At 37.2% G+C, this 72,089-nt stretch overlaps 1 protein-coding gene across 1 annotated transcript; it reads left to right on the forward strand.

Annotated features, from left to right (window-relative positions):
- The first annotated feature begins 25,209 nt into the window (after positions 1 to 25,209).
- LHX2 (LIM homeobox 2) lies at positions 25,210 to 52,032 on the forward strand. The gene is made up of 5 exons (XM_072430470.1): positions 25,210 to 26,019; positions 27,453 to 27,655; positions 29,349 to 29,728; positions 47,683 to 47,888; positions 49,119 to 52,032. Exons 1-5 carry the CDS (start codon positions 25,807 to 25,809, stop codon positions 49,404 to 49,406), a joined length of 1,290 nt encoding a protein of 429 aa, XP_072286571.1. The 5' UTR covers positions 25,210 to 25,806; the 3' UTR covers positions 49,407 to 52,032.
- The last annotated feature ends 20,057 nt before the right edge of the window (positions 52,033 to 72,089 follow it).

The raw sequence follows: 72,089 nt of genomic DNA on the forward strand, positions 1-72,089 counted from the left end.
GCATGTATGTATGTATGTGTGTATGTATTGCTTAGTATGTATGTATGTGTGCCTTTTGCTTAACACTATAGCCTTATTTGATTCATTTTCCTGTATAATATAGCATTGCAATAAATAAATACCCGGCCAACGCCGGGTAATCAGCTAGTTGGATATAAACGTACAAGGCAAAATAAGATAAATAATTTTGGAGAGCATCATCCAACCCCCCCAGCGGTGTTCCCGAGTGTGACTCAGGGTGGATTTTACCTGCAAATAGCGGTAATAACACTCATGGTCACTTTAACCACCTGAGCGTTACACTGACGTACTTTCGCGCTTCCAGCGAGCGCGGATTTTATTGATGAATCAGGGGCAATATGTGAGACTTCGTAGGATTTGTACGAAGGACAGTGATTTCCAAACGGCGGCTCATGAACTACATATTAGATTATTGCAGAGATGTTACAGCCATAAAATTTTGAAAAAGGGATATAAAAAAAGGCATACCCACCATATGGGTTTGTGTCATAATTACAATGTGTATGAAATGAGATTCATAGCATTAGAGCAAGTTCTCCTCAATGACGGAGGTGGTAATTAAAATAATATACTTTTGAAAAAAGAGATAAAAAGGATTTTTACTTTAAAAGCTACAGCCCGGGCTTGAATAAAATCCTTAGCTACAAGCCCTTTTTGGAATACTATTTTGCATACAATATAGGAGTAAAACATTGGATATGGAAAAAAAGATACCTCCTGTCATTTTAAGTAGAGCTGCCTTTTCTCCTTTCTCTTTCTTTCCTCTTGTCCTCCCCTTTCCCTTTCCCCTTTCCACTCCCTTCCATTCCTTTCCCCCCCTGTTTTCTGGTTATTGAGAGTATTTGCATGGTTATGCATTCTTTGTATTTGTGATTAGCCGTTAAGCCCGACCTTCATACGGGCAAAAAAAAATGGCTAGGATGGTTAAGCCCGTATTTTTGTCACATCCTTACCTCCATGGTCCTGCTGTGCACATCCAGCGTCGTTTTCCTTCTGTAAGTTACAGGTCTACAATTTAAAAAAAAAATTTCATGAAAAACAGTGGATCACTTTTGGTACAGAAATCTAGACCTCAGTGTAACACTCAGGTGGTTAAAAAGCTTTGCTTGTTTATAGATTTGTTTATAAGCAATTGGTAAAACTTTATTTAGTAATTGTTAAGATTGTTGATCTATGTATATAAACTGATTTTGTATTGTTTTCTGAGAGCATCCGATGTGAGGTGTCCTGCCACCCACCTTTCAAGTTACAGCTCTGCTTTACTGGCTCTGCTGGGAGGGGGGGCATGATAACCTGCGTGGATCTTATCCGGCGGGCTGCATATTGGGTGTCTCCTGGCACAACGCTGTCAATATTGACTTTCCCTTCCTACCGAGTGCAGTCGGCGGAGGGCAGGTCTGTTATTCTCACATGCGTCAATTGACGTATGGAGAATCCAGAGGTGTGGCTCCGCCCCACGTCATGTCTGAATGGAGGGGCGGGTTTCCACACACATGAGATGCCAGTCCCGCGATCGGCGGCTCCATAAGAGGAGGTTTTGTGTGGGTTGGGAATGTGCAACTCAGCATGCAGGATGCCATTTTGTAAACAGTATACTCCCTATTGACCTTTTTTACATCTTGAATTAACTGATAAGTGCTTATTGTTGCACTGGCGACCATTATTCTTTTGGTTTCTATTTATAATTACATCTATATGATGCATTGGAATATATATTTTTTGAGAAGTGCTAGTACTAAGATATTGTATTGTCTGAACATGAATAGTGATCCATTATTATCACTCCTATGTAGCTAACAGATATGCCATGGTCTATATAGTTATTCATTAATTTGGATTGTTATTTTAGGGAATATTTTTTTAGTATCTATTTGTTTATTTATTAGGCTCCTCCTAAATTACACCTGCTGTTTTTTCCCTTCTGCTTCTACCATTGCGCTTTATCTCTTGCTGTGGATCTGCCTTTATATTTGGCAAGAATTATTTAATTGCTTGTTGGTTATCAGTGCTTTTTACAGTAGTGAGTATGATGTTGAAAATATTTGTAAATTTAATATTCTACACATTACTGAAAATTGTAAGTATTGTACATTTTTTGATTATACACTCTGTTTACCGATCTTAGGTCTCTATATTTGATTCATCCTGAAGAAGCGACTTAACAGTTGCTAAACACGTTGATGTAAAATTGAACTAAAATTGAAAGAGACCGCATGTTACAAAGAGATTTCCTAAAAAGTCCCATTTTTCTGCACAATTATGAATATTGATTAAATCAATAGGGATGTTGGCATTGCATCTTTTAGATGTCATTTTTCACTGACCAGCCAATTTTTATTTAATCTTAACCTAAAAAAACCCCACTTACCTTGTTCTGTTGTCATCCCCGGTCATCCTGTCCACACAGGTCCTGGGGACACATCCGTCTTCTTCGATCTTCAGCCACGAAGTGCAGAGATGTTATTTGGGGTTTCCCGGTGACCTTGGTTCATGCGTCGCTGCGGGCAGACGGATCGGCGGGAAATTCAAATAATTTTGTATTGGGTTCAATACAAAATAGCTGTATTGAGTTTAATACAAAGAAATTTTCATATAATATATATATATAATTAAATTTAAAAATTATATGCTACTGTACACTTACATTACATGTTTAACTTTTTTTATTTTTAACAGATGTTTGTGTTTTTTTATTTAAAGTTTATTATTAAATTTATGAAATGTATAAAATATTGGACATATTTCGGTGAGTTATGCCTAAGAATTATAGCCTACAATGTAAAATAAATTTCCATGCAAAAAAAATTTAACGCTTTTTGCATGGACATTTGGAATTAGAACGCTAGGGAGGTTAAGGACAATTTTGAGTAACTGAATAATTCTCATGGCACATGCAATTGACATAATTTGTTTTAATATCAGCCCCTACTTAAATTTTGCACAAAATAAAATCTCAAAAATTTTCAGGTTTCTAAATAATTTTCAGGCCTAGAATGAGCTGTTTTAAATGCATATTGAAAAAGGAAATTTTATTTACGTTTTTTTTTCTGGGAACAGTGGATGTTACACTAAAGAGGAAAAAAATTATATTCTGGTTGCTCCTGCAGCAATATGCCTAGCTTACAGCATAGTGATGTGCTGCAAGGTAGGTGCAAAGACTCCCTTCACAACATTGGCCATAGCTGTACACTAATGCATGTAATGCAAAATGCACAGCATTGCCACAACTGGTGAAAAAACAGACAGATCTACAAAACAGACAAAACAGATCTACTAGTAAATTTATTAGGCAGTTAATCTACATTTTGGGTGGGATCAGAAAAACAATGATTTATTGTTAATGCTAGTGACAGACAGCATCACATCATGTTTTCCCTTTGTTGCCATGTTTACTTTTAAATGTATGTAAAGCCACTATTTTCATTATGTATATGGGTGGGGTACAACTGTACAAGTTATTTTTCTGTCTATGCCTTTGCAGTTAGTTATGACAAAAATCTGCAGGAGATCAGCAACACTGAGATGCAATAAAGGATACAAAAGATAACGTTTGACGTATTACACTCAGGTCAATATATCTTTTTTCAACTTATGTTAGATTCATTATCAGTACACATAGAGGGAGTTTTGACATTAATGGGAGACTCCAATCTTGCTCTGGACCAAATATTAGATAAGACTTCCAAGCCAAATTTCAAATACCCTCCCTAAAAGAGCTCATAATTGGCAATGTTATTACATCGATATGACTTGGTTGATGCTTGGAGAGAACACAACCCGTCCACCAGAGACTACACTTATTACTCTTCGGCCCACAAACAATATTCACAAATAGACCATGTGTTAATTCAATCCACTTGCATCACACACCTAACGTCAGCAGTGATTTTAGCGACCCCATGGTCGGACCATGACCCGGTTTTATTTCAACTATCAAAACTATGGTCCAAGAACCCCCATGCACATTGGATATTAAATGAATCTATACTAAACCATGTTCCCACTTGCGCCTTTATCAAATCCAAAAATATTTTAGCTTGAATACCCCTGATGATACTTCTCCTATAACTAATTGGGAGCCCATAAGGTCATATTATTCCCTCTGGCTACTAATCTTAAAAAGCAATCTACACGTATCATTATTCTGAAACAACAGGACTTACTTAAATTGCAACACCAACAAAAACAACAGATTTAAATTTTAGGCTACAATTTGAAGCCCTTAGAACTGAAATAAACTTGTGCCTGACTTCCATAGCAGAAAATCTGCACGATGGTTCAGACATAGGTTCTTCACTTGGGGTGATAAACCAAGAACTCTCCTAGCGAATAGACTTTATCCCAAAAACAGTTGTTTATGTCCTGAAAAAACCTAAATTTGGGGATAGCAGACTGTCCCGGAATTCAAAACTTGTTCCAGAAACCTTTCATAAATATTATAATAAACTTGTTAGGAGGCGCTCTTTGGGCCTGCGATCCCCGGCAATGCTCCACCGCCTATTCCCTCTGGCGGCTGCACTCGCGGTAGCACAGGGGTTTTAGGATCAGTACCCTGAGGGTTGCAGCATCCCTGTTTCCCTGTAGCTGGGTTTTTTCCCTCGGCATGCTCTGCACGGAGGCTGCACAGCTGAAAGAAATTGGAGCTGTGTGCAGTTGATTAGCAGAGTGGTTCCTTGACCTTTGCCTGTTCCTAACATTTCGTTTAAACTCTACCTGGACCGACCTTTGCTTGTGACCCCCATCTCTGCTTGTGCCCTTGCCTTTCTACCTCGCTTGGTGAACTAATTTTCTGTGTTTTGACTTTGGTTTGTTTCTGGATTTCCTTATAATTCTGTACTCTGTATTTGTGGGCTCCTGGTCAGCTGCTGGCCTATCTCCAGACACCATCCCTTGCACACCAAGTCTTGGGGGCAACCGAGTGCTGGGAGACGCAACCAGTCTCCCGAGGCTGAGCGGGGGGTGCTATAGGCGAAGACTGCGGCGATAGATTGGAGCACTGGTGTCTGGAGAATACTGGTACTGACCTGGCCTTACATTGTAACAGGCCAAAAATCACAAAAATATTATCTTTTAATAATCATGGAGGATTTACAGGAGCAAGTCAGGCTCCTGATGGGTGCCGTCAACCAATTGGCACAGCAAGTAACCATGCATGAAGATCAAAGACAAAACTTCGCTCCTGCTGTGGCAGCTGCCACCCCTGCTGAACCCAAGGTTTCTTTACCTGAGAAATTTTCTGGTGAGCGCCACAAGTTTGAGAATTTCACGCAGTCCTGTAAGCTGTATTTCCAGCTGCGACTACTCTCATTAGGCACGGAGACTCAGAGAGTGGGCCTGGTCATATCCCTTCTCCAGGGAGATTCCCAGACATGGGCTTTTAACTTGCCACAAGGGGACCCAGTCATCTCCTCCGTAAACAAGTTTTTCAAGAACATGGGAATCTTGTATGCGGACCAAGAGTTGACTTTTACTGCTGAAACTAAACTGTGAAGTCTCCCTCAAGGTCTCAGACGAGCAGAGGAGTACGCTGCAGAGTTTGGCTGCTGCGCTGTCAGTTCTCAACTATCCCATGCCAAAGACTCTGGATGAAATAATTATGTTAACCTTTAGGATTGATAGCAGAATTCGCAAGCACAGTTTGAAGAAACTGTCTGCGCCAACTGCTTCTGCCAGGGGCCTAGCTCTATCGGCATCAAGTCCACCTTCCTCTCTGGTCGAGGAGCCTATGCAATTGGGCTCTTCATGGCTGTCAGCCACAGAGAGATCGAGGAGGAAAACTGAAGCACTCTGTCTGTACTGCGGGGAATCTGGTTATTTTGTACGATCCTGCCCATGAAAGGAAAGTGGGAGACTTCAACCCCTAGAGGGTCCCGGGGAAACCCCCCTAGGCGAGCAGGTATTTCCTCTAAAATCTGATCACATATTATTGCCTGTTCATATTTCCTGGGGTTCCTCTGTTAAGCATTGTCAGGCCTTTTTGGAAAGCGGTGCTGCTGGCAATTTTATGAGGCTCTAGCACGCTCTCTGGGGATTCCTATTGTTAAGCTTCCTGAATCTTTATGTGTATTAGCTATAGACAACGCTCCTCTGCACCAAGGTAAACCTATAACCGTTACTCCTGAGATTCTGGTAAAGTTGGGTGCCACCCATTATGAAATGGAAACATTTTTTCTGCTAAATATTCCTTCCTCACCTGTAATTTTGGGACGACATAATCCCATAGTTGACTGGGAATCTGGGCAGAATGTTAAACAGGGTGAGAGGTGTTTTAAGAATTGTTTTGTAAACTCACTACCTCTCTGTGTCGCCGGTACACCCCTAGAGAAGCAGCCCATTCCATATTCGACCTTCTGTGATGTATTCTCTCCTCAGGCCGCTGAGGTTCTTCCACCTCACCGACTTTATGATTGCCAAATAGATTTGCTCCTAGGTACTATGCCACCACAAGGGCACCTCTACAATCTCAAAGTCCCTGAAAACTTGGCAATGAAAGCTTAAATAAAAGAAAATTTGGAAAAAGACTTTATCCGCCCTTCGACATCCCCTGCTGGGGCTGGCTTCTTTTTTGTTGAAAAGAAAGATGGAAGCCTCAGGCCATGTATTGAATATAGAGGGTTAAACAAAATTACTGTTATGAACAGGTACCCTTTACCTCTCATCGATGACCTGTTTAGTCAGATAGTAAATGCCCACATTTTTACTAAACTAGACCTGAGGGGGGTTACAATCTTTTCAGATTAAGGCAGGGGAATGAGTGGAAGACTGCGTTTAATACGATTGATGGAGATTTTAAGTACCTGGTTATGCCATTTGGTTTATGCAATGCCCCAACAGTCTTCCAGGACTTCATTATTGACGTTTTCTGTGATTTTCTTGGGAAATTTGTGGTAGTTTATTTGTATGATATTTTAGTCTTTTCATCTTCTTTGGCTCAGCACCATGGTCATGTTAAGACGGTTCTCCAGAAATTTAGGGAAAACCATTTGTATGCCAAATTAGAGAAGTGCGTTTTTGAAGTCCAACAGGTCCCTTTCCTGGGTTACATTGTTTCTGACCAGGGCCTGACGATGGACCCAGTCAAGGTCACTGCTGTCCTTGATTGACCTCAGCCTACCAAGAGGTTCCTAGGTTTTACTGGAGAATTATTAGGAAATACTCGGTCTTGGTCACTCCTCTTATGGATCAGACGCGGAAAGGAGCTGATCCTTCCCAGTGGCCTGCCCAGGCTTGTGAAGCTTTTAAAAAACTTAAAAATGCTTTTTGCTCCACCCCTATCCTGGTACACCTAGACATCCAGCAACCCTTCTTTGTTGAGGTAGATGCATCCGAGCTTTGGGTCGGAGTAATTTTGTATTAGTACTGGGGAAATCCAGAACGTTTACCCCCCTGCACCTTCTTTTCCTGAAAATTTTCTCCAGTAGAACAGAGCTTTGATATTGGGAATCGAGAACTCATGGCAATCAAGTTAGCCTTTGAGGACTGGAGACATTGGTTGGAAGGGGCAGAACATCCAGTGACTGTATTCACAGACCACAAAAATCTGGAATACCGTATTTTTCGCCGTATAAGACGCTCCGGAATATAAGACGCACCCAATTTTAAAGGAGGAAAATCTAGAAAAAAAAGATTCTGAAAGACTATTCCCCTTCTGATCACTCATCTGCCATTCATACCGGTATTCCCCTTCTGATCACTCATGTGCCATTCAAATTCCCTTTCTGATCACTCTGTGCCTTTCAAATTCCCTTTCTGATCACTCTGTCATTCAAATTCCCCTTCTGATCACTCTGTGCTTTTTTTCCACTGTACGGCAGTTAGGACAGGGAACAGCAGGTGGCGCTGTGCCGGCTTCTTTCGCTCTGCTTTACAGACAGGAGAAGTCACGATGCTGGCAGAGGAGAGAAGAAACACGCTGCATGCAGCCAGAGACAGACGCAGGATCGGGGATCGGGTGAGTATATTTTTTTAATTATTTTATAACACATTTGTCGTATAGGACGCACTAACTTTTCCCCCCCAGTTTTGGGGAAGAAAAAGTGCGTCTTATATGGCAAAAAATACGGTACATAGAGAGAGCCAAAAGAATAAATTCCTGACAAGCACGTTGGCCATTATATTTTTCACGTTTTAACTTTACCATTACATACAGACCTGGGTCCAAAAATTTTAAAGCTGATTCTTTATCGCATAATTTGCTTGAAGCAGGCTCCTGCACAGACTATATGCTTGAATCTATCCCTCCCTCTCACTGTGTGCTTGGGGTACCGACTAACAGCCAACTCTCCCCTGATGTATCAGTCCTTTTAGAGCCTCACCAGTCTGACCCACCTCCAGGCAAACCCTCTGGCTGGTTATATGTGGCACTGCCTCTACGCCTGCAGGTCCTCCAATAGTTTCATGAATCCAAGGTTACTGGACACCCGGGAGAGAAAAAGACATTGGCGGTACTGGCACGCCATGTGTGGTGGCTGTCCCTACCCGAGGATACTTGAGCATTTGTATAGGCTTGTGCCATGTGTGCTCGTAGTAAGACTCCTCGCTTAGCCCCAGCAGGGACCTTTCAGCCACTGCTGGTCCCTGACAAACCCTGGTCTCATATAGCAATGGATTTCATTGTAGTTTATATTCCAATTCTGTTGTTTGTTCTGAGCGCGTTTAGGCATTTCCCTTTCTTTCTCCTCAGGTTTCCATCCTGAAACTAATGGCCAGACTGAGAGGACTAATCAATCTTTAGAGCAGTACCTCCACTGCTTTATTTCAGGTTGTCAGGAGTATTGGGCGAATTATCTTCCATTTGCGGAGTTTGCCTTTAACAGCTCTGTACATTCCTCTACTAAAATGTCCAAATTTCAATTTTTTTAGAGGACAGAATTCAACATTTTCTTCTCTTACTGGTCCCCCCTCTGACATGCCTTTGTTGGAGGATTGGCTCACCACATTTTGGTCTCAAGTACAGCTGAATTTAAAGCAGGCTTCCGGGCAGCAGAAACGATTTGCGGATCAAAATCGATCCAAAGAGCCTGAATTTGCTCTAGGGGGGTTTCCAACCGGAATATTGCCCTTTGCCAGCCCTCCGTCAAGCTTGGACCGAAATTAATTGGCCCATACACTATTGCTGGGTTGGGTACAAAATTCTCTCCAGTATTTAATAGATTGGAAAGGTTATGGTCCAGAGGAAAGGAGCTGGGTTCCAGCCCATCAAGTTCATGCAGAAGAGTTAGTTAGGAAGTTCTACAATGAAAATCCTAAAAAACCATGGGAGGAGGGTCCAGAGGCCCCTCCTCTAGAGGGGTGTAATGTTAGGAGGACCTCTTTGGGCCTACGATCCCAGGCGATGTCCCACTGCAGGAGGGCCCCCGCAGCCTATTCCCTCTGGCGTCTGTGCTTGCGGTAGCACAGGGGCTGTTTCCCTGTAGCTGGGTTTTTCCCTTGGCATCCTCTGCACTGAGGTCGCAAAGCTAAATGGAATTGGAGCTGTGTGCAGTTGATTAGCAGAGTGGTTCCTTGTATCCCATGCTGTCATTGGCTGCTGGAGCTTTATAGCCTCTCTGCTTCCTGTCATCTGTGCTTGTTATTGCGTCTGCTGGGCTTACCTGTGCTGGAGTGATTTTGAGTGTTTCTCTGTTACTGACCTGTGCCTGTTCCTGATATTCCGTTTAAACTCTGCCTGGGCCAACACTTGTGACCCCGACTCTTCTTGTGCCCTTCCCCTTGTACCTCACTTGATGGATTGATTTCCTGTGTTTTGACTACAGATATTTTAGTGTTTGAAACCTTTTCCTATTTACCAAAGAAGACCATTTAGTACAGTGAAATTTCTGTCCTAATTTAAAATAAATACAGATTTTTCAGTGTTTGATACCTGTACCTATTTACCAAAGAAGACGGTTTGGTACAATGAAATTTCTGTCCTACTTTAAAATAAAAACAGATATTTTAGTATTTGATACCTGTTCCTATTAACCAAAGAAGACTGTTTGGTACAGTGAACTTTCCTGGTCTTCTTTAAAATAAATTCATATATTTTTTTTTTTAACTACATTAGCAATTTATTTGGAAATGGACAAATGTACAGTATTGTACAAAATGCCCAATATTTGAAACTGTTGTATTAAACAAACCAAAGTAGCTATATTATTAAAACAAAACACAAAATCTGTTAAAAAAATATTTAACCATGTAATTTGACTGTATAATAGCATATATAATACATATATATAATATAATTTTATATAAATATTTTTTGTATTGGACTCAATACAGCTGTTAGTACTCCATTCACTAAACCTCTATTACACACTTCGGGGTGGCATTGACGATGGACTACACCCAGCTCTAGATGCCAGTTACCAATGCGGTCCCCACTCCTTCTCAGGGCCCACCGCCTCCTGCTGCTGCTGCCGCCTGTCAGTACTCCATTCACAAAAATTGTTTTACACACTTCTGGGTGGCATTGACGATGCACTACACCAGGCTCTCCATGACACTTACCAATGCTGTCTCCCTGGCACTCTGTCTCTGGTCCTCCATCCTATTCCCTAATGTCACCGCGCTACTTCTCCACAACTTTTGTGGCTTCTCCACAACATATTGGTGGCATTCCTAACACATGTCATCCGGGTCATGATGTCAGCTAGCAATGTGGTCTCTTGCTGTTTTGATAGCAGAGACTGCTGCTAGTGGGTTGAGTTCACGTAGTGCCACCCTTTCTCAATGTCCTAATGTTTATGCTGCCTTCTGTACGCTGTCCATTATGCAAAAATCCTATTTGCCTACTGTCACTTTACCTGCTATTTCTGGAAAACCACAAGGTCTTTTGGATATTTTGTATTTGCCCCTTGTTGCCACTGTTCTCCTACACATACCTAGAAAATTTGGTGGTTCTAACATGTATAGGGGCTTTGTTAATAATGTTTAAAGTCATCCTTTTGACTTTAATGGAATTCGTGAAATTGGTTCAACGAAATTTCACGGACCCATCGGAAGTTTGAGAAAATTTTTGCGAGACTGTCAGAGGCCTTCTCGCTCATCCCTAGTCATAATAATGGAATACTGATGTCATGCAATATATAGTTCGAAACTTATTTTATTTTTGTTAAAAACAAAAAAGTCCCTGTTGTTATCTGGATTTTGTATGATGCCTAAATTTATATAAGATCTCAATAATTAAAAAAAAAGGTTTATGGTACATAGTCCTTTATTAAACTAAATGTAATTTAGTAAAGTTTTTACTTTAACAAGTCAGCGTACGCTCTCTTCAAACTTAACATTCTGTATTATTCATATTATTCAGTTAATCAAACACAATAGGTCAGGCACAGATTAGAATGGTTTATATACCGCAATGAACCAGAAAAGGTATAGTACAGTGTCAAAAGAATTTTAAAAGCCTTTCAAGAAAATCTTGTGAAGTACACCACTGCATTCTTAATTTTTTTTTTTTTTTTACTTTCATCATAAATAGACCTCAATCAAGCAAAAGCCAAGCAAATAATTTCTTCATGCCTCATTGTCAGTGCTATCAGAAATACTAGTTTATATCGCAGTTTGTATATGCTGTAGAATAAGGAGGATTTGCAGATGATAAGCCTGCATATAGGCAGGTGTAAACAATGAAACACTGAAATGAAGAGGACCCTGTCCAAGAAAGCCTAAATTTTAATACACAGACATTTCAACCAAACTTGCCATACATATGACTGAGACTCATGTGAGTGCAGCAGTCATCTTTGTACAGTGCTGGGGGGCATTAGAGTGTCAGCTCCTCTCTACAGAAACTGATAGGACTGGCTCAGTGATCTCTGTACAGCACTATGGTGTATGTCAGAGCTATATAAATGTATAATAATAATGTGTGATTTTGGGGGGACATTAGAGTGTCAGCTCCTCTTTATAGAGACTGATAAGACTGGCTCAATGATCCCTGTACAGCACTGCTGTATATGCCAGAGCTATATAAATGTATAATAAAAGTGTGTGACTGTGGGGAGAAATTAGAGTGTCAGCTCATCTGCCCAGATACTGATGGGACTGGCTCAGTGTTCTCTGTACAGCACTGCAGAATATGTCAGAGCTATAAAAATGTATAATAATAGTGTGTGACTGTGGGGGGACATTAGAGTTTCAGCTCCTTTGTACAGAGACTGATGGGACTGGCTCAGTGATCTCTGCACAGCACTGTGGTATATGTCAGAGCTAAATAAATGTAAAAAAAAAGTGTGTGACTATGGGGGGAAATTAGAGTGTCAGCTCCTCTGCCCAGATACTGATGGGACTGGCTCAGTGTTCTCTGTACAGCACTGCAGAATATGTCGGAGCTATATAAATGTATAATATTAGTGTGTGACTGTGGGAGGACATTAGAGTGTCAGCTCATTGTACAGCACTATGGTATATGTCAGAGCTATATAAATCTAAATATTTAAAACTGGATGTATGTATGTATGTATGTGTGTATGCATGTGTGTATGTTCCACCATCACTCGAAAACGCATAAAGACATTCCAACCAACTTGCCATACATATAACTGAGACTCATGTGAGTGCACCAGTCATCTTTGTACAGCGCTGTGCTCTATGTCAGAGCTATATTTGGATGTTTGTATGTAGGTGTGTATGCTATCACTCGGAAAACGCATGGAGACATTTCAACCAAACGTGCCATACATATGACTGAGTGCACCAGTCATCTTTGTACAGCGCTGTACAATATGTCACAACTCTATTTGGATGTATGTATGTTATCACTTGGAAACACATTGAGACATTTAAACCAAAATTGCTAGACATATGACACATGTGAGTGCAAATGTCAGAGGTATATTTGTATGTATGTATGTGTGTATGTATCGCTCAGTGACAGCGTACCTTTTGCTTTTCTTTTTACATTTTTTTTTTTGGACTCTTTTACAAATTTCTGGCCTGTAATAATGTCTTTCAGAAAATGTAAGGCAATTGGCCGAGTGCAATCAAAGGCAAAAAAATGAAACACCATTAACAAGAAAATCACTATAGCTTTATTTGATTCCTTTTCCCTTATAATATAAGATTGCAATAGATAAATACCCGGGCAACGTTGGGTTATCAGCTAGTATATACCGTGTTTCCCCGAAAGTAAGACCTACCCCGAAAATAAGACCTAGCACTTTTCCCCCAACCTGCCCTAATATAAGACCTACCCCGAAAATAAGACCTAGTAGAAAAATAAAAAAAATAAAAAAAAAATAAAAGCAAACATAAATTAAAACAGTACTCACCGAGCGGGAGACAGCGGGCGTACACACAGCGGGCTAACACACAGCCGCACAAGCCGATGCTTTCCTTGTAGTTCCGGCTCCTGTCACAGGCGGAGTGATATTACATGCACTTCGCCTGTCAGAAGCTGAAGTGCATGTAACCAGGCTAGTTCTAGTGAGCCCTTAAAAATGTGTTAAAAAAAAAAAATTAAAATATTATACTCACCTGATACGCGATCCTGCGTGTGTCTCTGGCTGCAGCATGTAAAGCAGAGCGAAAGAAGCCGGCACAGCGCCACCTGCTGTTCCATGTCCTAACTGCCGAACAGTGGAAAAAAAGCACAGAGTGATCAGAAGGGGAATTTGTAAGGGGAATTTGGGAATATGGTAAGTGTTTTTTTTCATTAAAAAAAGTATATAAGACCTACCCTGAAAATAAGACCTAGTGTGTTTTTGGAAGCCCAAAAAAATATAGGACAGTGTCTTATTTTCGGGGAAACACGGTATATATAATGTAGCATAGTGAGTAAGGTTGGGTTTGAAGGATGATTTCAAGATGTGTAAATCCTCCATTTTTGTTCCATAATTTTTCCAACGTTTTCATCAACTGGAAGAGGATAATGAGTTTGGTAAGGCTGTAAATAAGTGTGTTGATGCAGATTTGTGGCCCTTTATTTGGGATCCAGGGCTTGAGTGTCTTGGAAGGAATATGTGGGCCAGACACTGCACCCCTTTTCCAGGCCAGACATTGGATCTGGCTAGGAAACAGCTGGCTACTGATAAAAAAGGTAGTGTGCTTCCTATGTCAGGTGGCTCAGGTGGAAAGGCTGTGTGAAATCTATAAGTAGTAAGGTTGTATGAATCCTGTGAGCTGGGAGAAGGTCTACCACAGTTTAAGTCTGTGGGACCTCTGAAGAATGTGTCAGAAAGAGCCAGCAAGCTGAAATGTAGGTAATTTTCTGATGAAATGTGATGAAACCGATCCCCTTAGAAAACACCGGATATTAACATTTTATAAATGTTCCTGTAAAGTAAATAAAAATGGGCAGGGCGGCTCTAATATGCTAATATATCCAATAATGTTAAAAAGCATTTCATCTTTTTTTCACATGATTAGATGGGCTTCAGGCCCATGGCAAATCTCCGGGATTAAGGATATGCAAATTGTAAATGTTTACCTAAAAACTTGTGGGGTTTACAGACAAAAATGAAAACATCAAAAACTCAGAATAATAAAAAAAAAAGTTGTTTTTTTTAGGCAAACACGCTTGTATTGAAAAAATAAAGTACCAAAAACAGATATATGTTCAAACATAAATGTTTACAATATAATTACAATAATTATCATTTGTGATTGTTTGGTTCGTATTTACTACTTCATAGGGTACAAGACCTTAACTATACAGCAAAAGCCCTAAATCTTGTAGACAAAGTATGACATCTTGCGTTTCGCCTCTTGGCTTCCTCAGGGGTTATGTGAGAATGTTAAATGCTGTTGTATGAATCATAATTGTGTGTGAACGTACGATATCAATTCCATAGGTCAATCACATAGACAATCAATATAAATACAGTTCATAATGAATATAGGATATTGAGAATAGTGTATTAAAACAATGTTGAATGTAGACATGTATGTTTAGGGAGAGTGGCAATGAGTACACCAAGGTTCAGGGACAATGTCTAAGTGATAGTAATTTAAAGTGCAGTGTCTGAGTAGTTGTGTGTAGCTAAAGAAGCATAATTGTTGGGTTTTACTTCTATATGAGGCTTTGTAAAAGCGTTTTCCCCTGACTTGATCTACTGATGACAATAGTTTCAATAGGTGGCAATGAATGAAAATATGCAACGGGGAATTTTTTTTTTTTATTTTGGTCCGAACTCCTATATACTTTTTCTTGGTATTTGTGTCCCTTTGAATATTTGATTTGTCTGGTTAAATTGATAAAATAGGAAGGAAGGGGAATCTCTTTGAAGGAGTTCCCTTCAGAAAAAAAAAAAATTTCAGGGGTTCTCAGCTATTTTTGTCCAAAAAATTGTGGGTTATTAAGACCCATGGTTTTTAAAGTGCCCTTTTTAGGTGGTGATAAAATATTCCAGGAAAACTCCTTTTTTGAGTGTATGTGAAGAGCAACCTTATCACTGAGTGTGCAGTCAAAGCACACTCCATAGAACTAAAGGCAACTAATCTATACATACCACTGCTCCTGCTTTCCATGTGGTGTACAGGTGTATTAAACCACACTGATGTGGTAGTGTTAATGAGCCCTAAAGATTCCAAATATGGGTTTGGTGAAATCACTTACATGATGCTCTTTGTACTTTTTTCCCTATTCTTTCTTACTGTAAATAAATTGTAATTAGTATACTGTCAATTTAAATTTCTTTTCTTTTTTTTTTCTTTTTAGTAAAAAAAGTAAAATAATAGGGGTCTTTTTGAACCAAAAACCAAGAATTCGGGAATAAATATTATTAGCCATAAAAAGCACAATCACCTTTCCAGAACAGCAAAACCCCGCTAATTTTGCACGTCAAAATGGTTGAATTTACCAGAATTTTTTTTTTAAATAAAAATTCTAGAATAATAAAGCTGTCAATTTTGCTTCTTTTCAGCTTCATATTTTACTACATAAATTACAATAGTTTAATTAGTCAACAACCTACCTAACTCTTTTATGGTAGGCTTACCCATCTTACAGAGGAAAAATTATGAGGCATCTATGCATGCTTGTTGCTCAACTATTGCAGCTAAGCTCCTCACACAAAATATTAAAGGCAACAATGACTTAGATTGCAAAATTCAAGGCATGTTTAAATGTCAACTTCACTAAAAATTGATTACACTTTTCAATGTATTTTGGGGCTCAATTACACACTGGCCTCCTAAACATCTAGGGGTCTCTAGTGATGTCTATGCTTTCTCCAACCTTTTCAGCTCTGTCCACAAAATACATATTTAAAAAATCCACCGTAGAAGATGTAATTTCACTTTCTGGTTGCAGCAGTGGTTAAATAAAAACTGATATTGGATATCTGTAGCATGCAATTCAGTGTGCTAGTAACCGCAAAGTGAATTGTCAGTTTTCAAGGTTGTCCATTGTTACAGAGTCAATTAAGCTAATTCACTAAAAAAAGACAGCCTTTCAGTTTGCAATTCGTGTTTTAGTTTGACGTGATGGCTTAACGATACTGGCTTAACCAGTTTTTTTTTTTTTGTAAATATAAGTTCAAAAATAGGTAATAACTCTCGATTACTTTTGGTAAAGACTACAGATCACAAATATATGTTTAATAATATAATTATATATATAAATATATATATATATATACTGATTAATACATTACACGTTGAGCCAATGGACTGATGACTTGATAAAAGAAGATTTTAGCATTCAGACACTGCAGCCACATGGAGGGGATAGGGGGATCCTTGCTGAGGGACCCTGATGCTGGCTGCATTTAATGAGACCCTCGGCCTGGCACATTCATTATTTGTGTTTTTTCCTCAAGTCAAAACCGATTAGTTACACTTAGTGCCGCAAAGATTTAATGATTTTATTGTTTATCTTCAATTTATTTTGATTAACATCCTGGCTCTTTTCATTGCCAATGCAATTAAGTATATTACTGCAGCTACAGCTTCAATATCCCACAAATAGAAATTAAGACGAGAAGTGACAGATTATACATTATTCTATATCAGATAAATCACAGTTAAGAGGTGTGTATTAGTGATAAATTAAAAACAACCCAGACACTATCATTAAAGCCCGCTAGATTATTGTGGTGAAGAGCGCGGGCGCTGCAATAATAAATGGAGTGAGCGCAGGAGAATCAGGGTACACTGCACGCACTGTCATCATCTGATCATATGAATTACAGGGAACCATTGCTTTATATGAAAACTTCATAACTGCAATAACGTAATAATAATAATACCCTCCTCTGATATCCATACATCAATACAATAAATAGATAAACACACACAGAATAAATAGATGTGGAGAGAGAGAGAGGGAGAGGGAGAGGGAGAGGGAGAGAGAGAGAGAGAGAGGTGTTACTTTTCCCATGGATTAGATATGAATATTTTTTTTAGTTCACTTTAAAAGCTTAATAATTTTTAGCTAAAATCGTTATTTGTTTAACATAAACTGTCTCTGTTCTTGTAGTAAAATAATCTCACTGTCATACAGTACATATGCAGATGGATGTAATTATCAATCTGTCATCAATATCACAATCGGATATAAAACGGCATTAATATGGTTCTTTAGACTTAAGATCTCAACATTTGAAAGTGCGTGTGAGATGTTATATATCGGAATATATGCAGTGTGTGTCATATGTATGGCTCATTAAATCTCATTATCTCATTAATCTCATTAAACATAAATGATATATGTGTGTGTGTGTGTGTCATTCTTCATTGATATATTTTTGAAGGATTAGAAAATTAGTATTTAGAATAAAATAAAAACATAGTAAAAAGATAACCAGGAGTGCCATTTCTTTGTTGGTATTCTGGTACTTTTGTAGAGATGTATTAGTCTATATATTTTATGTCTATACACATGGCTGTAGTTACAGTTTAGCGATAGACTTCAATCTGTACACCTGGATATAATATTTAGCATACACTTGTGTTGTCCCCTGGTGTCAGACCTGAGTACTTGGTATTCTTGTTCTCTGTGTATTACATCTGAGTGGTACACCTGTCCTTTAAGTGTCATGCCTGAGAATTAGGTACACCTGTCCCCTGGGTGTCACATCTGAGAATTGGGTACATCTGCCATATGAGTGTCACACCTAAGTGTCTGCTTGTCAGTCAAACTTTCCGGGCTATGCTGTAAAAAATTACCACTTTTAAAATTAGGGAGACATTTATTTGATAAATGCCGCTTAATAAGTAACATGACAGCTCAGATTCGTCCAATTATGTTACAGATTAATTTTAAAAAACATGTTACAAATAAACTATGAAAGCAAATATATATATATATATATATATATATATATATATATAATTATCTTAGTGATTAAATCCTAAGTAGAGACAAGCACCCTATAAAGTGGCATCTCTCATATGTGTCTCACTCAATCCAGGGTCTGCAAAATATCGCATCCATGTGAAGCTATTTGCACAGTTCCACAGACTATACCACGCAGAATAATGTAGGGCTGTATAATTGCAGAGACATTCACTCCCTTTGCCCTTACTGTACATAAGCATATATATGAATATACCCCACCCAGAGCGCAGCACACACCATCCACCAGGTCTGCTCTCACCACACTCTGTGCATCAGCAAGGTAAGAGCTCCTTTTTTTCTATGTGCTAAAAGTGAAGTCTTTAGCATCACAATTCTCACAGAGACCCATTTCCCTGTTGCCCTGTGTGCAATACTTACTTTGCATCCAGCCTGAAAGTATCTGTACTCCAACCATTTCTCTATTATTTGTTTTTTGGGTGTTGTACAACTCTGCTAAATTACTGCTGAAGCTTATCATTCAATGTTTAACCCCATGAAAAATGATTTTTGTTCTTTATTCTCAATGTTATTATCCTATAAAAACGCAAAGAAGCGCAGCAATAGTGTTTAGCAGCTATGTGGCTTTTGTCATGAAGTGATGTATATTTAGGATGCTCCAGGAAGAAAGGAGGATTTAACCCCAGTGCTCCTCAGTGGGTTCCTTTGGAGTATGCAGGGGTGCAGGACAAGCCCAGGAGCCCCAATCCCCTGTATACAAAAGCATTTAGATCGGTTTGAAGCAGTTAATCCCGAGCTAGCTGGGTATCTTTTGTTTCCAAATCCTCTGTGGGTTTTTTTTCATCTTGTCCTCCTCGCCTGATTGACTGCCCAATGGATGCTAATTATCCAAATGTCGCTCCTGTCCTTTGAGTGACTTGCCATGTATTGTAGGACAACTGTCATGCATTCTGTCATTGCGGATCATATTACAATATCATCATATGAAAATGGTCCCCCCACCAACCTTCAGAAAGGCAGCTTGTGATGCAGCAGATGCTGGAGAGATTTCAGCCTTTAATTTGGGTGGAATTCAGCAGGGTCAGCGATTAGGGGCACCTTCTTCTTGCTGCCATTGAAATTGAATAGATAGAGGTGTATGTTTCAGCATTTGCATAATAATATATAAACAGTCTTACTAGAGGTTTTATGATTCATAAACTGATTTTCCTCCCTGGTAGAATCCTGTGCAGTCACTGTGTAATGTATTTATATTCCCAGCAATTAAACTCATACCTGTATAATTAATGCTGTTACAATACAAACACTGCTGAATAGGGGCTGAGACTGGGACAACCAGAACACCTGAGTCTGGCTGTGTGGGACAAGACTCTGCATGCCCTTCCTATGCTATATTACAATTATTTGGACCTTTTAGGCTTTGTATTCTTTTACATGTGAATTGTTCATTTACAGTGTCTGTTTGTATTCAGTAGTGAGCTGGTGTTAGCATTGGGTTGTCCTTCTCTTCAATAGGGGTCAGAGTTTGCGATCTGTATTCTGTGTGTGCTGGGATAGCGGATCCCAGTGGATACGGGGAATACTTTGTATCAGTTTTATTGTCGATCTTATGTTTGGATTTGTGCGTAATTAGGGCGGCTATGTGGTCATTACACTGGTACGGTAGAGCATGCATGAACATTGGGCATCAATTAGAGCAGGGACTGAGATCAGAGTGATTCTTCCGAATAAGGACTAGGGACACCGTGACCATGTCATACGTTCAGGGATTAGGGGTCACAGTGCTCATATTAACTATCGGGGACCTGGCTCACAGTGCTCCTATCAGCCACGCGGGACTGGGCTCTAGGCTCTCTTACCAACAAAAACAGACCAGGGCACAAAGCTCCTGCCAAAGATCAGGGACCCAGTTTACAGTTCTCCTGCCAAAGATTGGGGACTATGGTTTCAGTAATCTTGCAACAAACAGGGACCAGAAGTACAGTGATTCTACAAGCAACCAGGCACTGGGATCACAGGGCTTATGCGTAAAAGGGTCATAGTGCTTCAGACCAGAAACTCCCTTTTCTAGTTACCATTATAATTCAATCGTATCTACAAAAAACGAACAAAGCAAAATCTATACATGTTGCAATAACCTTAGATCATTTACAGTTCCTCCATACATTCCTTTCTTCCTCTTCTCGTTTCCCTTTCTTTCTTTTCTTCCTTTCTATTTTCTTTCTTCTATGTTCTTTTTTTCTTTCTTTTCTTCCTTATTCCTTCTTCTTTCCTTTCCCCTTTTTTTCTTATTTTTCTTCTTTTCTTAAGCCTATTCCTTATATTGCATACAGGTTAGCCCTATTAAACCTTGCTGTTGCGGTGTAATTTGTACCGGGGAGTTCAAGATAAATATCCATTCGTTCATCCGGGCAGGGATATCCTACAAATGGTCTTCTCTTGAATTTTATTTCTGAACATCACATACATTGTTTTTTATCAGACATGTAATAATAAACATCATGTGCAGATAACAGTACTAATGTGGCAGCGTTAGGCAGCTATTTGTGTTGTCTGCGATTTGAAATCCAAAAAGCAGCAAATAGTCGGAATAGGGTCTGTGCTGCTGTGCGATTCGTCATGTAGATTTTGTTGGACACCTACAGCAAGGATAGGAAAAGGGGGGATTGTCATTGAAAGGAATGAAATGTGTTAAGTTGAAGCTTTAGCAATTAACCCCAAACCTTCTCGGGATGTTTGCTGTTTTTTCCTGACTTGGAGTAATTGGATACTGTTGTAAAAAAGAATGCGGATGTTTTAAGGTTTTCAGTAACACTACTTTAAAAAAAAAAAAACACGACTGTAGACAGATTTCAAGCAGACGGACCCCCTCCCCCAATTTCAGCTATAAAACCCAAACTGTTCTCCATTATTTGCAGGAGACGTTTAAGCTTCCTATGCCAGGGAATGTTCTGTAATAGGGAGTCAATAGGGATCTCGCTGGAACACTGATCAGCACTGAGAACTAACCAGTCTCAACAAGGCAGGCACTGATAAGGGAGGTGCTTGGATTGTGTCATTTACAAACCAGGGCTCTCTAATCTGCACCAGGCATGGTATTTTTAGTATGTTTAGGGTATGTGTCGGAAAGTCACGTGGTAAACAATTATAAAGTTTAGGACTCTTTTGAACTGATAAAGAGTATATATTAGTAATAATAATAAAAGTAATAACCTTTTCAATACACTTTATTTTAGGAACAAGTAACTGGGCTATTGAATCAATGTATTTATTTTTTTTATAACGCACTGACTATTTAATACTTGCCATATTTTGTAATTAGGCAGATATTTGGTACTTGTACTTTAATTTTGCTGTGCATCTTTATTCACAGCAGATATAAAACTATATTTGTATTTAGAATTTACATTATTCAGCATACATGTATTAAATATATTAAAAAACCATTGACTACTGTATAGACAAATCACTTTATCTCTTAGCACCCCCTGATAGTGGGGAACAGACACAAATGGTTTGAGTTGGTCCATGACAAGTTAGTTCAATTTATAGATAATCTGTGCTACACATACAGAACAAAAATCTGTAATAACTCCCCTATCATCCTTGTCTAAATAGGAATTCACTGTCCACCTCTTTATTTATTTTTCGGATGTTCAAATATTTAATTGGCTTTCAGGGTTAGCATTAGCAGATATGTCAACCTGGATTTTTATTTTTTCATTTAAAACTGTGAATGATGGAAACCACATATGTTAATGACATATGACTATGGTAGGGACATTAGACTGTGAACCCCTTTGAGGGACAGCTAGTGACATAACTATGGACTTTGTAAAGCGTTGCGTAGTATGTCAGCGCTATATAAATACTTGTTCATAATAAATAATAATAATAGAAACATCATATAATTTGTATTTTTTATATATAATAAATTATGTTTACATGCTGTTTATTGTTTGTGCTTTTTATTCCCCTAAAGCGCAATAACAAACTTTCTAAAGATTGGTAATGGGTACTCCACAGCCCACAGAATAAATCCTTTTGGGGATATAATATATGAATAAGGGTTATTTCCCTAGTATATCCAAGCTATGTACAGGTAACCTCCGGAGACTTAGGGAGCTATAGATGTGATCCTGCTGTCAAAAAGCATAGTGCCTTATGTATTAGCAGCACACCAATGACTGGGAGATGAACAAACACACAAAGCATAAACAATTCAGTTAGCAGGAACACAAAGCGTTAGGTCCTTGCTCCACATCTCATCAGCACCTGTGTTTGCTATATATACATCATTGTCTCCCTCTCAGCCTTCTAGATATTAGTGAGAGGTGCCAGCTTGTTATACATGGTGCACTGAATGAATGGATCGGGCCACATTTCCATGTGAGTAAAATGATTAATTACCCAGTGTCAGTCATTGATCTATGAAGACATAACACCACAGCAGACAATGTGTAGGATGCCTCAAGCTACAACCATGTTTTAATTCCTGGTTTATTGTATGCTCTGCTATATATTAAGCCTTAATAACCGTACGAGACTTGGTGAAACATACGACATATCAATCACACGGTTCCCTCCTCTCTACCCACCGAGTCCTCTTAACCCTTTCCTCCCCGTGCCCATACCACCCATGGAGCTTATCTGTTACAAATGAGATAGCCAGGATTAGCTTGTCTTGTGACTCCTGCATCAGGTTCCCAGCAATTTGTAGGCTCAGCCTTGTGCCTTCTGCGAGGTCGCTTTGTTGGGCTTTAGTCACACTAGCTGGGCTGGGAGCTGGTATTGGCTCTGAGCTCCTGCTACATAACAGATGGTATACTAGAGCTGATTACGGTACTACACACAGCCATCGACTGGGGAGTCCCAACATTTATGATTTGTTCACCTGTCATCTACTTGCAAAATAAGAGATTGTGCGAGAACATCGTCAGGAATTCAGCTCTTTCCCTATCTCAGCAAAGCAAGGAATAAACCAAAGATAGATGCCTAATTCTCCTTTTTATCTGTGTAAACTAGTAGAGAGGGACTGAGCCCTTCATCAATCAGCCTCTTCTTGCCATATATATATATATATATATATATATGCAGTACTTGATCACAATTTACACAGTCCCATATATCTTTATCTAAATACCATGGTCACTTTAACTAATATTAGTTGACAGACTGTTTTAGAACTTGTACAATCCTTCAAAATTATGTTTTAAATATTACCTAACTTCTGATATTTTGTACTTTCTTTAATAACCTTTATTACAGAAAGTACAGGTTGAGGCTCTTAATTTTAGCCACATGACTGTAGTTTTGAAATTTCACCTCTCTTTTGAACTTAAGGATCCTTATCCTGGTATGTTGGCTTTGTGAAATGAGCCATCTAGTTTGTTCCTTGTACATTAAGGTCGAATGAGTTTCGCAAACTGTTGCTCTTCTAGCAGAGATCAGCCGTTTGGGGCACTGTCCTGGCATTTTGAGGCAGATGGGGTTAAAGCACCTATTTCCTTTTAGACCAAATCTTTAAGTCTCTGCTGCTAGTGTACATAAGGCTGTTTGGCCCTGGGTTTGGTCTCAGCAGATCCCACAGGCGCCAGATTAGGCAGCTACTTATAAATTCTGAAAGGTTCTCTTGTGTTTATAAGGAAATCTCTACAAGAATAATACCGAGCACTGCTTTGCTCGCCAGAAACATATAAACAAGTTACAAAAAATTCTATACGTCAATATCATGATATTTATTTCATCATAATGATGCTGATAAAATAAATAACTGTAAAATATTTATGAAAAAAGCCAAGAAAAATAAGGCGACCCGAAATATGATTTTTATGCAACTAACAACGTAAATACAGCTACTTTTTTATTTTTCTTGGGAATGTGCGATCAAAAAATTTTAGATATATTAGGTAAGAAGTATAATATATATTACACACACACATACATACACACACACACACACACAAATATACACACTGTGACACGCTGACAGCTGCTAAAATGGCATAGCAGGAAACTAGTACATATTGAATAATGTTTAATGTTGTCAAATCCTATATTAACACTGCAGGACTTTTTTGCAGGTTGATCAGGGAATGGAGAACAGGGTGTTCCCTTTTCTTTCTACATTTTCTACTTTGCTTTAAATCGGGCAAACTAAATATGCTAGTTGGTTGAATAAATATTTTGCCTTCCAAGGACCCTGTTTCTGATTGAATTATTAATTAATAATCCCCTGCCACCCTTCTGAATGGTACTCCTCCTTTAGGATTAATTGTAGCAATAACTTATTTTTCTGAATGTAGAAAAAAATTGCATGAAGGCTTTCGTATCAAATATTTGTGTATTTCTATACATTTCGAGCAATACAATATGAACAGGGTGGCATGTTTCGGGTACTGCTGTACATAACTAACTGTTTAAACTGATCGAACAGGGAGACTCGCACAACCGGGTTTATTATAGCAAACATCGTTTACTCAAAACCTTTAAGTAATGGAAAAAACTAAAACTAAAATAAATAAAACCAACCCTAATAGCCAGTATGTAAGGCGTCTGCAACTGCATCTTTTAATTTGTATGTCATCTACACAACGTTTCATTAAAGTAACAGAGGAAGATGAATGGCTTTGCTAACTGTAGTAAGCCAAGTGAGAAAGGATGATTTATGAATGTGAATGCAAGAGATACGTCCCAGAAGATGCTCTGACTATGTCTCCCGTGACATTGGGGTACAGGGTGGCATTTTGAAAGAAAAAGTATTAAAACCCTCTACTGGAGAAAACTGATCTATCCCCCTCCTACTCCCCCACACCCTACACACACCGTTCTATAATAAGCAGCCAGTGGCATGCTATAGCCAATCAGGAGAGGCATGGCCTGACGTCAGAAGCCTCGTAAGAAAAGGTGCAGTACTCAGTGCACAGAGGATCGCAGAGCAGAAATAAAGAAGAGAGCTTCTCACTTTAAGGGATTACACCAAGTCCATGCAGAGGACCCTCCTCCTCCATTACTAACACACAGCCCTGCCTGCAGGAGCAAAAAACTTAACACAACAACGATCCATAGGTGATCAGCAGGACACACCATCCTCAAGTTTATTCTTTAGCACGAGTCTGTGCTAAATAAATCACAATTTCGTTTCTGCTTGTAACCTGCATTATCTGACAGCGGCTCCTGAAGAACCTTGGCACATCTCAATAGTAACTTTAACTCCTCGTCGGAGACAATGATCCACGATGTTGCTGATGAGTAGATCCTGTCCCTGCTGCGATGGTATGATGGAAAGGGGCATATATGCCTAAATTCTGCACTTGCAGCTCTTCGGTCCAGCTGCCTTTTACAGCGACACATAAGACAGTCTTGAGACTTTCTGCAGGTTTGCAGACCACCTGAGGATCCTCTGTAGAGATGTCCTTCGTGTTAAACTTGTAATCCTAAAATCACCATCACATGACTTTTCTCAGGACTTTGACTTGATTTTTGTCACCTGGTAGCATTTGGTTTCATCATTTCATTTCGTCAAGGACAATCTCACTAAACTGCCTCTTGGTAGACAATCAATGCATGGCTTAGGAGTCCAGTTTATGGAAATAGGCTCTAACAATCACAGCATCTGTAAAGATCCCCACGTGTGTTTTTTCCACGCTCCAGACATGCTTTTCCACAGTCTTTCCGGGGGGGAGATGCATGGGGTCATCGACGAGATGGACAGAAGATCCAAAAGTGAAAGCTCCGCTATCAGCTCTGCTATAGACCGAGGGGAGACTGAGACGGTAGGTGGGAAGGCCCAGGCCTGCAGGATTTAATGGACTAAACAATATTCAATGACAACTCTAGCACAAAAAATATATATTTAGATCCAAACTAAGTAGTACAGGCAAGTGGGATCCAACTCTGCATTTTTTCTGAATTTACCTAACTTTATTGTAGAGTATGCATGGTGTACCAGTAATTTATTACAGATCTGGGAGGGGGGCATAATGCATGCTACATTGATGATCTTAAATATGAATGGTGTACTTCTAATTGCAGCCTGTTTTTCTTCACTTTCTAATCACTTAAATGAGTTTACGTTTAAGTTTCTTGTCGCTATTAAGTCAGAAATGCCAAAAAATAAAGTAAGATAAAATAAAAATAAGTCAACTAAATACATTTTATACTTCAATGTCTTAAACATATTTTGTGTCAATTTTAATTTACTAGGACACACATATATATATATATATATATATATATATATATATATATATATCTGAATAATTAAATTGACAAAAAAAATATTCATATATATTTCAGGTGAATATATCGCATAGCTATATTAATAATTAGAAATCCCAATAAAATTGACTTAACAGGAATTGGGTTCATTTGATTAATTTAGCACCAACAAATTGAATTTGATTTATCATATGCGGTTATGTATTTGAGAAGGGTATGCCACGTGCTCTGACAATACCCATCTATCCTCGTATGAATACACAATATAGGTTTGCATTAAATATGAGAAAAGTGGGATTACACATGCTTGTCCTGTACATGTGCTACATTAATGTGTTTTTTTTCAAGCTTGTAATAGCCCAGAGAGCTATTTGTGTGTTTCAAGACTACTACCTTCATCGCAGGTTAGGCTCGATTTAAATATTATAGTATTACGAAAATGCGTTTAGAGTGAACACGGATATAAATCCACTTACTAGATGACGACCTAAATGAAAATGCACAGCGATTTTATTCTATTTGCCATTGTCGTAAGAGATGATTCTAGTGAACCTGTTTCTTAATATATTATCGATTTTAGAAAGCATGTGCCTTAGTTTTATTAGTAATCAAATTTGAATAAAATAATTCACTTTAATAAACTTAGTTAGGTGTAAGGAGCCAGCAAAAATGAGGGGCAACAAATTTACTTTTATAATTTAGTGGGATATCTCATATATACACACATAATTATATATACATACAAACATATTGTAACGCACACAAAGCAGAAGGCAAATATGTCTAATTTGCAATAACAGATCTCTCAATCTTACCATAAAACTTTTTAAAAAGGTAATCTGAATTTCACAAAATGAACTGATATGTAGACATTTACTCTTGCAGTCTGATTTTTTTTTTAATTCATATATTACCGCTTTGGTTTATTACTGAGAAATTTGTAGTTGGAATGTTTACTGATTGTTTCTATGTGCCCCCTTTTTGCCAGACGATGCCCTCCATCAGCAGTGACAGGGCTGTCTTGTGTGCCGGTTGTGGGGGGAAAATTTCGGATCGGTATTACCTCCTGGCAGTGGACAAACAGTGGCATATGCGCTGCCTGAAGTGCTGTGAATGTAAATTAAACTTGGAGTCTGAACTGACCTGCTTCAGCAAAGATGGTAGCATCTACTGCAAAGAGGACTATTACAGGTACCAATACCACCATACTCCTTCCCCACGCCAACATTGCCCCATATACCAAGGCACCAACCTCCTCCCTATTTTTTTTTAAATCTGAAATAGTAGTGGTTTATTGGGTTGGATTCCCTACAAATATACTAGTTGACGTGTAATTCGTTTTAAATATGCTTTAAAACTACAATCATATAGCTAAAGTAAAGATTATTCTGTTAAGTTTTTTAATTTGAAGCTTCTGTCTCAACTCAGAAAAATAACACCAGGATTTGGATACCTATTTAAACAAAAAAAGAGTTACATTTATCTTTGATCCAATGAGATTTGAAAGATGAAGATCCTTATCCGTATGGTAAAGCTTTGTGAATTGAGCCAATACATTGCGTAAACTGAGGTTGGATTGAGAATGGTTTGGAATTTAAACTTAATTTATAATGGGGTATATTAGATATACAAATATTAGGCAGTTTAATTTTTAATTTCTAAGTTATAATATTAAACCCCACTAGGCTCACAATATTTAAAAAAAAAAAAACAAGTATACAAAACTTTAAATATCAGATCACATGAGGTTGTGATTACAGATCACTTTCTACCATATTAATATTTCAGTCTATAAGCCTCACACACCTATGAACCGTTAACGCTGTTAAATGCTAAAACAATATTTCTACTGCTGTCAAATTAAATGGAAACTTCTGATTTTCATAATAAAGTGGGGGACATTTTATTTTACAGGTCGACGTGTTCATTTCAGCTTGAGAACTGCGAGATTCCTCGGGAAATACTTGATTGTTATGGAACAGGCGTTGCGGTTAATGACAGGCAGGGAAAGGGTTAATTTACCCTCCTGAATTTTTTGGCTGTTTTATTTGGCCCTCAGTCCCTCCAGAACTGTTTTTGTGAAGGACTGATATACAGAATGTGATTATTACTGATCTGCTAATACCATTCCAAATTATTCTAGAATATTTTGAAATAAGATAAGAGATGTAGATAACATATTATTATATGATAAAATAATCTGCCCCTTTCCTAATTCAACTTTTATTTTTTATGTTTTTCCAAATTTATTATGGTAGCAAGATCGATGGGATGTTTTAATATTGCGACCTTGATATGTCAGCTTCGTGTGTTCCAACGTAGAAACGTTAGTTGTAGCTGGCCCTTTAAGGTACAGCCATGGTTTTTGGAAATTCTTAGTAAGCGTTAGGGTTGAATAAACTTTTTTTTTTTTACCAGTAAGCGTTAAATCTAGAGCTGTATGATTACATAAACATTGTATCTGTTTAGCGGTTCCTAAAAAGTGTTAAAGCTTTGGGTGTACGTAATGCTTTGGGGCTACTGAACACTAAAGATCTCCGATTTAGTATTTGGGCATTCCACTGAGTTTCTGTTAGAAGTATTTATCGGTAGCTAATGGGCAATGGTCCATTAGCTGAGTTCGGACTTCTCTAACACTCACCTTGACTTCACAGTTTTCTGGAAATATATATTAGTCACAGAACTCATACTTTCCCATTACAAATGAACTACGGGAGCCAGGGTGCCTCAGGGTTTGGAGGTAAGCTGGCATTTGTGGTTCTATGTGATAGAGAAGTCAGTACTGTGTGAAGATGAAGGGTTCGCTAGCTATGGAATTGGATGTAGAAAATGACAAATAAATGCTTTTTTTAACATAAGGCCTAATCAGTTTCTACATTTGCAGGAGGTTTTCTGTTCAAAGATGTGCCAGATGTCACCTGGGAATCTCTGCCTCTGAGATGGTCATGAGGGCAAGGGACTTGGTGTACCACCTCAACTGCTTCACCTGCAACACTTGCAACAAAATGTTGACCACTGGAGACCATTTTGGCATGAAGGACAACTCAGTTTATTGCAGGCTACACTTTGAGACTCTGATCCAAGGAGAGTACCAAGTCCATTTCAATCATTCGGATGTGACATCCGGGAAGGGCTCAGGCCTGGGGTCTGGGACGGCCTCCGTAGGGCTGTCCTATTATAACGGTGTGGGGACTGTGCAGAAAGGGAGGCCAAGAAAGAGGAAGAGCCCGGGGCCCGGAGCAGACTTGGCAGCCTACAACGCAGGTAAGCAAAGCAGCAAGGCTCATTCATTTCCAATGCAATGTTTTCCTCTTGATTATACAAAACAGCTTCCATTTAATAAATCTCAACTGATAATAATAGCCTAGTTGGGTATAATTATTTGCATCAAGTGACGTCAAGCTGGTAATTGCAGGAGCTAAAACCTTCTTATTTTTTCACTTCAGGTAGAAATACATTGAATGGAAATCAGGTAAAAGTAAAGAGGTGGTAGTCACTAGAAGAGAGAGGTTTTTAAGCAGTACGGAACAGAATAGGGGCTACTGGGCACTAATGAGATGGCTCCATCTGATAGGAGACTTATTTATTCAATCTGTTTAGCTCCTACTTAACAAATATCTATTTATTCACCTATCAATCTATGTATGTTCTATAAATGTATTATCTATTGGCCTCGGACCATTCATGTATATAATTATCTAAGAGTCTGTTGGGCTGATTTTTTTAAGAAGTTGAGAATCCTCACTCACAAATATCTAAATATTCACTATCATTATTTATTCATATCTGTATGAAAGTATTTACAGTGGACAATAATTTGTATTTGTATGTACAAATCTATCTATCTATCTATCTATCTATCTATCTATCTATCTATCTATTCATCTATTATAATTTATTTATTAAAATTCCTCTAGCTCCTATTTTAATTTATTTAATAGTTTTATAGTATTTATAATCTATTACCTATTATCTATCTTTCCATCAATCATTTAAATATATTATATTCTATCTATCCGTTACTCTGTGTCCGGGTGTGCCCAGCGTCGGGCAGGATGGGGGATAAGCAGGTGTTCAAGGTGACAGCCGTGAGTGGAGTGTTTGTTAATCGCAGGTGATTTGCAGAAAGCTCATGTAAGCAAGTCGTGCGGCTCCTGCATCAGGTTTCAGTCTGCACAGAAGCATTCCATAAATAACAAAAATAGGCTGTGACTGCGGCTGCCCTGACAGTATTTGTTTTAATAATTACCATCAGTACCACAATTCTAGCGTCTGCTTTATATATCACATAGGTTCACCCCATAAAATGGCAACTTTACTATTTTTAAGAGGGACAATTTAGTTTATTCTACCCTCCCACCCCTTCTTGCAACCATATCTCTGTATAACAGACATATGCTGTCTATTTCTGTTATTATAAATATCAACAGCTCATTTATTAATAATTTGATAGAACTATGTAAAAGATGTGCTGATATTTAAAATGGCATTAATTATTCATATAAAACACATCTAAAATATAACCAATATTTAACTCAATGCATTATTGTTTGCACGAAAAGTAATTTTATAACGTGTGTATGCAATACTTCAAAGAACCCTCCAGTTAATTCAGTTACAACGAATTTAGCTATTATTGTTTACGATGATGAGTTTTGTCTGTTAAAACCTAACAATGGACCTCACCTTTAACATAAATATATATATTTGTGAATCACACCATACACAGCGAACATTTAATTTAATTGATGGGTTACCCTGATTATGTATGCAGTAACAACGCATGTTAGGTAGTGAGATGTAACGAAATATTACATTTTATACTTAGAAAGCACATCTCCTAACAAAATATTCATGCAGAAGTATTTGTTTGCGTTTATTATTGAGGTTTATGCATGCGTGAGTATGTGGGTTTGTGTGTATGTGTGTGTGTGTGTGTGTGTATGTGGGGGGGGGGGGAAGTATTTATGGTGAATTGATCACCTTATTTCAGAAATTTCAGAACACAGAGAAATACATGCCGTTTAATAATTTCCAACGTATTTCACTGTTGTGATGGAGCCCAGATATCGTTGTAAATAATTTAGTCAAATACTGGATTACTGGGTTAATAAAATAGTTTCCCTAACCCCCAGCTGCGTTACTGTCTAAAGAGCCAACATTAGGTTATTCGAGACTTTAGTACTTCATTCAGGAAGCCATATCTCCAGGGGTGAGAGACGATCAAAAATTGCATTTCTGGTCCAGTTGGCACTAAATGGGTTAACAATTAACCATTTAGAAACACAGCACTCTCCCAGTTAATCCTGTTTAGTTTTCTGTTCATTGTTAACTAGGGTAAAGAGTCCCCATTGTGGCCCAGAAAATGCTGAGGGTCTGGAAGCTTCAGCTGGGGTAGTTTGGATGTGGATGGATCCTGACAGGCAGAAAATAGCTCAGAAGGGAACACAACTTCAAAAAGTCTTTCCCCCCCTCGTGCTCTCCATTTTCTTCAAGTGTCTATGTGGTGATTGGTGATTGCTTCCATATCTTGGGAAGAACAGGAATTGGAGTAGTGACTGGCACGGTGTGACAACCAGGAACACCTGTGATGTGCAGACAGAATTTGCTCCTGTATGTCCTCCCAAAATCAGAGGTATCTACAATCTAATCAACTACAATTTTATTAGTTATGCTTTAACTAATATTAAACCCGATTGGGCAACAAATCGTCTATTACACCAGTTTGGATAAGAGATAAAAGAGGTGTGCTTTTTCAATTAAAATAGTTATTTTCCTACCAATCACATAAAAAATATTTCTCTCTATGTATATATATTGTCAAATTGTAATCTGTACCAATCCCATAGCACTCTACCTACTTATAAAGAGGGGGATCAGACCGGAAGACCATCATGTTCTGAGGCTTGTTTGACTTACTATTGAATTAGAAGGAATTCTTACTGTCTGTATTGACAAAAGGAATTAAAGTTCGATAATAGACAGATTTATACCTTCTGGAGTCTAGTTTGTAGGAACACTGAAGCCGAATACCTATAGAAGGGCTTAATTCCCAGGAAAAAAAAGAAACTATAGTGAATGCATGGTGAAAGTTTATTGTGACCGTCCCCTACATTGTGCTGTATTTAGCTCTCACTATTGTAAACCGTCCTCTTTTCAAGACAATGGTGAAGTTAATACGATAGGAAATTAGGTTTCTAAGTACTTGGTGCTCCCATTTTAGAATACTTTCGAAAAGAAAAATTGTGAACCCAGAGTGTGCAAAATCGAATTGTTTTTCGGAAGTTAAGCTAATTGTTTCCAAAAAATCAATTCTATTTTGCACACACTGCGTTAATAGGTACTATAAGAAAAAATAAGTAATCAGGAAATCAGGTATATATATATATATATATATATATATATACACACACACACTCACACACACACACACACACATAATTCTACTTTACAGGATTAAGTTAACCTAAAATCTGAAACCCAACAACTATGTATGTATTTACAAATGTTCCTAATTTTTAGTTTTTACTCGTCTTTTTGTTAAATGGCAGGGCCCAAGGCAGAATAATATAAAATTGTTTAAAGTAAAAAAAGTAATAACAATAAATAATATCACTAAACATTGTAGTGTAACCTGGCGCAAAAAGCCAACATTCTGCCTTGCGTGCTATATGAAAATCGAAAATTACCCAAGGATTATTCAAATCGGAAATCTTATACACTATTAATTACATTATAACAGAGAGACCCATTTACAGATGGGGAAATATGACGACTCCAAAACTGAAATTAGCCTCAAATGCAGTTTTTATATTTGAAAAGACAATTTTTAGGACATTAAAAAGAACAACACAGTAACTATATTTAAAATAGAGTAAATTTTAAATCTGCATGACTTAAAAATGACACTTGTGTATTAAGTAAATGTATGTTTTAGTCAAGTAATATTTGGCAAACTCCTTGTTTTCGGATAAGTAACAAGAAAGTAACAAGAGGACATATTTCTTAACAACATGTAGCTGAACAAAATATTTCCTTATTTTTAATTATGAAAATAGGAAATATCGTTGCGTTTGTCTTTTAAAGAAACTATAATATACAATAAAAAAAGGATTATCTGCTAAGCTTTCCTGAATCACCGATTATAAATATAGCTCTCTTGCTCCCCCTAAAGACGACTCCGAGATTTTGCACTTAGAGACAATTCATTTTTCAGTGTCCACGGGGGTCTATTTACCAAAATTCTAGTCTCGTGCAATTTGTAAACCCTCCTTAGCACATCGCAACCTCAAGAATGCCGTATATAAAGGGCACAAAGCAGACACTGATACTGAATTTTAATAAAATGTGTTCGTATTTAAGAATATCATAACACTGAAAACTTACAAGTTTATATTCAGATGAAATAGGAAAATAGTTATATACCAGCCCAATATATGATTAAAAAACATAACCCCTACCTAAAAAAATAAAAAAAAATCATAAGCACAGCTCTGGTCACATGAAATGTTTGTTAATACAATCCTAAAAGTATGTGATTTAAAATTTAATATAAAGGCAAATGCAGAAACAAAATTAAAAAAAAGGTTACTAACAATCCCATTTTAGTTAATAGTAGTTTAATTTGCTAATAAACTAATGAACCTTTTCCTTTAAATGGAAACTTTTAAATTTTCTGTAAGGTAGTAATAGTAGAGAGCTTTTATCTGTGATGGACTGAATAAAAATATAATAAAGTTCTTCCATCTTTTTTTTTTACAAAAATGTACCAAAAAGCAGAATTAAAACCTACCAACTACATAGAAAAAAAAAAAACAAAACAAAAATACATTCATGATAAAAAGAGTATTTAATCCTAAAATTGGAAGTCATGGTTATGTGGTATAATTTTATTATTTTAAAATCTAAAACAAAATATTAAAAAGCTAAAACCAATATACTGTTTAAAATGAAGCTGTTTAATACCTGAAATAAATAAGACACAGATAAATGTAAATAGTATGATAACAGTGATTAGGTTAATACTTAGATTTATATATGAATGGGGTTAAATATAAGTCAGGAAATTAAAGTCCAAAAACTGAAGACCTATTATTACTTTCTACAATATTTGTAAAAAGTTGAAACTAATAATATATGGAGGTGTACATACCAATATTTATATTCTATTGCTTGTGGAAATGCAAAGTTTGCTGAATGTTAACCTTTTAAATGTATACTGCAAACTATTTGTTAGGACATGCAACAGTTTGCTAATTTGATAGCTTTCTGTGTCCAAAACAATGTAACATTGTAATACAAAACTCAAATAAGTATCACCATATTTAATAAATACCGTCAGTGTCCAGACACAGAAAAACAACAAAAGCAGCTAGTACAGACTTTTGGTGCAGATGTGATAGAGATTTAAAGACAGTCTATAAAACAATAGCACAACAATACATCAGCTTGAACCACTGAACTATAATTTTTTTAATTCAATGCCGTTGACAAATAATTAGCTTTGGAAAGCACTTTCTGCAAAACTCTTATTTAAGAAGTCTGAGCAATACTGTGTGCCTGGGCAATGCATATAATATAGCCAATATTTCATAATATATTATATATACTTTGAATGATGTCTACATTTGAACACATGGAACTTTATTTTTTTAAAAAGTCACATGTGCACTTTTATCTGAGACAGATTCTCTTTAAAGTCATCAAAATATTTTCACTGCATTTTCCACTGATTTGATAATGACATTACAAATTAAAAACAAAGTAAAATAAATTGTGCAGTGTGCTCCAGAGCAATGTAATTCTAACACAGACTCATTTTTTCAGTACTGAATAATAAATTTACTAATAATCAGCAACAATCAACAATGTTGATCAATAATCAACAAAAAAAGTTTTCCTACTAACTCATATTTTATACAGAGTAACATAAAAATATTTAATTTGGTAAATTATGTCTTCTGTGAAAATAGTAGCATTCTAGTCCTAGCTAGCTCTAGAATAAAATAGCCTAAAAAGACCCATGCTTTACACTCTGCAATAATTGCTGCGTACACACGTGCAATAATTATCGTTGGAAACGAACGACTAACGACCGTTCATCCGTCAATCTTTAACAAGAAAGTGCACAAAGACTGACCAACAACGCAGACGAATGAGGAAAGTCGCCAGAAACGAACGACCACCCCGGCGGATCTAATTGGGCGATGATCGTTGGCTATCTATTGTGTGTACAGTCGGACAGTAATCGTAAATGGTTCTGAGCATGCCCAATGAACGAACGTTCATTGCACAACGCTTCACTGTGTGTATATGTATTTATGTATGTTAGTATTATATATATATATATATATATATATATATATATATATATATATATATGCATAGGCATAACTTGTGTGTGTGTGTACATATATATATATATATATATATATAAACATATTCCTCTGGTACACTTAAGTCTAGCAGGTGTACATTATCTTTGAACGATTGTATCGTTACAGCATGTACAGAATCGGGCACTATGTGATCATTCACAAAAATCGTTAAAAATCATTGATCGTTTGTTTTCAAACGATAATTATTGCAGGTGTGTACCTAGCCTTAGGCGTAATACCCATGAACAGATGTGCTGCCAATGGTGCGCTTGACCGACCAATCTGTTTAATGTTTTGATTGGCCAGATATACCATAACACTGCACACATGCGATTCTCTGCCCTAACAGTTTTTTTTAGGATTGGAGTTCCAATTAGATGTAATTGGTTGTTTGTACACACATTATGACTAGTGTAGTTTTGATCAATAATCTTCCAACATGTCTCATCTATCCACAACGATTTATACCCTTCCAAAAAAGATCCTTTTCATTTAGTTGGCTGCTGAGGCCCATTCTCATACATCTAATTCAGCAGATTAAAAATAAGACTGGGAGTGAAAATTTGCCTGTGTACTAACCCCCTACAATTACTGCTTGAAATGCAGATACAGTTGATGAAATGGCAGAAATACTCCTAACAAGAGATGTTTACTTTTAGAGAATTTCTCTTTATGTATTTATTATTGTGAGCAACTCTTTAAATTTGTGATTGGTCGATTTCTATAGATGTCAAATGGTAATTCAGTTTCTTTTATGTAGAAAGCAAACTAATAGGAGGGTGCAATTCTAAACTATAAAAATATGTGCATACATTACTAATAATTATTATGCAATATGATTTTGTTATAAGATAAATTATCCTAAATCTTCAAATTATTTTTTTCCTGATGATTGTTTTTTAATCTTGTGAAATTGTGACCTTTGATTGCTACAAACTGTAAGACAGTTTTAAACAGATAATGAAGTTAAGAAAAAAGTAAAATAAATTAGTTCCTTTACCAGACGATTAAAGTATATATGAATGGTGGATGTTTAACTTTTAGTAAATTGACTTTTGCTTTTTTCTCTGTCTGTATTGGACAATACATATGGCCTTGAACTGCCCCCTTCTGCTCATGAAACCATTACCTGGTCTAGTGATTGGCAAAATGATAGGAAGGGGAGACTGTTCCATACTCCTAAATACCCCAAAATACAGGATATTTTTAAGTGCTCCATCCAATGAGCAAAACAGCGGGGAACAGGCAAAGTTTTGTAATGCTCAATCTAATAGGCAAACCAGCGGGGGTTCCGGCAAAGATCCGTTTTGGTAGCAGAAACATCAAAATAGCCAAAGCGACAGGTCTACTTAAAGTCAAATTTGAGCCTAGTTTTTTGGATTCTTCATGTGGTACTACACTTACAAATGTCTCATAACTAGAGTAAAACAATACAAAAGAAAAATTACCTATAGCAATGTTTGCACCAAAATGGGGTCAAGTGCACAGAATTTAGAATGTCTTCTACTCCCACAGTGTTAATATTATACATAAATACTACAATACATTATGTATGACCTTATAACAGGCTATTTAATGAGTTAATTATATCTATTCCCACAGGGGCAGACATAAATGCAGTATCATTGCTGCCAAGCTGTCATTCTCATACTATGACTTGTAATTAACTCTGCCACGTTTGATGGAGGTTTAATGGCTTGGCATGCCAATGAAGTGACTCTTCAGGTTTTAGTCTGTAAACTACCTTTTGTGTTCTTGTTTTTTATTTTTTTTTTTAATTCTGAACAGGAACAATATGCCATTTTATCTGCCAGTCTTCTTAAAGAGTACAGATATTTTTAAAATTCCATCTTGTCTGAGGTTAACTAGCCAAGGCATTATGTACCATTGGCATCTAATAAATGTTTAACTCCTAGTATCTGCATCTGTTTACCAGTTTTAAGACTTATTTAAACTTTTAAAATCCATAAAGGCAATCTGTTGCAAAAAAATGTGATAGAGTTTATATATATCCTGGAGCATTGTATAGTCTGGCAGAACCCTGTGAATTTTGATGCTCTTCTCTACTCCGCAAGAGACTTAAATTATTGTGCAATCTATGCAATTTTTTTTTTTATCTGATATGATAAGACTGGTAAACTATGCTCATTTCAGGTTCCAGTGTAGCAGAAGGTAAAGTAACCTAGTTACCATACTAGGTGCTGTTTACATTTCTTTACAATATTTTTAAGTGTTACTTTCCAAAATATTCCATAATATATATATTTAATATATAATAATATATTATATTACATTGTGTCACCCTGACTTTTTGATATTAGTTAAAAAAAAAGGACATTTGGTTATACATTAAACTCAAGAAAGCCCCCTCTTCCCCTCTTGAAAAGTTTTTATTTCACACACTCCAGCGTTGGATTTGATTTATTTTACATCTATTAAATAACTCCCTCTTTTGGCCCAAAAAAACAAATCATACAAAGCTTTATTACATACGTTTATTATTAGTTATAAAAATAAAGTTATAAACCCAATACTTCATATACTTTATTTATACTAATAATTGTTTATTACTTTACACAAATGTATATTTTTTTGACTTGGAGAAAAACAGTGCTTTTCCAAGATCTGTGAATGCCCAGATTTTCCAAGATCTAATAATCATAATAATAATATATAAATATATATATATATATATTATATATATATATATATATAAACACACACACACACATTAAAAAAATGGCTATACATGTAATGATCTGGCAATCTGACACTTACAAAATAGTACTTAGGCATTTGGCAATTCACTAATCAGTAAAGTAAAACAAGTCTGTTTGCCAGTATTTGGATTAATGTTACAGCATAATATATTTAGTTTGGGTATGCCATGAAGAATATTTCTATGCAGAGAGAGCGGTGTAAGAAATTAGATACAGTTTATACGCAACAAACAGGCCAAACACTGAAATAAAAGGTGCCAATAGCACTGATTGCTCAGCAGGATTTTAAAAAGTAGAAGTGATTTTTGCTGAGTCGGAGTCTGTGACCTTATGTTACATGTGACAGATTTTGGTCCCTCCTCACCCATTTTGCAAATTAGGTTTTCAGTAAAATGTTTCGAACATGTCTCTCACATGTGGATTATAAATAAAAATAAGAGGGATTGTACCTTATTGGTTCCTCCCGATAATCACTGTGCCATATACCTAATAAAAACAATGCTTTATTTATGTGGTAATAGCATAAACTTAGTCCCGGGAATTCTAGTTTGTGTGTGAGAAGAGGTTCACACCATTGAATTCAAGAGATGTAACAAACTCAGACAAGAGGAATAAAAGTCTGCTCTACAATGTTGTTTATTGTAATACTGGGGAGTTCTGGGTTATTTTTTCTGTAGAGGAATTCCAAACAAAATATCCAAATAGAGAGTAAAGAAATAATTCTTAACTCCTTGTAAACTGTAAACCCCATTGGTATAGAGCTTAGGCTGTACATTCACTAGAGTGTGCCTTCTAAATCACAGCCAACAAATCTGAAAAAAAAAACTGACCTGTAAATCAGTGAATCATTTCCTGATTAGTTTTTTGTTTTGTTTAAGCATGTGCTTATTGAGTATATATATATGAGTATGAGTATAATATTTACCGAATCAATTTGATTGTTTGAAGTATATGAAATTTGCTGGGAAAGTATGAAAATTCAACTTTGATATATATCCCTCTAGTAGGCGGCTCTTTTGGTCTTCAGAAATATGGTAGGTATTTTACTAAAGTGTAAAAGTCTGGTTTGTTTCTGGTATAAACATGTACTGTCTTTCTTTACAATTTTTTTTTATAGAAAGTAAATGTTTCTGGAGGATGGAACTAAGCATAATATCAGAACATTCCCACCTGTGATATTGATCAATCTTTATAAAATTCTACTTTTAACTTCCGTGTTTGTGCAGCATTTACACCGGCCTATAGTTAATAAGAATTAGGAGGTATGTTGAAGTAAAATAATATAGAGCCTGATTTAGGAAGGCCATACACTTTGGAATCCCTGTTCCAGAATGATTGAAACATAATGCCATGAACATGAACAATATGAATGTACACAAAATTCCACATGCAAGCTTGATTTGGACCAATATATTAAAGTCAAATCATGATTTGAGATGCTTCAACCTAAACGGACCAGTATCAGCCTCTTTTCCATCATCTTGTAGTAGGCAGTTGTAATTCAGTTTTTTTAAAGCAAATTGAACATCATTTAAATATTTTTTTATAGTTTTTCTAATAAACATAGTTTTTTAGCCAAATTATTGGTAAAAATAAGTTTAGGTATTCCACAGTCACTGTTTAACTAAATAATTTGTTGAACTTCTAAACTAAGTTTTAATGATGATTAGTACTAATAATTTTTGTAGTACTTTATGATCCACTAAATGTGATTTACTTTTTATGGTAATGTTATGCCATGTTTAAAATATACTTGTATGTTCAGAAAGTCTTATATTTGATTTTTAATATTCAACTATAGTGTAAAACAGTAAAAACATAAGTTAAGCAGCTCCCATTAACATTCATAATGCCTTGCTCAGCTTGCACACCTGCACATTGGGACACACCCAGCTGTTCTTGCAGGAGCTTATTGCCAGCTAGAAAAATTGTTTACTTCACAGCCACTGGGCATGGTGCCTTTCTGAATTGCAATACACATGTGCAAGAGTACACGATCCCGATATCCGTTAGTCTAGTATAAACATAGATCTTTATAAAAGTCTATTGTCAGCATATGGGATTAGCATCAAAGGGGTTAGCACTTTTAAATTAGTAAAGCAAACAGCTGGCCTTAAATGTAGAATAAAGAACAGAAATGTACTATTGTTTTTCAAGGGTACCTATTTATAAAATGTTGTTTTTTTAAAATATATTTATTATGTTTTTTCATATACAGTATTTTTTTTTTCTATTATGGAAAACAGTGGCATTTACAGGAACATTATACTATTTTATGATTGTTCCTGAAAGTCTTGGAAATATTCCATTGTTTTTTAAGTGTACCTATTTATAAAAGTTTGCATTTTAAAATATATTTGATGAATTCTTTCATATACAGTATTTTTATTTTCCTGTGTTTTAATTTATATCTGGTCTTTGCACATATAAAGGGGCGCTCAAACAAATAAGGATATTGGTAGTCAAATTTTCACATGCTTCTATTTTTGAGATTTTAAATGTGTTTTGGGCATTTTTAGATGCTTTTCAATGATAAACAACTAAAAAAACCTATAGGATATTACTATCCTATGTACAACAGAATGGTATGTACAAAGGATATGTACAAAAGAATCTAACTTAATGCAACATCGAACTTAGATATTTTTGTGCATTTGTTACATACGGAAAACAGTGACATTTACAGGGACATTATACTATTTTATAATTGTTCCTGAAAGTCATGGAAAGTTTATAACCAAGTATTTAAAGTGGTATTTTGGCTACAAAGGCCACAGCAACATCACTGGACAGACGTTAAAACAGCTATAAATGGTTGGAGCCAACCACTGATTAGTTTTAGCATTTATGAATTGGCAGACTAATGAAAACTTATTTTAATTGGCTGCAAAGAGGTAACTGCTACAGTTAATATTATACCATTATCTGTTAAAGGATAAAATCACACTTGTTACATTTTTCTAATGACATAAATAAAAAAACAGCATCCAAGATATACTCTTAGTCAGGGTTATAAATGGTGATTATTATTAGTGATCCTTGCAATATTAAACACCTCAAAAATCATCAGTTAAAAAAGCAAATTTGTTGCAGTTTATTGTACAGCATAGTTTCAAGAATGAACACTTCCTTCCCTACTCCGCAAAATGAAATGATTTGGCGCATGCCTGTGCCAGAGTACTTTGCAGGCAATCAACAGATTTCACGTGTCACTATTACAATAACAAGTCTTGCTGTCCTTTGGAGACAAGTCAGTTAGTTTTGGCTGCAGCTAAAGCTAGATTTATATTCAAAAGCACAGATTTTTTTCAAAAGGAGACCAAAGTATTGCTGAAAATTGAAACCAGTTTCTAAAATTGAATATACATTGGTTTTAAGATAATTTTTCCTGGGCTCTGTTCTGAAGCTTCTTTCAAGGTTAAAATAACAATTATGATAACACTCATGTACAGTTAAGCAGGAAATGGGTAATGGGAAAATCTAAATAGTGTGGGTTAGTGTTAAAAATGTACTCAAGGATACCTACTGAAGAGTGGATATTGGAGGTAGGTAGATTGCCTGTATCCTTAGTTCAACTGTATCTTTTTTTGTAACATTCTTTATTTATATATATATTCTAAAGGGTTTTTAACAAAGAACAACAGTACAGACAACTGACTAATAACAACAGTATTCATTAGTCAACTGTATTTTATGTTTGGTAGTTAAAGAGTTAAGTGATCTGTGGGTATGTATTAGCTTCTAAAATGTCTGGCAGCATATTTATTGGCATATCTTCAAACTCATGATGATTTAGCAGTGTATATATACCTTGCCTAATGAATAGCATTTACTTCTTCAGTAAATCGCTCCCAAGATCTCCTTGTTATCCAGGTAATCACTAAGCCTTAAAAAAGCACATATATATTTTTCTCCTGAGCTGGTTGATACCTATAATATAAACAAAGCTTTTAAATCTTTTAAAAATGAAAATTTGTTAACATAGGATCTCCTAAATTAGTGACTGCAGGTTGAAAAAGTTTATTTTAGAGGGCCAGCTTGCCAAACCATGCCAAACCCATGTAACCTATGTGGGTGAAAAGGATCAGACAATCTGAATTCTACATTTTTTTTTAACATAGGTCATAAATGCTTAAACATATGAACACGTGATTATTTAGCTTTTCTTTGATGAATAATATTTAGAAGCAGCATTCAGGACTTTTCATTTGGTTAAGGGAGCAGGGTAGGCAAATTAATGAGATACCTTAATTATCTAAATAGGTATGTTTAAGACTCCCACAAAGAAAATATATTTTTCAGGAACTCAAACTATTTAATGTAAAGCAGTTTCATGCCAGTGTTAATTTTTTAGGTTTATACACTATAAATATTGTTATTTTAGTATATTTATAAATTGAGATGACAAATCATTTGATTGCTGGACATTGCAATTTGCAATGAACAAGTTGTGGTACTTATTCAATACTATTGAGCTGTAGTTTTTGAGCCCCAGTTTTGATATTTATCAGTAAAGGATTAGTTTCTAGCACAACAACTTGTCATCGCCTTTACAACTTTCAGCCTTGATTAAATGTTTTATTACTTACCTTATGTACCATTCATTGCTTATGAAGTAGTAAACATGGCACCGTGAAATGCATCAAGAATGCATTAATATACATGTTTGCTTGGGGTGGTTGATTCAATTAGGTACATCGTTTTTGTTGTAAAATTCTTGTTTAGCTTTGATGCTTATGATACCATGTTAGTCCCTGTAGCAGATACTTTTTAATACGGTATGTGCAAATAAAGTGTTTTGTATTTTTTATCTGCTTGCTAAATAATGTTAAAGTATGCCAGAAAAATATCCTCATTTAAATGATGGGTAATATTTCTTATTAAAAAGATAGATATATCACTGAACTTCCTTTATACTGCCGTGGCAAATATTAGGTCAAATAGTACAGGGGCAAATTGGAAGAGAATGAAGGACACGAGCATTGGGTTCTAAACAGGAAATAAAAACAGGGACTAAAGTTTGTGGATATCTGACCATCACACCAATGTAATTCAAAACTATGAGCATTCATAAAGTGTTCCTCCCCACTTACGAAGCTATACCAACATACATTCTTCTTCATTTTCTCTTTTAAGAACAAGAGTTTGGAGAGTGTCTCTTTTAATATGGGCCTATTCAATCAAAAGAGGATTAGTGGTGCAAGGTATCGATGCTCAATTGGACAAACTGGTTTGCAAATGGTGTTACAGTTCATTTCATCAAACTCCTAAAACTATTTCTTTATGTTCCAGTTGATATAGCCTCTCCTAAGAGTTTTCTCTCCTAAGAGAGTACATGGGTATATGCACAACATTGTCCTTAAAGGCTGAAGAATTACCAGTGCCCTTTATTTTTCCTTTTTTTACCTAAACCTAGACTTGTAAGAACATTTTGACTTTCCTCGGCCATGTTGTTTCCACCCCTAGGATAGCTTTATCCTAGGGGTAGAAACAACAGAAACCACATATTTTAGTCTTTAATGCCCACATATGTCTGTAATGGTAGAGTCTTCAGATAGACTTTTGATGTTGGATTGCAGTTTAATTTGAGAAATAGTTTGAGTGGAAGGATCCTTTACTTCAGTTGTACATAGAGGGCATATTGAAGACATTATGCCTACCCTAAAATGAAATTAAAATAAAGACAACAAAAAATAGAAAGGAGTTTCAGCATTAGGTATAAATAACAAAATTACTTTGTACTATGTATTAATAGCAGTTTATTTTGGCTGTCCATGGGCATTTTAAAGTTTTAACTTTCCAATACTGGTTTATTTAGGTTTGCTGTCCCAATCACAATCCCAGAATTAGTCCTAATATTCTTTCTAGCTGGGTAGTTATTTTAAAAAATTGTGTTATTTCCTCCACACGGATACCGTAAGGAAAATAGCAGTATTATTAGAATGCTGGTATATCATTCAATATAGTTGGAGTTTAATATTATCTTCTTATTCATACAGCACCTACATCTTTTGCAGCTTTTGTATAATATGTAGAGCATTTACATTTGACTCTAGCCCACAAAAATCTCTTTCTAATAGCCATTCCACACTCATAGAAAAGGTAAAGTCATGCAGATGTAAATGTACTAGTAACTGGTGCAACCAAAGAAAACCTATGCAGTCTTCGGGGGTACATACAAACTCCTTATGGATAGTGTTTCAAGTGAGACATCTGTTACTACACCAAGGAATGTTAACATTTCACTATTACAACCTAAAACATCAATGCAGATAATACTGTGAACCGAGTTGAAAAGCAACCATTCTAACTGTGAAGCCATCATACTGCCTATACATCATGGAAGGTACTCTGTAAAAACCTAGACTCAAATGGATTGCCTGTATAATATATTAATTCTTTTCATGAATAGTATGTTCTACACAGCTCTCCTGATTTGGCTTGTTAGTCCTAAATATCATTAAACGCTTCTGGCACAAGCCTAGAAAGTTGATACATTATTCTACATTGTGGCGGAGAGCTATGCCAGCAGCATTTACATATCACACTTTAGAATATTCCTACAATCGAGAAAGCATGCCTTCTTAAGTATGCAGCGTTCCAAGTCTCTATTGGTGTTACCTTTGCAGTAACGACTTTGCCCCATTTTCCTTAGCATATTGCAAAAACAATGAGATGCTTTCCTCCTAAAAATGATAATGATGCAAAGATCCTAAAAGTCCAACGTCCCAGATACTGAACAGGCAATTTGCAATTATAAAACTAAATAACTGAAGCTTGTCTATCCATGTATTTCTAATCTAAAAGCTTGTTTGTTTATGGGCTATGCAAATAGCCGCATAAATTTTATTTTTTTTCTTCTTTGCAGAGGTTTAAAACTGGGTTTTAACTAAAGCTTTAAATTCAACAACTTAAATGCTATAATACATGTAAATGCTTTGATTAAATGCATTTAAGAGATTTTTTAATAAAATATAAGATTTATAAGCTTGCTTAGCTAGTTTAAGCACTGATTTTTAAATAACAAAAATAATGAAAATATTTGTGTATATACCATATAAATAGTGAAAGACCAACCTTCTAGTTTTTAAATGGCCACATCCCTATTTTAATAAACAAATAAACTCCAATAAATAATAAATAAAATAAATGAGATGAATTCAATATCTGGGACTTGGCCAACTAAAATCAAATTGAACATGTAGCTTATCAAAACAAATCTTTATTAGAACAATGTTAAAAACATAAATTTTAAAACCATATAAAATGTGTGATAGATATAACTAAATACTCCTGTCTAGGTTGCCCACATATAAGGGGGAAAACCTTGCTGATTTCAATGCGTTTCACGCAATAAATCTGCTTCTTCAGAAAAAGGAAGAGACAAAAATATCTAAAATCAAAACAATACATATTTAATCAAATAACTCCATTTACAATTTATTTATTTATTTGTGTATATACTTACCATCCTATTACCAGAGTCTTACCTGCCTAACTGCTTTTACATATATTTTTATTTATCAACATGCACACTTTTTGCACGTTTTAAACCAGAATTGTGTGATAGTACCCTAGAATAAATTTGTACATCTAAACCAAAAACACATTTTCCCCCATTATTCATAAAGGAGAAATTACAATGCCTAATCATTTTTTTAAATGTTTTGAGGATTTCCCTGTTTTAGTTCCAATGGCCCGCAGGACAAATGAGGAGACTAATTAACCCTACTGGGAGGCACAGACAATATGACAAAGGTTCTAAGCTTTCACAACTCTACATACAACAGAAAAAAATAGGTTTAGATGCACTTTAATTCAGACTCACAATATGAACAAAAATATTCAATTGTAGTTGTATGGATGCTCCTCCTACAGCCTATTTTTTATTTATTTGACTATAGTGACATAGGTTTCATTGTGCATTGTGTGGTCAGTTTTACATGCATTTGACTGCATTGCTGTAACATTAGCATTGTTTTTGCTCCTTTTTAAACTTTAAATTTTCTTTGGAAGCACAGAATTTTCCAGGCAAAATGAAGTTAACCCAGCAGTAGAAAATTCTTACTTTGATAATTGTGCCCTTACATATTTTGTTTCATTGTGAAAGGCAGTTAATTACCTTTAAAAATGCCAAGGAATTGGTGAGGGGTGTACATTTTTTATGTTCTCTATGGCATTTCCAACTTATAACTAATTTAAATCTCTATGCCACAAAAATGCAGGTAAAAGATGATGGATTTTCAGTATAATCTCATGAAACTTTCATTTCAGTTTTGAATGCAACTTTTCTTAAGCACATAATTACAAAGGTTTCAATTGTTCTAAAACTGCAGATTTCATTAAATTACCAACTGGCGTATATGTAATTAGCTTATGCTAGGAAATTATTACTAGTAAGGTAATTTTTGCCTTGGGAAAACTTTTTTCCCCTTTGCTTAGCATTATCATTTGAGCCCTACAAGCCCAGAAAAGATAGTGACAATGAGTATGATAAAAACCAGAAATGCATTAAAATATTACCATACTAATATTTGGCTGGTGAAAAGGTATTGTCCTGGAAGGTACTATTAACATTCAAGAGTAAAAGCTTTATAATAAAAACAAGATTAAAAAGGAAAGAAAAAATAAACATGATTGTAGTTTGAATCTTGTTAAAACACTAATTACCCTAACATTTTTTAAATTCAAACAAAATATTTTCCTATTTCTTTTATCATGGCTGAAACATTGTTGACATTTTTGATGACAGAAGTAGGTTTTATTTTTCTTGTCTTCAGATTTGTGTTGCATTCTCTCTGCATTACATTGGTATTACATTGCTTACAAAAGTTGACAACTAATTTGTCATGGTTTTCTAGTGTTGTGGTTTCCAGTAGTCCCTAATGTTATTTCTGCCATATGTGTCACAGGTGGGTGAACTGAACTGTATTAAGATAATTGGCCAAAGAAAATACATTTTCCTTCCTGCCTGACACTGTGGTCTATGAAATGGCTGTAGAGTCTATTGAGAAGTTAGATGCAATGTAGATGTTAAATCAAAAATGTTATGTGGAGATTCTGTACCATAATTGAGACCATTTTCACCTTATTTAATAGACTTTTTTTCTGCCCCTCCCAGCTCTAAGCTGCAATGAAAATGATGGAGACCACATGGATAGAGACCAACAGTACACCCCCAACCAGAAAACCAAACGTATGAGAACCTCTTTCAAACACCATCAGCTGCGAACAATGAAATCATACTTTGCTATTAACCATAACCCAGATGCCAAGGACTTAAAACAACTAGCTCAGAAGACTGGTTTAACCAAAAGAGTTTTACAGGTAAATAAAAAAAAAGCAGTTCTGAAGTATAAAATAAATTACATAGATGTGAAAAAAGTATACTGACACTTTTCCTATCCCTTATGCAATATTAAACTAATAAGTACTTTCCGATTCTAATAACATTAAAGTAAACCGTGGGTTAATATGGGATGTGGTTGTTCAATAAGTACCATATACTCAAATGGTCATGCATAGGCCATGCTTATTTAGGCTGCAAAGCACAAAGAAAAAATTGTGTAATGTTCACGCACATATACAAAGCAAAGTCACATATATGTTTTTGCTGATATTTTAACTAAACATATTATCATATACATCATAAAACGGAATAAAAGTAGGAACATCAGCAACCCAAAAATGTAAATAACTGTATTTGTGTAAATTAATATATTTAAAAACATTACATTTTGCATATAAGAGACAAATGACATATGCCATGTTGCATAGGTTACATGTTCAGGTTCTTTAAAATTATTACATCCCACCCTCGTAACAATTTACGTACCACATTTATTTCAATTTTAGTTGAATCTGAAATTGTTAGCATGTGATAATAGACCTAAATAAGATGTGAAAAGGACAACCTTTAATAAATTAGGTTCATACAGTATTTTTGTATATTTATTTTAGTGACACACCTATCCATTGCAGCCATCCCATGCTGTACCTGCAATAAATTTTCAAATTTATTTATTATATAATAATATAAAACACAGATATGCCCTCTCAGTACTAAGGCAATAACATCCTAACTTTCTTTCTCTGCTAATATTTTTTTAGGTAATTTATGCATATATTTGCATGTCACTGACTGGGCATGAAAGACCAGTTTTATAATTATATTTAAAGATTATTCAGATTTATCAGAAAACAACACTCCATAATATATTGAAGTAATTTCAAACACTCCAAACCAAATATTGGCAATGTTACTATTTATTCTGTTTTTAGAATGCACAAACACAAAAAGAAAGAAGCTTGCTACTATGTTACAAAAAAGGCACTTTGGCTGTCCCTGTCAACCATTGGAGAGCTAGACTTCACTGTATTAACATATAAATGTATTTACAAATAGCGGTCTACAGTTTTCTTTATTGGGAAACAGATAAAAAAAACCTAAGGTGTTTTATAATGTGCACTTAAAATTATAAGCAACTAAAATTGTAAAACTATCACTATACGAATAGTTTACCCTTGCCTAATCCTGTTTTTCTGCACTTATTCTAGGTATGGTTTCAAAATGCACGAGCCAAATTTAGACGGAATCTTCTGAGACAAGAAAATAATGGTGTAGACAAAACATCAGATTCCACTCTTCAAGCTGGGACTCCTTCAGGACCAGCCTCTGAAATTTCCAATGCTTCTATGAGCCCTTCTAGCACCCCAACTACATTAACAGATTTGACTAACCCTACAATGCCAACTGTGACATCTGTACTGACTTCAGTACCTGGTAGCTTGGATGTACATGAACCTAGAAGTCCTCCACAAACAACACTCACAAATCTCTTCTGATGACTCTCTAAAATATCCTTAACAACAAAAAGAGAATATTTTTAGCTGATTTCCAAGCGTATTTTAATAGAGACTTTGATCAATGAAAAAATTACATTTTTTTGGGGAACATTCTGATAGAAGAGACCATTGTGCTGGTGTTTTGATAAACTGAATAATTGGTTGAAAGATGTATCTGCAACACAACATTTGTGTACCTGTACAGTTTTGTGGACTACAAATAAGGGAAAGAACTATTAATTTAAGTTGGCTGAATCTTCTGTATTCTCAAAGACTGTTATGTGCCTTATATACTGTCTTATCAACATACATTTCTCTCTGTATATTTATGACAAGAACAAAATTGTTACAATTTTGTCACTTTTCAACTAGTCAAAAAGAAGTTTCTTTGTTTAGACATTTTTTGGCAGAACTTGGAGGAAGTAATGTAAAATATGAGCATTCATAGATAATTTGGTGGTTTCTGTCCATCACAACAATTGCACTGGTATCTACATCCAGACAAGTTTACTGTGCTTACCAGTAACCTTGGGTAAAGAGACTTTCCACAGGGATCCTAAAATTGTCTTTGTGTGATGTATAACCTCTTTCTATAGATTTTTTGATAATGCTAATATATTGATTTTTTAAACCATGCATACCTCCCAAATGTACATATTTTGGCAGACAACAGTCTCAACATTCTGACCCAAGAAGAAGCAGGGCTTAGCATAGGTAGGTGAAGATTTGCCTAAGCGTCGGCCGGAATAGAACAAATTATATGGTACTAACATGTTGCAAATTTAGATAAGAGGATGTTGGGAGGTCCAAATAAATAAATATAATTTCATTTAGAATATCAAATTAAGGAAATTGGATAATTGGAAAGATGTGTTAAATACAATGTACAATATTTGACTATTATAGAAAAACAAACTGTTAGGGTTTAAAAAAAAGGTTCACATATCACTACTGAAACTACTCAATTTGCTTTAAATTTCATATACTATACTGTTCACTGTGAAAATTAGTTTAAAGCTGGTAAGATAAAAAAAAAAAATCCAGTCATTTAAATGATGATGATGAGATTAGTTGTTTCTGCAACAGTAGTCACCAGAATTCAGTATTAGCTTTTACATACATTATATATGGACTAAAAGACAAACCACATTTATGATTCTACAGTGCTTATCCCATAATCTGAATGGGTGAATAGTTTACTGCCACTATAAGCAAGAACAGATTCATCTGAAGTCCAAATGTATTCCTAAAGTTTTTCCCAAAAATTTATGGAGCAATTAATTATTCCTCCAAACTTTTTCATTCAACAAGAGTACAAAAAAACAGGATAGATGTTTTGCTCAGATTGCTTAAAAGTATATATAACCCCAAAACGTATATTTTAGGTATTGCAACATACCAGCCTGTAAAATGTGGTGGCTGCAATAGTTTTGTCAGGCTTTTTCTAAACTTTTAACTGGGTATCTCAGTGGGTAAACTCACTCCACTAACTATAGTGAAGCCGTGAATGTCACATAAAACGTTTCTTTTGTTTGGACTACAAAAAAGTATTTCTCAGTTCATAGAAAGTTAAAAGGACATTACAGTTCTGGAAAGATAACAGATATTTATTTACTTGCTTTCCCGGCCTAAAAATTTTAACTAATACAGCCAGCTTTAAAAACTAGTAACCTACAGTATATGATTTTTGTGTCTTGGGTTTATATAGCCTATTAAAATATACATGCTACATGAACTGTGGGCTTGTATGTCCAATGAGATCTTAAATATTGACTCACAAAATTGCACTTGTTGGGACGGTTTCATGGCCATTGTAAGAGGTAGTTGTAAATGCCTTGTACTGATGAGAATCACCCTGCTCCTATTATTTTAAGTCTTAAACATTCTGAATAAGATTTGATGTAAATACAAACGAAGTCCCCTCCTATAGAGATAAGGAAATTTAGAAAGGCACATTCTAGATCTCGTAGGTTTTATTATATCTTGTTCAGTTCCACACTTGCCTGAAACACTTTGGAGTAAGTTACAGGCCAGCCCTGACTCAGAGAGAGTCACCAGAAGTATTTCAAAATGACACCCTTTAAAAAATAAAATCATACTTAGCTAGTGTTTATTAATAATATTGATAAATTCAATTTGAAATAACTATCCTTGTATAAACTTATGATCTGTGTGTAATCTTTTTGTAAAGTTTTGTTTGGTCTCTGAAAAAGATATAAAGCAGGAAAATGATTAATCTAATAAACAAAGGCTGCTTTTTTATTATGTGTTGGGCCAATTCCATTTTTAGCACAGTGGTACTATGAGCTGGCTTTCTTGTTTGGAATGAGTTATTTTCTCCATCAGTCTCATCTTACCAGTGAAGGGTTGTTGGAGTTATATGTTAACATCAGCAGTAGCCAAAGCCTAAATATACCTGCTTTAGCATATTGTGACAATACCCCCTATTTGTAATGTCAGATAAGGTCAGAAAAATTCTGAGATGTTAATGCATCTTTTGGATGGATAATTTTACCTCAGCAATGCTTAATTTTAAGATAGAATGAATGTTTGCCTTTTTGTTGTTTAATACAGAAACATTAGTGTTCTTGATATGAGAAATAAATTTTGGCTGTGACAAAAGTAATTGTTGTATACAGGTGGAATTACTAAATATATATAAATATAAATATAAATATATATATATATATATATATATATATATATATATATCTTCAGAACCCATATTGACTTACATTGGGGCCATGTACCATATTCACTGGACTTCCCAACTTGTTAGTCTGCCAGCATGGACTAGGGCTGGCATGAAACACATTGACAACCTACCAAAAAAAATATCTACAATGTATGGTTTGTTTTTTGACTGTGCCAAACTGATCAGAAACTCTGATCCAAGAGAAACGGAAAAATAAATATAGTGTGTCCCCCTTAGATAAGTAGTGGGCAATAACTGAATAACAGTTTGTGAAACATCTGCTGGCTATTTGAAGCAAAAAATAAGAAAGATTAAAAAGCAAAGAATGAATTGGACTTGTTCCCCATACAACATGCAACCAATCTGCATCTGGTTGGTTGTTCTGCAAAGTATTTCACCCTTCTCTCTTATAATTTTATAAACATGAATACACTATATCAGGAAACTATACAAAACAATACTCAGAGAGCCACAAACACATATAAAATGTTTTGTGCATGGTAATATGATACAGTCAGTGGGTAGAACACATAAATAAGACAAAACAAAATTCAGAACTTTTGTTGATGTATGTATGATGATGATGATGACTTTATGATGTATGTAAATTTGATGTATATTCCAATTTATAATAGCAGTTTGTGCTTAAATTATCATCAATAACCAGGCCCTACTCCACAGCATTACTAACCAGGAAATTTTTAATTTTAAAAACTAGTTGAATCACAATTGTAAGATAACTGAACCCAGTATATGACAGCCCCCTCCTCACCAGCATAAACATGGAATAAATCCTCTTTATACAAAAAGACTGCACGCAGAGGTCTTTTTGCAGGTATTTAAAAAATATAAATTCTTGCGATTGGTATACTGCAGTTTTCTACATTTTCATTGCTTTATAAAAACACCTTGTTTTGCAGGCTTCTGTGTTTGGGGTGAGAGGTATATTTATTAGAGAATTTATGTAAATGTAGATTTTTAAATGTCCCTCTTTCTATCTTTAACTTTTTACCTGGTGACCCTGTCAGTATAACCCTTGTAGCACACCCTTGGGTGTTAGCTGTGAATGTAATAAATCCACTTCATCCTGGTAACACCTAGAACTCTCAGTGACAACACAGACAACAGTGCAAAAGGCACAGACTAGATTTGAAAGACTGAAAATAAAGGGGTTACACAATGCAGTAGAAACATTGTTTCTAGCGACAAGTTTACTTGTCAATAAATGAACAACACAATAAGGAGTAAATAGGTACAAAAAACAAAACAAAAATAAAAATGATGTGGTGCTGGCCTGCATACTAAAGCTCCGTACACACGTCAGATTTTTATCGCCCGATAATCGGCATCGGCCAATTATCGTGCTAAAATCTGCCGTATGTACAGTCGGTGTCGTGTCGGTGTCGTCCATCGTCTGGACGACCGACCTGCCGGATCCACGGACGATGGACGACAGCCGATCCTAATGAAAGGGAAGGGGAGAGCGCGCAGTAGGGTGCCGCTCCGTCGCTCTCCCCATTCCCCTCTCCATAGAGCAGGAACAGTGCTGTATGTACAGCACCGTTCATGCATCGTGCACTCTCTTGTCGTTGGAAAGGATCGTGAAAGATCCTTTCCAACAACAAAAATTGGAAGTGTGTACGCAGCTTTAGAACACAGCATTTTACTAGCTGGTAATTGCTATGATTTAGCAAGTTAGGAGGGCATAGAGTAGAGGGAAAACTTGGAGTGCTCTTGAGCTCTGGTTGGAGCAGACGACACGTCTTCTTTACTGCTGAAACCTTACTTCCATGCACCAGAATAGAAGCCCTGTTAGACAGCAATAGGCAAGGATCCACCAAACCAAAGTAATCCTGAAATTAGCAGATGAAATTGAAGCAGGACTTCTGAGTGAGTAGTCCCAGGGTTATCTGGGGTCAGCACAGACAGAGCACTGTGGTACTTCCAGCAACTGAGCAGCTCCCCAGTCCATAGAAGTGTCACACCACACAATACACAATGCTATAATAATCTTCACTTGAAAGGAATAACTAAGGCTGTGTACCCACGTGCAATTTTGTCCCTGAAAATGATTTTGTGAGTGACAGATGAATGAACAAGCCCTGTAAAACACAGTTCTGTTCTGTTCTATGGGGAGAGAAGCGGGGAGAAAGAACCAGTGGCACCCCGCTGCTCTTCTTCATTGCCTTGTACAGCAGTCATTTCCATCGGTCGGCTCACTGATCTATCAGGACAGAAAATAGATCAGATTCTCATCTGTCATGACCCTGACTGTTCATCTCACATGTACACACGTAATCATCTCATCATCTCATCTCACGTGTGTACATAGGCCAACTTTTAGCAATGGCAAAACTGCAGTTCTAGTGAATCAGTTCTGCAGCCCCAGTATTAATAGGACTGATTGGTTTTAAACAACAGTCTTCTCTCCATTGTGTGTTCCAGCAATCCCAGCACAGAATGCATGAAATGACACTGTCTCCTGAAACGTTAGACAGTCCTGGATAATGACTAAAAAAGGGAAACAGTCACTTCCAAAATGAATGAAAACTACTTTTATTCTCCCTTTACCCTGGTCAGCTGGCATGCTGCAATCCCTCCTACACCGGGCCTGCCTTCTCCTTCAAACACCAGTTTCCTCCTCTCAACCACCCCTCATTTCTGCTGGTGCATCACCCACCTTCCTTTGGTTCCTGAACAACATGTTCCTATGCATAATCCAATGTATAGCAGCAAAGGGACTACAGTGCCTAACAAATTTAAAGTTCAAACACATTTAGGGTACTACATCCTTTTTTTGCAGCATTTGGATAGCTTACAATGCTGCTTGAGGTTTGAGGTAGCATTGTAACCCCCCACCATCACCTACCCATAGGTTAGTTGGGTATCTATACACATATGTGGAAATGGGAAGATTCCTCACTACTGTGGAAGCTCTGACTGGGATTGACTGTCCAGGGTTTCTCCCAGCAATACGAGTGTCAGTGCAGGAAAGTCTAACATGCCATGTGTATTAGCTTTACATTGACCGTTTCACAGATTAACCTTAACTATTACCTGAAGCCCCTTGTAAATCTTATGCTAACCCTACACATTTTCCTGAATAAATCCTGCCATTAGTATTACTATTACGATAAAAACATACCAATATTCTTTTTCATATGCACCTTGTCCTAAACTTGAAGCCTCTTCATCAATAGTAAGTAGCCAAGTTCAAAAAATCATGCAGTGCTGAAATGTTGGCACTCCAAATTGTGGGTGTATATGTCCTGAGTTTAGGGTAAGGTTGTAGTGTGCTGTGCATATTTAGGTTGGATAGTATATCTTTTTTAAAATTACAATAACCTTATCTTGTGGGTTTATGAAGTTTAATCCATGAAGCACTTGTCTTCTCTGGTTCCTGCATTCTATTTTGTATTTGTATTTTCTGGTTAACAATGTCACTTCCGACCTTTTGAATGATATCATACTTAGATTTGACAACATACTTGAGATACTAGAGCAAAAGCTGACAAGCTTGCTCCCATCAGGTATGTTTGGGAGAGATGGGTGGAGCTCCTTCCACTGATGTTTCACCCTGGGCCTCAGGTGATAGTAGATAAACGTTTTGTCCCTTTCTGTGGAAAATGCCCCTCACGGCAATACATGACCAGTAAACTACGCAAATACGGAATAAAAATCTGGGCAGCCTGTATTGCAAAAACAAGCTATGCGTGGAATGAACAGGTTTACACAGGCAAACCTGCAAGTGGCATCCCAAGGAAAGACCAAGGAAAACGTGTAGTCCTCAAAATGACTACTCGACTGCGGGATAACAATATCACATGTGACAATTTTTTTTTTACCAGCCATGACCTTGGACAAGAACTTCTCAGGAGGAAACATACTATGATTGGCACAAAGAGAAAAAATAAACCTGAGCTGCCAACCATAATTTTGCAGATGAAGGGCAGGGCTCCACTTTCTTCAAAATTTGCATTTACAGACAGTACCACTGTTGTTTCATATTGTTCAAAAAGAAACTGGAACATGATACTTATGTTCACTTTTCACAAAGATGCAGCTGTGTCATCAAGAACTGACAAAAAGTCCGTACTTATCCTGGATAACAATAAAAACAAAAAAGGAGTGGACAACCTGGACAAGCTGACTGCCACCTACACTTGCCGGCGAATGACCAGGAGATGGCCAATGGTTGTGTTTTTTAACATCTTTGATGTGTCTACGTACAATGCGTTTGTGTTGTGGACCCACATCCACTTGGGGTGGAACTGAAAATAACATGCAGAGAATGTTTCTTGAGGAGCTAGGAAATCCCCTTGTCAAGGCGCACATTGCTGCAGAGCTCGCCAAGCACTCCGTCCACGTCATTAACAACACAAAGAGCATCAGTGCCAGCATCCTCAGCCAGCCCTGTGTCAGCATCAACCTGCACAGCCACAACTCTATTGAATCCACCTGATTCTAAAAGAAAGGGGTGTCAGGTCTGCCATAGCAATAAGGACAGGAAGACAAACACATTGTGCTTCCACTGCAAAAAATATTTATGCAAAGAACACACTAAACGTTTCACTTTTTGCCACACATGCATCTAAACACACGCAGACATGCATGTTCTTGCACAAAAATTGGTTTGGTTATTGTTTGTTTAACCTTCAAAATCCACATTTTGTACTATTACTTGTTTTGCTTTTCTATTTTTGAAAGAAAAAAAACTTTTTTTTTTGCCTTTTGTTGTAGTAAATATATATGGGTCAAAATTAACCTGTAACACCATAGATGTTACTAAAGTTAATAATATTAACATAAAAAGAAATAAAAAACAAATATTTATGAGATATGCTTTAATACCCCTCAGTAATAGTCTGGTAACCTAACAACCCTTTATTTACTTGTATAATTCTCTTGAGGTTCATTTTACAATTTGTTTAATTAAAAACAAGAGGTATGCTATCAAAGAAAGGCCAAGGAGGTCACACAAAAAATATTAAAACCAATCTTTTCATTGATAAAGTAAGGTAACCAAGAGGTAAGAAACAAATTAGATGAAAAATAATTGTTTTGAAGGTATTTTATGGCTGATACACGGGTCAAAACCGACCAGGTAACTTAATGGATAGTAACAGTAAGCTAAAGATATTGGAAGGGTAATAAATTCCCTATACAACCATGTACAGCAGTGTTATAGGCTCCCAATAAAAGAAAATGGAAGTATTTTTGATGAATTTCATGCTTACATAGAACTCTTCACTTTGGTGCTATTTAGGAGTAAAATGTGCTAAAGGAAGGACATTAACCAGGTTATGTTTTTTGGACTGTGAGATTGCTTCTGGAATATGGGGTTAGGAGGGACCAAATAGTTTTTTTTTAAGCAAAGTTTTTTTTTATCATTACATCAATACTTTTGGATCATTATACAATTCTGCTTCTGATTCTTGCTACTTTCTAAAGAATGTTGTTGTTGCAATCACAGCTCCATATTTATTGTGGTATTCTGCACTTTGCCAGAGGAGAAACAGCCAGCCAGGTAATGTGAAAGGAGACATTTCCATGAACTTGTTTGTGTAATAATTTACCAAATAACCACCTACAATGAAGTTGAAATTAGCCTTCAATTGTGCAATGGCATTAGATGAAAAAAACTTACAATAGGACCATTCTCTTTAATGTTCTTATTGTATGCAATGTGTGCAGTGCCCTGGAACTGTGGAATATGGCTTTTCTCATCAACAAAGTCAAATATTGGCTATGTTAGTACTGATGTGATGATTAATGGGTTTGTTGACCATATGACATTTATTAAAAATGTTTTTCAGTCTTTTTAATGCCCATTGTATCTTTAAAAATTACTTTTATTTTCCATTTTCATAGACTCAAAAGCATTTCACTTTTAGGGTGAAATTTTGCCAAAAGAACGCACCTTTCTCCCTGCTTTCTCCCTTTAAAATGTAAATACAGAAATTTACCTGTTGGTAATGGTAATGGTAATCAAGAGAGCCTAACTCTGCTCCACCGAAGTTCAAACCAGTGAATTATCCCTGTTCAAGTCTCCTCTGTAGGCAACAGAGCACCTCCTTCCTATATAGTTAAGTAGTCAGTTAGGTTGAAAATAGACCATCAAGTGCAACGACTAAGGAAATAAACATATCCCAGATAAAAACCCTAAAGACATAGTTGATCCAGAGGAAGCCAAAAAAAACCCTGGTTCAATTTGCTCCAACAGGGGAAAAAAAGTGGTAACCCTGAGCCACACTCAGGGTGGAATTGCCAGGGAGTTTAAAAAGCTTACCTGGTAAGCGGTGCCCGTGGCGTCCTCCAGTGATGCTCAGCATCTTCTTCCCCTGGCAATGCTGGCTGGGCATCTGTGTAACCAGGCGATGCCCGGTTGGCATCTGTGTCCCCGGTGTGTTAACGTTGGGGACACGAGGCCTGGGAAAGCAGATGCTGGCCGGGCATCTGCGTGCAAGCATGTGGTGGGACTGTGCATCTGAGAGGTGGGACCAGGCGGGAAATTTTAAAATACTAAGTATTTTTAAATGTACCGCTTTTACATTACATTAATACAATACTTAATATTCATACCGCCAGGGAGGTTAAAGTGAATAATTGGGAAAAGGGTTCTCTATTTGCACCATTATTATATTTATACAGGGTGATCATATCCCTCCTTAAATGTCTCTTCTTAAGGGAGAATAGATTCAGTTCAGCTAATCTCTCCTCATAGCTGAGCTCCTCCATTCCTTTTATTAATTTAGTTGCCCATCACCACACTCTCTCCTATTCCACAATATCCTTTTTGTGAACTAGTGCCCAAAACTGATCAATGCTTTGTACAGGGGCAGGGATATGTCTCCATCTTTGCAGTATTTTCCTCTTTTAATACAAAAAAGTACTTTACTAGCTTTAGATATTGCAGCTTGGCATTGCATGCTGTTATTAAGTCTATGATCTACCAGAACCCCCAGATCCTTTTCCATTTCTGACTCCCCCAAATGTATTCCCCCTAGACAGTATGAAGCAGGCATGTTGTTGCCCCCAAGTGTATAACTTTACATTTTTCTATAATAAATGTAATTAGCCACTTGGCTGCCCAATCAAACATTACATTGAGGTCTACTTGTAGATTATAGACATCCTGTATGGATTTACAAGATGTCTATAATCAACAGGATTACTTCCATTACATAATTTGGTGTCATCTGCAAACACAATAATGGTACTTTAATTCCAAACTCTTTATAATTTATAAAGATGTTCAGCAGTAATAGTCCCAATACTGAACCACGGGGTTCACCACTAATAACCTTAGACCATTCAGAGTATGAATCATTAATCAATGCTCTCTGTATGTGGTCTTTAAGCAAGTTCTCTATCCATTTATAGATTGAATTTACTAAACTCATATACCCTAATTTGCAAAATAACCATCTGTGGGGTACTTTGTCAAATGCTTTTCCAGAGTCCATTAACACTATTTCAACTGCTACTCCCCTGTTTTCCTGTTTACGTACTTCCTCAAAAGAGTAAATTTGTTTGATAACTTTGGTCTTTCTTGAATCTATGCTGACTAACAATGTTTTCTAGCAGGAACTTCACTATGTGGTTCTTTATCAAACTCATAGAATATTTTCAACTATAGGAGTTAAACTTAACGATCTGTAGTTACTTCGTAATGATTTTGCTACCTTTCTAAAGAAAAAAATTGCAGTACCCTATGTTATAGAGAAAGGCAGAGGGAAGTGTCCAGTGGATAATAGCTGGGGAGCGCTTTCAACACTGCTTGAGATTTCAAACTCAATGTTGTCAGCTTTTAATGTCACTTGTTTTTGGCAGATTCATTTAATTAATATTTTTTGTGTTTGCAGAATGTTTGAAATACATTTACATTTATCAATGTTTTAAATTCAAAGATATACTGCAAACGTTTTTTTTTAGTTTTTCTAGGCAAATTTTAATTTCTATGGTCATATCAAGTGTATAAAAAAGATGTACTTTTTTGTTCAACTCTTTTAAGACTACGTCAATGCCCAGATTTTTTAAAGGGAATAAAAGAATAGAAACATGAAAACTGCTGTTAGGAAAGTTTTTTTTATTATGTAAACTGCAGGACTATCATTCTTATCTACCCTGTTTCCCCGATTATAAGGCACTGTCTTATATTTTTTGAAATGCCAAAATATGCCCTAGGTCTTATTTTCAGGGGATGTCTTATTTTTCCATGACTACAGTACACAGTTTTTGTTGAAAGTCACTCATGATCACTCATGTTCCACTGATTGTCCCCTTCTGATCACTCATGTGCCGTTCATATTCCCCTTCTGATCACTCATGTTCCATTGATTGTCCCCTTCTGATCACTCTATGCAATGATTGTCCCCTTCTGATCACTCTATGCAATGACTGTCCCCTTCTGATCACTCTATGCCATTGATTGTCCCCTTCTGATCACTCTATGCCATTGATTGTCCCCTTCTGATCACTCTATGCCATTGATTGTCCCCTTCTGATCACTCTATGCCATTGATTGTCCCCTTCTGATCACTTACCGGTAATTAAGTGTAGGGATCACCGTTAGGGCAGGGATCTCTGTTAGGGCAGGAATCAGCAGCTTGCTTCCTGGTGCAGAATGCCGGCTTGTTACTTTCAGTTTCACTCTGCACTGCAGCCAGGAGCAGACACGTGCTGCAGCCAGCATCAAGGAGACACACACAGGATCAAATATCAAGGGATGTCTTATTCACGGGTAAGTGTCTTATTTAAATTATTTTTTCAAAAATCGGGGGTGGCTTATTTAATGGGGATGTCTTAAAATCGGGGAAACGCGGTATGCTTTACTACCCAAGGTAAATAGTTAAGTATACAGACAGGTAGTGTCAGGACACCCAACCTGCATTCTTGTTCCTGTTCACTAAGTAATGGACAGCCCTGGAGATAGCAACGTTAAAACAAAGTAATCATTTTCAGCTAAAAAAATTATCTCCCAACAAGTTAACTTTTAGTCCTTGGAAAGCAGTGACATTTTCTGAAAAATACTTACTTTTACATGATTTAGTTTGGTAAACCTGTTTATATCTGTATAGAATGTTCCTCATGCTGAACATTATTCAACGTGTCTCATTTGACAGCTAGATACATGGTGACCATCTAACAATAGCACTCTGAGTGAGTGCAATTATGCAAAATATACAAAAAAGAATTTGTGACTTCATTTGCCTTTCATGATAAGCATGGTGCTGGGCTACTGAATAAAAAATAACTAAAGCCACAAGGTTTAGCCAGAAAATTAGCATTTGTGAATAGGGGTTAGCAATAGCAGCCATCATATGTTTCTAAGCAAAGGTTCATGTTAAAATGGTCAGCAACCTATTCTATTCTCTCTATTAGTCGTGGTCACATAGTTCGCATCAGAGTCAGTTCTAATTGATATTGGGAAAATTCTGACCTAGGGACCTTGGATCTGAACTCCAAGATCAGATGAGCAATTCTTGTTCAAAACCAACAATAATCTATTTGTCATTGACAGGTATGGTAGGGCTTGTGCAATCTGGACACCAGACTAAGACAACTGTCATTGTCCAGTGGCTGGATTGGCTGAACCAGGACAGGGGATCAGTTTGGTCCAGTTCCTGTCTCTGTTCAGTCTCTCCAGTCCAGCAAGATCAGCTTTGGAATGTAATTGTGGATCTGCTTTTATGAACAAAATTGATTGTTTCAGATTTTAAACTCCGGGCCACCACGTGCACGCTACCTCTCCCCGGAGCATGAGGAGACAGACGGAAGGCAGAGGGAGATACAGGGACCAGAGATACTCAGCTCCCCTGTAATTAGAATGGGTGCTCCTTCAGCTTCCTTCACAGCTCTCCCTACCCACCAGAACAGCACTCCTAGGAGATCTCAGCAACCGGAGGCAGCAGACAACCATTAGGTGAGCCCGCAGTCCTCTCTTCTGTTATTTCTGAGAGACCTTCCCAAGCATGTGCCAGCCCTGATCCTGATCAGAATTCCCCTGTGTGGCATAGAGATCTGTGCCTACACAATTTACCTACCATAGAATATTTTGAAAATTTTAAGAAAAGCCTGGTGGACACTTTCCGTTCATAAATTGCAACACTTAAGTGTGACATGACTCACCGTATTGAAGAGGCAGAAAAAGCCACAGAAGATCTTGGATTGCATGTTTTTAATCATGTCTCTGTCCTGAAGGAACACTCCCCTTTATTGGAGCAATTATTTTTCCATCAAGATGATTTGGAAAACAGGAGCAGGCGGAATATTATTCGTATCAGGGGCTTACCTGAAGGGGTGGAAATTAAAAATCTTTATGGAGCCGCTTTAGCCATATTAAATGCAGTGCTAGATAAGCCTAAGGATACCCCATTGGAAATTGACCGTATCCACAGGGCCATTGCTCCCAAGTCCTCAGACTCTAGGTGCCGGAGGGATGTGATATGTCCTCACAAAGTTAAAGATGAGATAATGAAATGGGCTAGAAACCAAGAGGAAATCCTCTTTAATGACACTCCTGTGATGCTTCTTCAGGATTTGTCCAGATGCACGCTGGCTCAAGGGAGATCGTTAAAGCCCCTACTAGAGGTGCTCCACTCTCAAAATATCCGATATCGTTGGGGGTTTCCCTTTTACCTTGTTGCTTTTAAAGATGGTCGCTCAGCTACCTTGAGATCGCCTGATTTGTTGGATGTCTTTAACCTGATGGAGATTGACTTTCAGGTTTGGCCTTCATTCATCCCTACAGTGCTGGACACACCAGTTAATCTGGCATGACACCAGTTAATCTAACAAGAAACGTGCGCGGCCTCAAGGAGACTCTCCCCCTCAGACTGTTTGGCAATGATGGTCCAGAGATTGGGTGAGATCGTATATGATGCTATTGCCTAGAGTGTTTGCACTTTCTAGGACTCAGTGTTAAAATGTCATAATAGTATCACAATGTTAATGCTACCTCATTTACTGATTCAGTATTTCTAAGCTGATGGGTCCAAAGACCCGGTCTGGAAATGTTTTGTTCATTGTTTCTTTGAAGGTTTGTTGTTGTTCTCTTTGTTTTTTAAGAGGAGGTACTATGCCAAATTGCACTTCAATGTTGTTTACAAGTGTCTGTAGTATGCCTTAAGGTTTTGGGGAGGAGTGGCCATTTACCCACCCATCCCGAAATGAAGGTATAGCGTTTGCCAGTACCCCTTTCAAGTATGTTCTATAATGTGCAATTGCAGCTGGGGCTGGAGCCCCGCCATTGGTTGTCCATGTTACCCCAATTAGGTACAACAGCGCAGTTTCTGCATCTGACCAAACTTTTGAGCTATTCCTGACCCTGTCTCATTCCCCACCCACCCATCCTTCCCTAAATTTAACCCATCCACTCACTTATCCAGCTTCAAGGTTACTGTTCGCCTGGAGGTGGTGCGTTGAAAAAAGTTTTTCCCCCTTTTTGTTGTTGTTGGATTTTTATTTTTGACCAGTTTTAATCTCACAGTTGTTTCATGCCTGCTTCTGTGTCTCTGAATATGGAGACCACCAAAGTATTGTCTCTCAATGTACAAAAGTTAAATGTTCCAGAAAAGCGTACAGCAGTTCTAGCAAGATTGTATAGTTTGAAAGCCCAAGTAACCTTTTTGCAAGAAATGCATTTCAAGAGGGTAACATGCCTTCCTTGCGCAATAGATATTATCCTATTGGTTATCACACATGTGCCCCTGATGTTATGAAACAGTGTGTATCCATCTTGATCGCCTTCTCTATCCCCTGGAAACTGAGTGCAATATGAGATGGTGAAGAACGCTACCTCTGTGTAAAAGGGACAGTGGGAGAGCAACTATTTATATGCCCTCAACCAATCAGGAACCCTTCCGGCAAAATATTTTGAAGCACCTAGAGGAATTTAGAGAAGTCCCCTAGTTCTGGGAGGGGACTTTAATTTTACCCCAGTGCCATCACTTGAATCGACAAGGGATGAATCTAGTGGAATTTCTAGAGGGGGAAAGAAACTTAAAAAATGTTTTCTCAGCCACCAGCTCCTAGATGCCCGGCGCATCCTTAACCCTCGTGAGAGGGACTATACTTTTTTCTCTCACCCTCATCAGACTTATTCCAGAATTGACCACTTTTGGGTACGCCAGGCTGATCTCCACAGGGTTAAGAGGTGCTCTATAGGTGAAATGTTCCTCTCGGACCACTCACCAGTGATATTAAATATTCAGTTCATGCCTGAAAGGCAACTGGAACTGGAGGCTGAATGATATTCTCCTGAAAGATTTAGTAGTGTTAAAGGAAACAGAATGGGAATTGTGCAACTACTTTGCCATTAACTATACACAAGACAGTAGCCCTCTGATAACATGGGAGGCCCATAAGGCTGTGATCCGGGGTCATTTAATAAAGCACGGAGGGAGACTAAAAAAGGGCTAGACATCAGGAAATTTTGAAACTCATTCAGGATATTGAGGAATTAGAGAAGAAGCATAAACGGGATGTCACAGGGGACTTGACTCAAAAGTTGGTCTCCCAAAAAACCCAGCTATCCCTGCTGTATCTCAATAAAGTCAAAGCTGCCCTAGCAAAATGTAGAAGATCTTATTATGAATACGGCAACAAGTGCAGCAGTATTTTAGCGAGAGCATTGCGGGGACAAAGGGAGCGTACTTTTTTTCCTTTTATTGTCAATCACTCTGGTGTTAAGAGATACCAGATTCAAGAAATTGCGGATGAGTTTCAAAAATATTATCTATCCTTGTACAATATTGATGGCTCATCCCCTATTCCTCAATCTGCTCCCAGAGTAAAAGCGGTGAAAGACTATTTGTCTAAAGTTCGGATGCCCATGCTCCCCGCTAGCACAATCAAAGTTTTAGAATCTGATATTTGTGGCGAGGAAATTTTACAGACGATAGCTAGTACGCCAGAAGGTAAAACTCCTGCACCTGATGGTTTCTCTTTAGCATATTAAAAAAACAATTGAAGGAGACATTAGTCCCCCACATGGTAAATGTTTTTAAAGCCCTCTCGAGAGGGGCTCCTTTCCACCCAGACTCTCTGACAGCACATATTACGGTGATCCCAAAGGAGGGCAAGGACCCAGCCAGCTTCTCCAGCTATAGACCCATATCCTTGCTCAACCAGGATCTAAAATTGTTCACAAAAATTTTGGCAACGAGACCACAGAAGATCATTGGTAAATTGATCCACAACGACCAGGTGGGGTTTGTGCCATTCAGGGAAGCTAGAGACAATACTAATAAGGCACTCAATTGGAACTGGCCTCCAAGCACTCTTAACGTGTCTTTCTGCTGTCCACGGATGCGGAAAAGGCATTTGATACAGTAAATTGGACGTTCATGGACCAGACCTTGATGCACATTGGGCTGGGACCTAAAGTGCTAACCTGGATTAGATCGATCAATTACTGCAATCAGGGTTAATGGAACTCTCTCTAACTATTTCCCCAGATCAAACGGTACTCGGCAGGGCTGCCCCCTTTCCCTGCTCATTTTTATCTTAACATTAGAACCTCTGATGAGGGCTATAAGGGCCGGTTTAGAAATGGATAAATGATCGTACAAAATCGCTGCCTTTGTGGACGATCTTCTATTAGTTATGTCTAACCCGCTTACTTTTCTCCCAAACTTACTGAAGGAACTGTCCATATATGGAACCCTGTCGAATTTCAAAATCAATTATAGCAAGTCAGAAGCACTGAATTTAATGTTGCCTCCAAGTCAAGAGGAATCACTTGAGGAAAATTATCCCTTTAGATGGGCCTCAAATGGACTGAAATATCTTGGTACCTTTCTATCCAGAGATTTGTCAGAAATCTTTACACCCCTGTGAGTCCTGGATCTCTGCAAATATTACATATGGCTCCTTCACCCTCTCCACTGTACCCAATCCTTGATAACCCGACATTCGTGCCAGGTACAGAGGACCCATATTTTATCCATCCCAAAATTGGCTTCTATTATTATTTATTATTATTAAACAGGATTTATATAGCGCCAACATATTACGCAGCGTTGTACATTAAATAAGGATTGCAAATGACAGACTAATACAGCTAGTGATACAGGAGGAGAAAACCGTGCCCCGGAGAGAGAGAGGAGAGAGCTTACAATCTAGTAGGTGGGGGAATTTCACAAACAATAGGATGGGAGATATGTAATGGTGGTAAATGGTGGTTTCAAAAGACAGAGGAAGACGGGTAGGCAAGTTTGAAAACATGGGTTTTGAGCGCTCTTTTAAATGAGCAGAAAGTAGGAGCAAGCCGAATAGGACGAGGAAGACCATTCCAGAGAGTCGGGGCAGCTCTAGAGAAGTCTTGTAACCGTGCGTGTGATGAGGTTATGAGTGAGGAAGTTATTAGTAGGTCATTGGAGGAGCGGAGAGAGCGGCAGGGGCAGTATTTTTTTACCAAGTCAGAAATGTAAGTGGGACAATAACTGTGTAGGGATTTGAAGGCAAAGCACAGGAGCTTGAATTTGATTCTAAGGTGAAATGGAAGCCAATGAAGAGAACTACAAAGAGAAGCAGCGGAAGAGGAGTGGAGGGAAGGATGGATGAGTCTGGCTGCAGCATTCATAATAGATTGTAGAGAAGAGAGTCGGGTTAGTGGAATACCAGAGAGAAGGATGTTACAGTAGTCCAGACGGGAGATGATAAGAGCATGTACAAGGAGTTTGGTGGTTTCAGGGGACAGGTAGGGGTGGATTTTGGAGATGTTGTGTAGGTGAAAGTGACAGGACCTGGAAATGTTCTGAATATGGGGGTAAATGAGAGGGCTGAGTCAAATGTGACACCAAGACAACGTGCCTGAGGGGAGGGCCGAATAACAGTGTTGTTAACAGTTAGATATATGTCAGGGGGAGGTTTGGAATTTGAGGGGGGGACGATGATGAGTTCTGTTTTATCCAGGTTGAGTTTCAGGAATCGGTCAGACATCCATGATGAGATGGCTGACAGGCAGCATGAGACCTTATCCAGGACTGAGGGAGACAGGTCAGGGGTGGACAGATAGATTTGAGTGTCATCAGCATTCAGATGGTACTGTAAGCCAAAGGAGGATATGAGACTACCGAGAGAGGAGGTGTACAGAGAAAAGAGAACCGGTCCAAGGACTGACCCTTGGGGATTACCAACAGGGAGAAGAGTGGGTGAGGAGGAGTTACCATTGAAAGAAACTTCAAAGGAGCAGTCAGACGGATAGGAAGCAAATACGAGAGAGCAGTGTCACTAAAACCAATGGAGCGCATGATTTGTATTAGAAGGGGGTGATCAACAGTGTCAAAAGCAGAGGAAAGATCAAGGAGAAGGAGCAGGGAAAAGTTGCTTTGAGACTTAGCTCTGATGAGGTCATTGGCCACTTTAGTAAGGGCTGTTTCAGTGGAATGGGCAGCTCTAAAACCAGACTGGAGGGGGTCAAGGAGAGAGTTGGTGCTCAGGTAATGGGTGAGTCTTTTGTAGACAAGGCGTTCAAGAAGTTTGGAGACATATGGGAGAAGGGAGATAGGACGGTAGTTGGAGGGTAGGGAGGGGCCAGTGAGGGTTTCTTTAGGATAGGGAGAATTATGGCATGTTTAAAAGCTGGGGGGTATTTACCAGTAGAAAAGGAGAGGTTGAATAGTTCGGTTAGGGCAGGGGCCAGGGTGGAGGAATGGGCACGGAGTAGATCAGAGGGAATTGGGTCAAGTGGACATGTAGTAGATGGAGATGATGAGAGAAAAGTTAAGACTTCGTCCACTGTAACAGGGCTGGGGGAGGCCAGTGATGATTTACAGGTGGAAGGGGTGGGTATGGTTGGAGTGGCTCGGTGGGCGGTAAACTTTCTGCAGGGTGACTCATGGTTGTGTTTAGCTGATTTGGCAGGACTGGGTGAAGAAAAACCCATAGGCTTTTGGAGAGCAAGACAAGTGGCGCATTTTTTACCCTCCCTACCACAGTCTCTGGAATTTACTAGACCACTCACCCCCTTCGAGGGTATATACACGAGAGCAGGTACGGATAGGCATTTGCTCTCAAATCTATATGCTCTGCTCAACTCTCCACTGACTGATAGGGCCCCTACGTACTTGCTGCTTTAGGAAAGAGACTTAGATGTTACACTCACCACAGAGCAAAGACAAAAAGTGGTCAAGTTAACTCACCATACCTCGTTTAGCAGCAAATTTCAGGAGCTGAACTATAAAATTATTTCCAGGTGGTTTAGTACCCCTGTTCAGCTACATAATTTCTATCCCTCGGTCTCTGACTGATGCTGGCGTTGTGAGGTGGGGGAAGGTACGTTTATTCATATTTTCTGGTTCTGCCCGGTTCTACGATCTTTTTTGGACAAGGTCAAGGAGATTATTCAAAAATTTACTGATAATACTGTACCTGATGACCCCTCCTTTTTCTTGCTCCAACACAGCTCCTTTTTTATTAGGTTCCATAAAACATCGGTAGTGAGCCACCTGCAGAATGCAGCGAAACTCTGTATACCGCTTAACTGGAGGTCAACTCAGTGACCCCCCGTCTCACAATGGTTTCAAATTAATAATGTAATTATAATATAAATTATTAACAGCCAGCCTTTACGATTCTTCAGAGAAATTTGAACAAGTTTGGTTTTATTGGAAGGAGTTCTTGGAATCGCAAGAATGTGCAAGGTGTTTATCATTTAATGAGTGAAAAAAAAAGGGTGCCAGGCTAAATTATTGTGTGTGATAAATTTTTTTGCATGACTTTTGCTACTTTGACTCTGGTTCTCTCAGCTGTATATTCCTTTTCTGTACCTATTGAATTTATTATGCTTTGTCTGTAACCCTTGAATTTATCATGCTTTGTCTGCAACTTTGGACAGTGTAATCACCATGGCACTGTTTCTATTTTCAATTTGTTATGTAACTGTTTTTTTTTCTTTTCTATCCTTTGTTTGTTGGTTTGTTCTTTTATATATTAAATATATATTCTTATAAAAAAATAAAAAGAAAAGAAGAAGAAGAAAAAAAACTACTTTAGCCTAGCCTTAGTCTATTTATAATGCAACATTACTTGGGTGTTAAAAATATAAATAAATAAGGTTCCAGCTTGTTAGATAAATGTTTTCAAAGCATGGACATTCTCATTCTTCTTTCACCTGTGCAGCTGTGTAATTATACACATCTGCTGCCTGCATTCTGGCCTTGATGCTCCTATCGCAGAATTGCTTCAATTTCAAATACCTTAAAAAAAAAAAAAGCAGAAATCAAAGGAAGCAGTGAGGTGACATTTATAATAGGGAGGTTTAAATTTTCATTTTTTATTTTAGGTGCTAGCTCACAGATATTCCTGGTTGTTATTGCTATGGCTCTTTGCTTTGCTGAAACCCCAAGGTACCAAACAGTCGCTGCCAGTCCCCAACAGACGACAAACATTCCCAGAGAGGATAAGAGGCAGAAACAAAACAAGCAGATGTGGTATTTTCAGTAAAGCAAATAGGGATAGATGCAATTTGGTATTCCATTCGCACTTTGCTTTTGCTATGTTTAAATAGAGCTTTCTTACCAATACTGAGATCATCTCTTTTGTTGGAGCTATATTTTAGGAAGTTATGGCAAAACAAACATTATACAACTTAATAAATCTTTCCTTTCTTGTGTGTTGTGTTGCAGTCTTCAGTTAATCATGTGCCCCAGGCTAAAGCCAGGCATAAAAGATTTTGGAGCTCATGAACATCTAAATCTTTTACTTGAAATAATGTGCACAGTACAGTGTCATTATTGCATGTTCTCAAATGCATCACATTGCTAGATTGCTCTGTATTATTAGAATAGGCAAGACTTGCTCATTTATATTTATGTTTTAAAGACTGACAGAATAATTTTTGTACTAGAATATGTATCTATTTAACAAATTAGGTAGATGCAAACATGCTGTGTTTAAAAATAGGCAAATAGGCAATAATAAAAAACAAAACAATCACACTAATCATTAATTCTGAAGATTCCTCAGTCGTGCAGGAGCTTTCCTCGATTGAATCCCACGCCGTCCTGGAAGTTTTCATCCCGTCGCGGAGGAAACACTGCGCTATGCCATCTTCTGTCAAGAGGTATGTTTCACACTTTTCTGTTTTAAAAGGGTGTTACAGGTAAAAAATAAGAACACTATTTTTAATTTATATGAAAGAGTTCTCTGCTGTTCCAGCACTTGCTTGCCCTTGGCACTTCTGTGCACAAGAGATGGCATCTGGTGAAGGACTGACAAACGACCTGGAGCCACAGATAATGCGGTACCAAGATTCCAGCAGAAGCAAGTCTACAATATTGAGCCGGAGGTCAAGCACAAGTAATTAGTCCACCAGATGAGGTATTTAGGGCAAAGTCAAAAGCAGAGTTGGGAGTCACAGGAAAAAGGTCAGTCCAGGCAGTATACACTTGCAGGGTCAGAAACAGGCAAAGTCAGTAACACACAAAAACACACCAGCAGTAAGTCAGGTCAGCTTAATGATACAACAGGCATTGGGGACTATGAGCAAAAAGACTAAAGGCCCTAGAAGCCAATGACAGCTCAGGATAGAGTTAGGAACTAACCGGCCCCTAAAATCCTTTTCAGCTGTGCACAGCCTCAGAGTGTGAGCTGGGGATGCCGATAAAGTGGGAAAGGGAAGAAGGAGCTGCTACTATTTTGTGCTGCTGTGAGTGAAATCGCTGTACATATTAAACAGTGTTTGATACCGTAATGGTGCACAGCACAGGGTCATCGGCCAGATAAGCATCTCCTAACAAGAGGTGGTGAAGATAAGGGTTATGACAATCTAAAAAATACATGATAATATGCAGGACGGACTGTAACATAATATAGACCTGGAGACTTGATCACCAAAAACTCTCATGTGGTCAGGGACAGAGATGAATATTATAGTAAGGTAATCTCTATGGGACTGATTTAGATGGTAGGATTAAGGAACATTAATCAGGTTAAAGCACTGAGCCATTCTTGCTTCTAACCACCACACAAATGTACTGTGAGCTGTGGGTATATAAGTATCAGAAAAGAAGGCTGATTCACTAAAGGGATAATATTGTCCGCCAAGCCTGATTTTTGACAATAGAAAATTAGGAAGAGGCTTTTTAAGGCAGATAATTTTGATGATGATCAAAATAATATCTGAAGAAACCACATAAAACAGGATAATACTGATATCTCATTTGTACAATACAAAACTTTGCTGAGCTAATATATTTCTGAAGTTGAGCATGTCTGTTTACACCATAATTAGTTTACATGAAAAAAGACAATGATGCATGATCATAACAAGAGTGCAAGTCGATTTCTTTTACCTGACGTGTTTCGCCCGCTGAGGGCTTCTTCAGGGTTTTTTTTGAGAAATTAAGGTACTACAATAAACTTATAATACAATAATACTTTACTTTGAAGTAAAGTAGTGATAGGAAGAGACTATAAAGTATTAATTATAATAAGTGAGTAACTTACTTACTTACTTATGTTATGAGGAAGTTTGTGTCAAAGTCTCATTGTATATTGGATTATGTGGAAACAGGAATGACCAACTGGTGATATATTAGGGGATTACTAGAAAGGATGAAGGTAATTAAATTAGTACACAGTAAAATAAGTTTAAATTGTGTAAGATCAGTATAGAGATGATAAATATTGATTACCTACTTTTTATAGATGAACTATTCAAATTGCTGTAGGGATCCAATAGTGAATATCGGTTATTGAGAAAGGTGTATTGTACCCAAAGGTATCCTATCCAAAATGATTTAACTAGGTAAAATGGGTAAGTAATATTAGTATTTGGAAAAAAGTTCAAATGGTATAAAAAATGGAAGGTAAAAACATTGTAAGCTTACTGCTGTTGATCAGTCTCAAGGGTATTCGTGATTGTCCATTTGAAGATGAGACAATGCCCCTGATTCATCAAGCAGAATCGGATTATCGGTCGCGCATTCGTATTAGCGATCCGGAATCGTACGCGGTCGCGCTATTCAGCAACGGAAAAA

Source organism: Pyxicephalus adspersus, chromosome Z, assembly GCF_032062135.1.
Source record: "Pyxicephalus adspersus chromosome Z, UCB_Pads_2.0, whole genome shotgun sequence".
NCBI lineage: Eukaryota > Metazoa > Chordata > Amphibia > Anura > Pyxicephalidae > Pyxicephalus > Pyxicephalus adspersus.

Coding starts and splice junctions, on each gene's coding strand:
- LHX2 (XM_072430470.1), top strand. CDS start 25,807: ATGCATGGCTTAGGAGTCCAGTTTATGGAAATAGGCTCTAACAATCAC. Junction 26,020..27,452: donor ACCGAGGGGAGACTGAGACG/GTAGGTGGGAAG, acceptor CCTTTTTGCCAG/ACGATGCCCTCCATCAGCAG. Junction 29,729..47,682: donor CTTGGCAGCCTACAACGCAG/GTAAGCAAAGCA, acceptor TGCCCCTCCCAG/CTCTAAGCTGCAATGAAAAT.